The 72,089-nt window shown below is 37.1% G+C and overlaps 1 pseudogene; it reads left to right on the top strand.

Moving 5' to 3' along the window:
* The first annotated feature begins 17,118 nt into the window (after window positions 1–17,118).
* LOC101428338 (ubiquitin-conjugating enzyme E2 Q2 pseudogene) lies at window positions 17,119–21,743 on the top strand (annotated as a pseudogene).
* The last annotated feature ends 50,346 nt before the right edge of the window (window positions 21,744–72,089 follow it).

Genomic DNA, 72,089 nt, shown 5'->3' with positions numbered 1-72,089 from the left:
AAAGACAGTTAATATGAGATATGGAAATACTCTTAAGTTGTGAATACATATCATGCATGAATTCATATCCCAACATAAACTCTAAAACAAAAAAAGAACGTTGAAAATGAAATTCAAAAGTACAGGTTATATCTGATGGATGGTACTTCATATAAAGGGATTAATATTTGAGTACTTGGAATGTACCTGAGTTTGAGAGCTTAAGGATTCCAGATATTAATTAATAATATCAAGTTTATGTAAGGTCTTCTCTTCTTAGCATTTATTTACTTTTTTTGAGTAATGAAACTAATTACACTCTGGAAAAATTTATGAACTCAGGAGTAATATTTTACATGTGGCTTATGGTCTCTCAGGTTAGATTTTGAAATATATCTTGGTAGAAGCCCTCTTATGTGAACATATATATCCATTTTTGTATTACTTGACTACCACGGCACCATACATTACTGATTTATTATGTGTAAATATAAAATGACCATTTTATACTTTCTCAATTGTCCTTGACTTAGATAAAAGTTGAAATCATCTTAAAAACAGTTTGCTACAGGAACTGATTATGTTTCAGAATGTTAAGAGAATTATTCTTCATAATTGTTTACATGGAATTTTTTACATACTAATTTTTAAAATATGAATAAAAAGGATGAATAAAGGAATCCTGTTATGCAAGTTTTCAGCTACATACCCTATTATGATCATCTGAATGCAGTGTTCCTATGACATGTTGATGTGGGGCCATCACAGGCCGCTGTGACAATTTGAAGCTTTTGTGGACCATAGAAAATCCTGTTCTTAATGCTAACCCTTTCCTGTGCATTTAAACCTATTGTAGGTGGGACCTTTGATTAGATTATGAGGGCCTTTGATTAGATTGTATGAGCCAGGGTGGTCTTAATTCTCTTACTGGGGTGTTTTATAAACAGAGGAATAAAAAGCCACAGACAGATAAAAGCGTCAGAGACAGAGAAGAATCCAGACACTGAGAGAGAAGTCCCTGAGAAACAGCTTGAATCAACAGAACAAAGATATTGAGAGGAAACTGCTCTAGTCAGAAGGAAAAAGCCCAGAGGAGAGGCAAGAAGGGAGCAGATGCCACCATATGCCTGATCACTCCTGAGTTGTAGCTGGGGGGAAAGCATACCTTGATTTGGACACTTTCAATGGACTCAGGACTGAAAACTTTTAACCAAATAAATCCCCATTGTAAAGCCAACTCATTTATGGTATATTGCTTTGGCAGCATTCAGCAAACTTAAACTGCATATTACAACATACCGGTCATAGGGCATTGCCATCAGAAGAAAGTAGTCTGAAGTTTCAGGAAGACAGAAAAAATATAATTTTGCCCAACATTCATAGAGATAAGCCATTCTGTTATCTGAAAAGAAGTTCTGCAACATCTTGTGAGTAATAGCATAGGAACAGCAGGAATCCATGAGAGCCAGCTTTTCCAATGTCTTTCTTTAGATCAATGTCAAATTACCAAAATTCCCCACCATGGTAATAAGATAGATGACAAAAAACACCAGAAAAAGAATAGGCTTCTGCTCTGGATCATCTGTAATACCAATTCAGTTTTCACAGAGTGGTTCTCATTGGTCATCTCCTTCTCTGTTGAGACAGGAATTATGGAAGAAGATTCCAGTTTAGAACACATCTCATTTTCTCTTCAGATTTCTCTTTATACCACAGGCAGAGTGGCTTCTTCAATCATCCTATCTTGTCTTTTGAATGAAGCACATATACATCTAGGGATCATTATTTCCCCTAAATTTAAGCTGTATTACCTGAAGCTATGAGGCCAGGAATCAGGAATATTTTGATAATTGCTGGGACTTCTTACAGTATTAAAGCTTTTTTGAATAAATATGTACAAGGATAAAGTACAAATCTAGTGCAACCATTTGTGTTCAGTATTTCCAAATAATTTCAATGTCCATTTTTATATTGAATATCTTTTTAGCTTTCTTAAAAGAAATTTTCCTTTAAGTGCAGTTTTTCCACTCTGATAAACAGTTTTCATATACTATCCCTTTGGAATTATGTTTGAAAATGTTATACAATAAATAATTTATATATTTAGAATGAATATAGAGATAACAAATGATGGATTGGACTTTTTATCTTTAATGAAAATACTGAAAAGCTCAGAAAGTAAATATGTCCATATATTAGTCAGCCAAAGGGGTGCTGATGCAAAATACCAGAAATCTGTTGGATTGTATAAAGGGTATTTATTTGAAGTAGAAACTTACAGTTACCAAGCTAAAAAGTGTAAGTTACTTCCCTCACTAAAGTCTGTTGCCACATGTTGGGACAAGATGGTTGCCAAGAGTTCAGGCTTCTTGGGTTCCTCTCTTCCTGGGGTTCCATTTCTCTCTGGGCCCAGCTGCTGTGCTCTCTCCACAAAGCCATCTGTAGACTGTCAGGCAAATGGCTCTGTCTCTCTCCCTGCTGCTTCTGCTGTGCCTAAGGAGCTGTCTCTATCCCTCTGTGTTCTTCCCCTGTGTGTTCATTTCCCAGGCTTCTGCTAAAAACACCAAAATCCCTTCTTTGTGGTACAGTTTCTCTGTGAGTCCACACCAACCAAGGGTGTGGGAACTCAACATCCTACTGACATACCCCAATCAAAGCCTCAATCATTATATAATCAAGTAAAAGTAAAATCTCAGAATCCAATACAATCTAATATGCCCAGAGGAAAAGACCAGCTTACAAACATAATAAATATTTCTTTTTGGAATTCATCAATAATATCAAACTGCTATAGCCCATAATTATTTAATACATAATTTCACTTACATGTTTATTTCGACCAATTGTGTAACCTATTCATGGCTGTTTATAGCAAATTCTCTGAGACTGCTTGCAAATAAAATATTTTTTCCTCCATTTTCTGAAGATATTAATTTCTTCCTTTAATGATCTCCTTGGTATTTCAATATTATTAGGATTGTTACCATAACTCACAATAGTGACCAAATTATGAGCTTTCAAATTACCCATTGTATAGTCATTCCTACTATAATTTGTACATCTATACCAATTGATTCATTCCTACTACATTTCTGCTTTCTTGATTATATGACTTTCTGAAATATATCTCTATAATTTATAAATTAGTATATAAAATAAGTTTTTTATTCTTAGTTTACTTTTTACTTACAAAAAATAAAATACTTTAAATCTTGTTAGTATTTTTGAAACCAAATTTTGTATGCTTTACAAGGCTGTCTTTGCTGGTTATTAAGTGATTCATTAATAGGTATTATATGAAGATATGAATCATATAATTTCTATAGCCAAGCCTGGAAAATTTTCCCTAATGATATCTATATAATTGCTATGGCTGAAATTTTATTTATTTGAAAATATTAAATATAAAGCATTAATCATTTATATAAATTAAAAATACCCCTCAATGCACATGCATATAGTTATTAAAAGCATTAGTGTGACAAATTTTTAATTCTACCTTCTAATCAGAAAGAAAACATGTCATTATGGTATTATATATTATCCAAGTCTCCACTATCTTCAATTTAGAGGAAAGAACTAAGAAGATAATAAATAAGGAGTTTTAACCTAAGAAGAATAAAAAGATACAAATTGAGAGAAATAAATATCCTTGGATGTTATTATGAAAGGCCAAATATATATATATATATATATTACCTATATTTCACAGAGAAGAAATTTGTTAGAGCTTCTTATTTGAATTATGATATTAGAACTAATATAATTTCAATATGTAAACCCTGATCTGTAAAATATATGGTATTAAAGAATATCTGGTAGATTACTAATATGTCAGTATTAGTAGTTGCATTCCTTACAGTAAAAATGTGTTTTTCATCAAATCCTTAAGGGATTTATCTACATTGCCATCATTTTATTTTTTTGTGGAGTTTTGACCCCCATATAAACCATGGGACATTAAACTATGGAGATCGATTTGAAAAAAAAAAGGAGGACCCCTACATCATACAATATACAAAAATTATCTCAAAATGGATCAAAGACCTAAAAATAAGAGCCAGAACTATCAAATCCTAGAAGAAAACATAGAGAAGCAAGCATCTTTAAAACATTGTGTTAGTGACTTCCTACACTTTAAACCCAAAGTGCAAACAACAAATAAAAACAAATGACACTTCTTCAAAATTAAAACTTCTGTTTCTCAAAGTAATTTATCACAAAAGTAAAATGACAATTTACATAATGGGAGAAAATATTTGGAAACCCAATAACTGATAAAGGATTAATATGCAGAATATATAAAGAAATTTCTCAACGTAACAAGAAAAAACCAAAGTACCAGATTTAAATATGGAAAAAATCTGAGCAGATATCTCTTTAAAGATAATAGACAAGAGGCCAGAAAGCACAGGAAAAGATGCTCAACATCATTAGCCATAAAGGAAATACAAATAAAAACCACAATGAGATACAATTTTCTAGTCACTAGAATGGCTGTGATTAATAAATTGGAAAATAAAAAAGGGAGAGGATGCAGAGGAATAGGAACACTCATTCTTTGCTCGTTACAATGTAAAATGATGCAGTCACTATGAAAGGCAGTTTAGCATTTCCTGAGAAAGCTCAGAACTACCATATGACTTGGCAATCCCACTTCTTAATATATATCCAAAAGAACTGAAAGCAGGCACTCGAACACATGTTTGCATACCAATGTTCATAGCACTATTATTTCCAATTGCCAGAGATGGAAGCAATCCAAGTGACCATCACCCAAAGAATGGATAAATAAAATGTGCTATATACATACAGTGGAATATTATACAGCTGTAAAATAAATGAAGTTCTGATACATGTGTCAGCATGCATTAAACTTGAAGACATCATGCTGAGTAAAATAAACCAGACAGTGAAGGACACAAATATCATATGATCTCACTGATTTGTAACAACTAGAATAAGCGAACTCATAGTTTCAGAGGCTAGATTATAGGTTAGAAGGACAAGATAGGGATTGGAGGGGAATGGAAAGTTAAGTCTTAAAAGGGTTCCAATTTGGAGTTGATGAAATGTTTTGGCAATGAATGGTCATGATGGGAACACACCATTTTAAAAAATTTGTGGCAATGAAAATACATATATCTGAATATGATTAAAAAGTCAAAATGTTAGCTTGTATATATGGTAACAGAGCAAAACCTTTTTGAAAAGTCTTTGGAAAACACTACACAGGGAACCCTAAATTATAACATGGATGTCAGTTGGCTTAACAATGTGAATTAATTGGCTCATTGTTCAAAGACTGGAAGTTCACCATCAAGGTCTTGAGGGGTTATTCTTTCTCCATGAATCAGTAGTGTTCTTGTGATGGCTTGCTACAATCTTCCAATTCCTTGGCTCCCATTTTGAATTCTATGATGTGGTTACCTGTTGTATCTTTCTCTGACTGATTGTACTCTAAGTCTTCTTGCTTCTTCGACTATGTCCCAAATGCCTCTTTTTTACATCTTCTAGTAATTAAGATTAAGATATATTCTGATTTAGTTTGGCCACAACCAAGCAGAATTTAAACCAAAGAAAGGAATTATTCATAAATGAATGCACAGTTTAACTGACAATACAACTTTAAAGATCTTATTTATAAACAGCATCACATTGAAGAAAATGTGGATTCAGATATAGAATGACTTATTTTTCTACTTGATTTTTCCCTCAAATTATCAAAGATGTTACTAGTGGGTGGCTAAACCTGAGGGGTCCATGATATAAGAGGATGCTTAAAAGAAATATATAGAGTGAATGTGGAGGAAGAATGGAAACTGTTCCATTGATTCTCTCCCATTTATTTTTTCAATGAATTTATTGAAGTACACCACTCATAAATAAATGTACATAAACAAATGTATAGTAGTTGTGAACTTGCAAAACAAATATATATAACATTATACATGCCTCTCATTACTCACCCTACCAACAATACCTTGCATTGTTCTTAAACTTTTTTTAACTAATGATTAAAGAGCATTGTCAAAATATTACTATTAACCAAAGTATTTTCCCCCACCTACCCTATTATTATCTTTATATTATTTATATATGAACAAATGTATTAGTCAGGAAAGGGGTTCTGATGCAAAATACCAGAAATTGGTTGGTTTTTATAAAAGGGGGTTGGGGACAGGGGTAGGATTGGTTAAGGTTTCTGGGCCTGCAGGAAAAACTCGGGCCACATTATTGACCTCATTGATTCAGAATTTTCCATTCACAGGGTTATTCCATGTTTACTGAGGTTTAGGGGAGGGCAAGTTTAGCAAAGCGTTAGAGATGTTGAACATCTGTGGTGTGGATCAAAAAATCCATTTGCATATTACCAGATGAACCAAAAGTTTTTTTAGATGTTGTGAAACTGAAGGAATACCACGCTATACTAATAAGTTTCTCTGTTGTAGCACTTCTAAATGTTGCTTATTTAAATATTTCATTAATGATTTATAAAATGAATAATTTTTATTTAAAATTTGTATTATGGAAGTGTTTGAAAGTATGGAATGCTTCAACTGAGTTAATCTTCATATTGAAAATTGCCTGTATGGACATTTTGAATTTGTACTCTAATAAACTCATTAGAAGTTAAAAAAAAAAAATCAACTGACCGTATATGTGAGGATCTGTTTTGAACCGTAATTTTGGTTCCTTTGGTCTATGTGTCTGTCTTTATACCAGTTCCATGCTGTTTTTCCCACTATGGATAGGTAATATGCTTTAAAGTGTGGAAATGAGGGTTTGCTTTTCCTTTTTATGATGTTTATGATATTTCTGGCTATTCAGGACCAGTTACCCTTGCAAATAAATTTGATGATCATGTTTTCAGTTGTTTTTTTTTGTTTTGGTTAGTGCTGTTGGAATTTTTATTGGGATTGCATTGAATCTATATATCAATTTGAATAGAATTGTCTTCTTAATGATATTTAGTCTCCCAATCCATGAGCATGGAATATTCTTCCAGTTATTTAGGACTTTTTTGATTTAACATTGAGTTGCAGTTTTCTGAACACAAGTAATTTACATCATCAGTTAAGTTTGCTCCTGATTATTTGAGTTTTATCTGTCATTTTTTCTTTTTACCACTCTTTTGACAATTTTAGTTATTTTTATTCCTATAAAATTCTTTCTAGACTCTCTTCCAGGCCTCTCTCTCCTGTCTTTTCTTTTCAGGTTCCAGCACACCCTTCTGTGCATCCTGAAAATATGGTCTCTTGATTAGAATTTCTCTAAATTTCTCTCAAACTCAAATACTCTAATTTTTTCTCTTGTAATATCTTAAATATATCAGACCACTGTCTTCTTGCTTCCATGGTTTCTGATGAGAAATTGGCACTTATTATTATTGGGTATCTCTTATATGTTATCCATGGCTTTTCTCTTGCTCTTCTTAGAATTTTCTGTTTGTCCTTGGTCTTCGGCATTCTGACGAGTATGTGTCTCGGAGTTGTTCTATTTGGATTTTTCGGATGGGAGTACACTGTGCTTCCTGGACAGGGATATCTATGTTCTTCAGTAGGATTGGGAAATTTTCTAATATTATTTATTTAAATATGCCTTCTTCCCCCTTTCCCTATTCTTCTCCTCCTACATCTTGGACTGTTGTTTAGTTCCCTGTGAACTTGTTCAATATTTTCCATTCTTTCCTTCATCTATTCTTTTTTATGTCACTTTCAGAGGCTATTTTTCAAGCTCACATATCCTTTCTCAAATCTGCTATTACATGATTCCAGTGTTTTTTTAATTTCATTGGTTGAACCTTTCATTCCCATAAGAGCTGCTCTTTTTCTATGTATGCTTTCAAATTCTTCTTTGTGCTCATCCAGTGTCTTCTTAATATCTTTAATCCTTTTAGCTATCTCATTGAATTTATTAAAGAGATTTGTTTGAAAATCTATGATTAGGTGTCTCAAATCCTTTATATCATCTGAAGGCTTACCTCAGTCATTTAACTGTGCCATAGCTTCCTGTTTCTTGGTGTGGATTGTAATTTTTTATTGGTGTCTTGGCATCTTGCTTACTAGAGTATTTATTCTTTGTTCAGTTTTTCTCTTTAGATTATCGCTTCCTCTCCTTTCTCCCTTGCTGGTTGTTCAGTAGGAGCCAAGATTGTAACTGGTGCTATAAACTGTGGAGGCTAAAGCTGCCCTCATTGCACCAGGGACAAATGAAGCTTCTTCATATTTCTACTTTGCCCGGAGTAGGGACAGTCACTGCTGTGAGGAATAATCCAAGTTGTGCAGTCCTCAACTGTAGTGACCCAGAGACTGATGATGCTTCATGTCCCTTTCTCCCCTGCCAGGGGCAGGTATGGATCTGCACGTGTGGGCAGCAATCTATGCAGTGTGGGCCCAACATGACCACAGTTGCCCCAGTAGAATTCCAATTTTCAGTCTGTGCCAGCCAAAGGTACCAGCAGTTATCTGGATAGCCTGCTCCAGGTCTCTCCATCCTCCTCCCTGCCAGAGGTGGGGCTGAAGCCGAGCCTAGAACTGCAGACCAATCTGGGTAAAATAAACTGGTTCTCACCATCACTGTGATTTTCAGTTGGTTCAGCTTTCCTTCATGATGGGGGCAGAGTCAAAATTGTGGCCACTCACCTCTTTCCAACTTAGGCAGATTCACACCGCAGCAGTTCCCAGGGTTTTATCTTAACCAGCCAAGCCTACCAATCAGTAGCTGAAATCTGCAGCCAACCATCTCCTCCTCCCATTTTTGGAAAATGGAGCTTCCAATTACAGTCACAGAATAGCTGCTTGGGCAGCTCATGCCACCAAAGTTAGAGGATCACTGGCCTTTGCAACTTTACTGGTAATTTCCCAGATAGGCTGGTGTGGGTCCCTGCAGCCTCCTCCCTGCTGGAGGTGGCACTGGATTGTAGGCTAGAGCTCAATCTGATCTGGATGGGAAGAAGCCAGTCCCCACCAGCACAGTGATTTTCACTCTACCCTGCTTCAACTGTGCCAGGTGTGGAGTTTAGTTGGTGGCTACCAGCCTCTTTCTGACTTGGGCAGGCTCAAACTTTAGCTGTTCTCAGAATTATATGTTAGCCTGCTGCCTTTACTCATCAGTAGCTGAAGTTGGTGCCCAACTGTCCCTTCCTCCCCTGTATTTGGGAAGTGAAGCTTTCACTTCCAACTGCAAAACAGCTCCTGATGTGGCTTGCGCCTCCAATGGAGGATGAACACCTGCTACCATGGTGTGGAATGCCCTACTTACGAGTCTTCTCTGCAAATGGGCACTCTCCTCCTTCCCTTCCTTCAAGAAAGTTGAACGGTGCTCTTCTGGTCTCCTAGAGCCACCAAACAGGTGCTTCAGTAGGTACAGATAGCTCTGGGTGTTTACTAACTGCCCTGTGGCAGGAGATGACTCTAGGAGCTCCTTACTCTGCAGCCATCGTATTGTTTCTCCTCTCCCATTTATTTTTATTTTTACACCATTTCCTGAATCTACTTTCTCACTAATTTCACAACCAGACTCTACATGTTAACTCTAATGTTCATTTATTAGTTATTTCATTAACTAAGTTGTAGTGTTTGATAGCATTGAAATTTTCTGGTAACACTGGTTTGTATGGTAACACTCACTTCTTCTATATTCCTGACTCTCCTTTCTCAGTCTTTTTCACTGAGTTATGTTTTTCTCTTTGCTCTTGTGATGTTGTGTTCTCCTTATTTCTGTCTTGGCCCCACATTTTTCATTCTTGTGTATTCCATAAATTATTTCAGAAACTCTGTGTTTTCAACAGCCAACCATTTTTGTCTGTGGGTTCACCAGAGGAGAAACACCAAACTTTTTTGGTTATACATGCTGAATAGAAAATAATTTAGCATATGATCCAAATGTGTGTACCTTTATCTATCAAATGGGCTAAATAATCCCCTCAATAACACTTGTATATGATAAAGCATAAAAAGATAATCAAAAAGATATTAAGTGAAACAAATGGTATTAAAATACTTTTATTTTACATTAAAATGATATGGAACAAATTTGTTTTCAATAAATTGAAGATTAAATCAATCATTAAAAATAATGTTATTTTCAGAAGAAAGTACATGATTATATATCCCATATAATTTTGAACCCTTAGTTTCCACTATGATATATCAATTCCTTTATATGGGTAAATTTATAAGGTAATATTTCTAAATACCTGACTATTGAAAAATACAGCCCACACTTATACATCTTTACAAATAGGAGAACAAGTTCCCAGAACATGAAAGGTTCTTTGTTGGTTTTATGTGGTGGTGCAAGTATTTCTGTCACTTTGGCCATAAGACCGAGCATATCTATGCTAGCAAGGTATCTGGAAAGAGATGTGGCATTTATGAAAATGTTATTTAAAGCCTCAATAGTAGAATCACAGCATTGACTTATATGGTTTTGGAGATGGACTTGTTTTCTGCAAAAGATGTGAAAATAATATGGAAAAATAACTCTGTTATGAACTACAAATCCAGACGGAGCCAGAGTACCTAAACATGGGACATCAAGAGAACATTAGATTGGAACTGCCAGTAATGAGTTGGAGTATATCACACTAACAAAGTATAAGAATCATGAGGCCAGGAGCAATCCATTTTAAGATAAAAACGGTATATTCAGGATCAAGAATGAACTAGGCCAGAAGACATAGCAAGCAGCACAACACCCATGTCATTTACTTTTTTGTACTGCCTCTGGTCATATTTCTACAATCATGGTGTTTCCTGTATGAGCAGGTTTCAGCTAAGGAAAAAATTCAAACTTAGTTTTTGGTTGGCCAGGTTTATATTTCAGTACCAGCAAAAAAGTAATGCTGCTGAATTTAGCTCTATTTACAGGATCTTGAAAGTCACCAATAAATTAATCCTTTTTTTGGGTAATAACTGATCATCCATTTCCTTGTATAGGGGGGATGTGGTACAAAATATGTATATATAGATTCACACTGAGGAAAATGGCCTGGATGTTTGCCAATGGCCTGGAAGGAGAAATATTTAAAAGTCAGAGACCAGAAGATTTGTGGAAGAGCATATGGGTGGATTTATTGGAGTGAATATGAAGGGTAGTAAACTTTATATCATTTGATAATGCCAATAAGAGTACGTCTTTCAAGTGACAAACACCAAAAGATCAAATGACTAAACTGGTTCATTTTGATCAGCTCATTCTTCTGCCACTCCAGTATTGGCTCAGATGGAAGCATGCATGTGTGTAACAACATGATCTCCCACTTTCCCAAATGATCAAACTGCTGTTGCTGTCAACTGTCTAAGCTTCCAACAATAGAGACCACTATTGAGCTCCCAATATGACAAAATCCCTCATGGAGAAAAATAAGCATGTCAGTGGAAATTTGGTTATTGTAAACCAATTCTACTGTGAATGAGGCAGAAATTCATCTTAACTTAAATCAGCACATAATTCAGGTATGGGTTATCTTTCACCTCTGCAAGGACTCAGGAAGTACCTTTATCTGAGGGATGACAGAGTGTGGATTACATTGCCTTGGATGAAGAAAACTACTTTACAGCAAGGGCATGTGGCACTGGCAATAATTGTTCCACTGTTTCTATCATATTCCACATCATCCAGATACTGCTGGCTTAGAAAGATGGTGGAATGAGTTTTAGGAGATAAAAGTGCATTGTCTTCTGAGAGTTAATGCCCTGTGATGATGGGACTTTATCCTTTATGGTACAGTTTATTACAAAAATCAATGAATGTTATATGTTGCGTGTCCTCAGTTCATTGACTATATTGGGCCAGGAAATTCACACACCACACAAGTGGGAATTTATGTAGTATTTCTTTCTTGGTATCTTTGAGCCATATGAGTTTAATGATCCTGACACTCAGAAGTTAAAGGGCTTTACCAGGAAACACAGTGAGACTCCCTATGTACTTAAAGTCATAAATTAAGTAAAAAGGTTTTTATAGACAAAAGCTGTTACAATAGAAAATGAAGAATTTTACATAGTAACAAATTTGTCAATCCTTCACAAATATAAAACAATTACAAACATATTTGCTTTGAACAAGATAATCCCCAAATATATGAAGAATATATTTACAAAATTAAAAATTATAACAATTGTTCTACAGCAGTAGTTGGAGTAGTTAGTTCCCCATTTCCAATAATGGATAAGGCATCCTAACAGAAGATTAAGAAGGGAACAGAGGACTTAAACAATGCTACAAACTATATAGATCTAATAGACATATCTAGAGCATTCCACTACCAACAGAAAAATTCATGTTCTTTTGAATGCACATGGATTGTCGTCCAGGATAGGTCCTCTATGTCAGGTCGCAAAACAATTCACATTAAATTTTCATCAGTTGATTCATATAAAGCATCTTTTCCAACCACCCTGGAATGTACCTGGAAATAAATCACAGAAGGATAAATGGAATGTTCACAAATATGTATAATTTAAACAATATAATCCTAACTATTGGATTATAGAACAAGCAAAAGTGAAATTAGACATTTTTTGGATAGAGTGAAGATGCAAACATAACCTTTACAATATTTAGATGGCACAGCAATAACATTTCAGAGAGGGACTTTATTTGTGTAAATGCCCAGTTTAAAAATGAAGAAAGATTGAAAATCAGTAATCTTACTATACAACTTAAGAAACAAGAAAATGAGGAGAATATTTAGCTTATTATTAGTGGAAATATGATATAAAAATTAAAAAGAAAATTAATAAAATGGGAAGAGAAAGCAATTAAAAGAATCACTGAAAGTAGAAGTTGCTTCTTGGAAAAGGTCAATACATTTGATGAATTTTATCTAGACTGAAAATAGAAAAAGATTCAAATAACTGAAACAAAAATTGAAGGTTGGGATATTACCACAGATAATTTAAAAATTAAAAACATTCTACAAGAATACTTGCACCAAATTTTATCCAACACAAAATAGTCAGTATGAACATTTTTTAATGATACACCATAACCAAGTGTGTTTCATCCCTCGTGTACAAGGATGGGTCAACATAAGAAAATCTATCAAAATAATACACAACATAAACAGATTCAAAGAAATAAACATGGTCATCTCTATAGAAGCAGAAAAAATATTCAACAAAATACAGCATCCTTTCCTGATTAAAAAAAAAAAACAACTACAAAAGATAGGAATAGGAGGAATCTTTCTCAACTTGATAAAAGGTATATATGAAAAACCCACAGCTAACATCATATTCAATGGTGAAATCCTAAAGCATTTCTCCCTACGACTGTGAACAAGACAAGAATGCCCAGTTCCACTGCTTCTATTTAACACTGTGTTACAACTACTTGTTCGAAATCTCAGGCAAGAAATAGACATAAAATACGTCCAAATTTAAAGGAAGAAGTAAAAATTTCACTATTTGCAGATGATATGATCCTATACATAGAAAGTCCTGAGAAATCTACCAAAAAAGGCTTCTAGAGTTGATAAATGATTTCAAAGTCGCAGGTTAAAAGATTAACATGCAAAAATCTGTAGCATTTCTGTACACCAATGATGAGCAACTGGAAGAGAAAAAAATCCCATTTACAATAGCAACTAAAAGAATCACATACCTAAGAATAAATTTAACTAAAATTTACCTAAAGATATAAATGACTTATATGTGGAAAACTATACAACACTTTTAAAGGAAATCAGAGAAGACTTAAATAAATGAAAGAATATTCCCTGTTCATGGATTGGTAGACTAAGCATCATTAAGATGTCTATCCTACCCAAACTGATCTACAGATTTAATGTAATCCCAATAAAAATTGCCACAGCATTTTTTACTGAATTGTTAAAAAAAAAAAAAAGTAACTATGAAGTTTATTTGGAAGGGCAACAGGCCCCAAATAGTCAAAGACATACTGAAAAAGTAAAATGAAATTAGAGGAATCACACTACCTGACTTTAAAGCATACTATAAAGCTACAGTGCTCAAAACTGCATGGTATTGGCATAAGGACAGATATACTGACCAATGCAACCGAATTGAGAGTTTTGATATAGAGCCTCACATATACAGTCAACTGATAGTCAACAAGGTCACCAAGCCCATTCAACTGGGAGAGAATGGCCTCTTCAACAAACGGTGCTTGGAGAAATGGAAATCCATATTCAAAAGATTGAGAGAGGAACACCATTTCACACCTTACACAAAAATTAACTCAAGATGAATCAAAGATCTAAAAAAAGAGCAACAGCTACAAAGACCTTAAAAGATAATGTAGGGAAGCACCTACAGGATCCTATATTAGGAAATGATCTCATGAAATTTACAAGCAAAATACAAGCAGTGACAGAAAAATAGATAAATGGGACCTCCTTAAAATTAAAAAAAAACGTTGCTCCTCAAAGGAGTTTGTCAAAAAAGTGAAAAGGCAGCCTACTCCATGGGAGAAATTATTTGGTAATCTTATATCTGATAGGGATCTAATATCCAGCATATATAAAGAGATCCTACACATTGGAGATAAAAAGACAAACAACCCATTTGAAAAATGGGCAAATGATTTAAATAGACACTTCTCCAAAGAAAAAAATGAACTGGCTAAAAAGCACATGAGAAAAAAAATGCTCAACATCACTAGCTATTAGGGCAATGCAAATCAAAACTACAATGAGATATCATCTTACATGCATTAGACTGGTGGCTATTAAAAACACAGGGCAACAAGATTTGGAGAGGATGTGGAGGAATGGGAACACCCATCCATCACTCGTGGGAATGCAGAATGGTGCAGCTACTGTCCTCCATACATACAGTGTCCTGGAACTTCCTCAGGAAACTAACTATAGAACCTCCATACAATCCTACAATCCACTGTTGGATGTACACCCATAAAATTTGAAAGCAAGGACACAAACAGATATATGCACACCAATGTTCATAGGGGCATTATTCACTATTGCCAAAGGTTGGAATCAACCCAGATGCCATTCAACAGATAAGTGGATGGGTAGATTATAGTGTATGCATACAGTGGCATATTACTCAGGGGTGGAAAGTAGTACAGTATCAACATACCAGATAGAATGGATGAATATTGAGGAAGTTGTGTTGAGTGAAGCAGGCCAGGCACTGAAGGACAAAGCTTATTTGATCTCACTGATAAGAATTAAGGAAATTGAGCAGACTCACAGAGCTAGAGTCTGGAAGAGAGGTTTACAGGGAATAGATAGGGAGAGAAGAAGGTTGTGAGCCAATGTCCATATAAGCAAAATCTAGGATAATGTGGAAGTGTGTAGATGTACAGTGGAGGGTCATGACATTGGTATAATGATACTGTTGGATTGGTGGGTGCTGGTTTGTCAGGGGGATGGGATGGGGGGGTTGGACTCTCCATGGAAATGGGGGAAGGGTTAAGAGAGGGAGCAGGAGAACACTAGGGATTAGCGTGTACATGGTTGAAACTACAATGCTCTTTCATCAGTATGGCAAGTGAGAGTTGCTGGGTTGGGGTGTTGAATGTGGGGAAATTTGGAACAGGGCACACCTAGGCCAGGTTTCTAGGAAGAGTGTGTGTGTTCATCTTGCCATAGTGTGTTCTATCTGTGGGTGGAGACCCACAATAAATGGCAAGGTGGTAGGCTCCCATCCTGGGCAGGACCGCTAAGTTCTCAAACAGAAGGGCAGGAGGCTCTTGAGAGCATGAAAATATTTAGAATCACACACTTAGCCAAATTTACTTATGAAGAAAGAGAAATCAACAGAAAATGAAAATCTTTCTAAAAAAGGAACTCATGGTCCAGTGGCCTGAATGGATAAAACAAGAGTGAGAGACTTGGAGAAGAGTTTAGGAATGAAGATTATTTGGGAGGGTAATTTAAAGGGTGAAAAGACAAATAATAGTGAGATATGACAAGAGAAAGGCAAAGAACAAAGTGGATGAATTAAGTAATGCCTTTACACTAATAGCCTTGAACTTTAAAGGCTTGAACTCCCTAATCAAAAGAAATAGAATGAGAATGGATTAATAAATATAAGCCATCTATATGTTGTTCAAAGAGATTCACCTCAGATGTAAGTACACAGTCATGTTAAAAGCGAAAGGTTGAAAAAAGATATTCCATGCAAAATCTTACAAAAAAAAAATAGCTGGACTAGTAATAATAACGTCAGAAAAAAATAGATTTTAAATGCAATTCTGTTATATGTTGGGCCACAAGACAATTGTTAATAAATTTTAAAAGATTAAAATCATGTACTACAAAACATGTTCTCTAATCATATCAGAATGAAGCTGAAAATCAGTAATGGACAGAAAAAACTAAAAGTCATAAATTTATGGAGATGAAATAACATACACTTAAATAATCAGTGGGTCAAAGAAAAAATGCAAGAGAGTTCAGCAAAATCTTGAGACAAATGAAAATGAGAACACAACATATCTAAACCTATGGGACACTGCCAAGGTAGTGCTGAAAGGAAATTTATAACCCTCAATGTTTACATTAAGAAGGAATAAAGTAGTTGTTTATGTGGGAGGAATGGGGGGTATAGGGAGTGGGGTATATGGGAACCTCATGTTTTTTAATGTAACATTTTGTGTGATCTATATATCTTTTAAAAAAAGAAAAAATGTACTACACTAATGAAAGATGTTGTTAGTGGAAGATATTGTGGGAGAAGGAGGGGGTAGGACATATGGGAACCCCTTATATTTTCAAAGTGACATTTATGTAATCTAAAGCTCCTTTAAAAATAAAGAAAAAAATGTACATTAAAAAAAAAGAATAAAGAGTTAAAACTAAGATCTAACTGCATACCTGGAGGAACTAGAAAAGAAAATGCAAAATTATATTGAACCAAGATAAAGGAAAGAAATATAAAAGATCAGAGCAGAAACAAATGACATTAGAAACAATAAAATAATAGACAGAATCAACAAAACCAAAGTCTGTTCTTTGGGAAGACCAACAAAACCTACAAAAGCATAGCTAGATGGACAGAGGAAAAAAGGGAGAAATGCAAATAAATAAAATCAGAAATAAAAGGGGGATCATTACCACTCACCCCACAGAAATAAGAGAGCTCAACAGAGTTTTTCATACAATGACAACTGTATGCCAAAAACCTAGAAAATATAGATGAGATGAACAAATTCGTGGAAACACATGAACCACCTAAATTGAACCTAGAAGAAACAGAAGACCTAAGCAAACCAGTCACAAGTGAAGAGATTGAAACACTCATGAAAAACCTGTTAAAGATGAAAAACCTGACTACCCGATTAGAAATGAGGAATTTATGTGTGAAATGGAATATTCAGCTTAGTACTTTTTATAAATTAATAAATATTGAAATGCAGAAATGTTCAATAACAGCCAGATGATTAAGTGAATTAGATAAATCCTTATTACTTCATCATAACAAAATATTGTTTATTTTATTTAAAAAATGATGTTTAGAAATATTGAATAAAATCTAAAGTGAATGCAAAACAAACTAACAACATTATGTTGTGAGCATTTCCCCTTATTAAAATTCTTCATAAACACAATTATTAATGGCTAGTAACATACCAGAATTCATTCAAACATTTCCCTTTTTTTATTAGTGATAAACATTGCTTCAAAGATTTCAATAAATAAGGCTGTTTGAAAAACATTAAAAAAAAAACAGATGTAAAACCTTGGACCAGATAACTTCAGAGTTGAATTATACCAATGATTCAAAGGTAATTTAATTCCAAACGTGCTCAAGATCTTCCCAACAACTGAACAGGAAAGGACACTACTAAATTCATTGTATGAAGCCACCATCACTATAATACCAAAATCATGTAATGATACTACAAGAAAAAGAACATTACAGACCAATAATTATAATGAATATAGATGCAAAAATCATCAATAAAATACTTGCAAACTGAATCCAAAGGCAAATTAAAAGAATTATGTCACAATCAAGTGAGTTTCATCCCAGGTATACAATGGTGGTTATTCAAGATTGCCAAAAGTTGGAGACAGCCCAGGTGTCCATTAGCAGATGAATGGATTAACATATTGTAGTGTATGCAGCAAAAAGAAGAAATGAATTCATTGAGCATGTGACAACATGGGTGAACCTGGAGGACATTAAGTTGAATGAAGCACACCAGACACAAAAGGACAAACACCATATGACTGAGCTATTATGAACTAAATATATTAGGGAAACTCAGGAATTACTAATTAGAACATAGGTCACTAGAAAATAGAATGAGGGTAGAGAATGGAAAGCTGATGGTTAATCTGTGCAGAATGAATAGAAGGGTGTTTGCAAATCTTTGGAAATGAATGGAAATGGTGAGAGCACATCATAGTGCTCTCACAATATAATAGCAGAGCTATTATATTGGCATTACAGTGGTTGAAAGAGAAAGTGTAAGGACATATATATTTCTAGAAGGAAAGCTAAAAATTGTAACATGGGACTGTTTAACATAGTGAAACCTCATGTAAAATACAAATATGGGTGATATTGCTTATATAAGGCTGTTTTTACAAAAAAATAAATACAAATAAACTAGAAAGAAGGAAACAGCGTAACAACTATGTACTGAAGACTAACCATAAAGAGATTGAGAAGTGATAAGTTATGTTTGGTTGGTTTTTGGGGTTTTTTATTATTATTGTTGTTGTTGTTATTATTATTACTGGAATAATGAAAATCCTTTAAAAATGACTGGAGTAATGAATGCACAACTATATGATTATACCAAATACCACTGATTGTACACTTTGAATGGATTTATGCTTTATTAATATGTATCAATAAAACTGATTTGTAAAAAAATAAATAAAATAAAATCAAGTGTAAAAAAATTCCTCACTGACAGCAGATTCAAATAGTTTAAAAACTTTCCCACCATCATGGGTAGAGGGATCTTGTCTTTCCTTATCATTTGTGATGTCTTTGTCATCCTTATCATATACCTTTTTAAGCTTCTGGACAAAATATTGTTTACCATACTTCTAAAACTGAATTGAACTAATATGAATTTGTTCTAAGTTCTGAAGTTTTATCACACACTTTAATACTGTCAGTCTCTTTCAATATTTATTAGTTTAACTCTGAGCATGTTTAGAATCTTTTACCAAATTCTGCAAAGCCTCTTCTGACATTTTTTAATGGAAAATTATTAAAAATCTTAACTTATGAAGTAGTCATCAAAGTAAAGTTACTAACTTTTAGATCATTCATCAAACTATACCCTAAGATTGATTGATAAGTAAAAGTCAAAACTGGAAGTATGTGAAAATATCAGTGATTAAAAGATTTAAATGTGAAGCTGCTGAGCAGCAATGGAAGAAACTAAGAAATGAAGAAACCGGGTAGATTTGAGTACTTTAAAATGAATATTTCTGGTCATTACAAAGCATCATAACACAAATTAGAAGAGAAATAAATTACTGAATAAGAAATTTAGTCTTTCAATGTAATACAAATATATAAATAACATGAAAAAGAATAAGGCTCTTTGAAAAGTAGGAAATTATACTATCAAGTGATTTTTACAAAATAAAAATGGTCAATAAATATAAGAAAAATGCCTAAATTCTCTAAAAATCAAGATATTAAAAATTACAATAGTTTATACCTCCTGCACTCAGGAAATGTTGATAGATGACCAAATATGTCAGCACTTTATTAAATACTGGTAATAAAAGGTCAGCTATGAAATGGCTTCTACTCACAATATTATGCAAACGTTATAATTTATTTATTTGTCCTCTTTTATTTTTTTAACTTTGTTTTTAAAGAAACTTTAGATTACAGAAAAGTTACATCAAAAGTTTAGGTGGTTCACATATAATGCACTTCCTCTCCCTCCCACATTTTCCTTTATTAATGACATCTTATACCAGTGTGGTACATGTATCACAGCTGATGAACCAAAATGTGTTCTTTTTTTTCCTTTTTTTGTCTTTATTTATTTTTTTAATATTACATTAAAAAATATATGAGGTCCCCATACATCCCCTACCCCCCTACCCCCCTTCCTCCACACATAATAACAACCTCCTCCATCATCATGAGACATTGCATTTGGTGAATACATCTCTGAGCACCGCTGCACCTCATGGTCAATGGTCCACATCATAGCCCACACTCTCCCACAGTCCACCCAGTGGGCCATGGGAGGACATACAATGTCCAGTAACTGTCCCTGCAGCACCACCCAGAACAACTCCAAGTTCCAAAAATGCACCCACATCTCATCTCTTCCTCCCACTCCATACCCCCAGCAGCGACCATGGCCACTTTCTCCACACCAGTGCCACATTTTCTTCGATTACTAATCACAATAGTTCATGAATAGAAGATCAGTAAGTCCACTCTAATCCAAACTCTATTCCTCCATCCTGTGGACCTTGGAATGGTTGTGTCCACTCCACATCTATATCAAGAGGGGGCTTAGATTCCACATGGATGCTGGATGCAATTCTCCTGCTTTCAGTTGTAGGCATTCTTGGCTCCCTGGTGTGGTGGTTGACTTTTGTCAATATTTGTTCTTAAAGGGTTGCTTTTACCTTGGGAGCGCCTGGACAGGGAAGGGATGAATGCAGGTGGAGGCAGCCCTTTCCCAGGTGGTAGTGGCTGTAAAGTCACTGTTGCCTTTTCAAGTCCTGGGCAGCTGCAACCTCCACTTTCCCCTCTGAATAGAGTCGGTTATAAAAGATGCAGGTGAAGAAGACCTGGCACACCCTGCCATTTTCCAGTCCGCTTCTGACATGGGCCGCGGCAGCTGAGAGAGGTGTAACCAGGAGAGTACTACAGGGGTCCACACTGCGTGGTGGTGGGGACCAAGACCAAGAAGGTGGTTCCCCGCCTGGCTCTCCTTTTGCACTCCTTCCATGAGAGATGAAAGGAAGATGCCCGTGCCAGGACTCAGGGCAGAACTGAGGTCCCTGACATCACTAGTGATTTCGCATCTTTAGTGGAGGCTGGACAAGCTGCACTGCCATTTCCTGGTGTCAAGGCTGCTCATCCTCTAACTGTAACAACCTGGAATATTATCTATCTTCTTCACCAATATGGCTTATGGATTCCGATGATCCAAATTTGACATCAGTGCTGGAATGTCTAGAAGATACTAGAAATTCCCTTCGTCAGCCACTTAAGGGGTGGATACGTGAAATCTGCAGATTATATAACCTTCCTAAGCATACTTGCTGGATATTGAGATGCTAGACCCACCACTACCATCAGGTCAGAATGGGACAATGGAAGAAATAACTTCCAAACAGGAGAAGGAAGAGATGACAAAAGATATAGACGGCTTAGATCACCAAGAGATGAAGGAAGAAAAGCCTATTAGTGGAAAAAAGTCAGAGGATGAGGGAATTTAGAAAGAAAATTTGGCCATATTGGAGAAAATTACAAAGACCCAAAGGCAAGATCACCAAATGGTGCAGTGTCTGGGTCAGTGCAAGTTTCAGATAGACTTATGAAACAGTTCAGAAACAAATAGAGACAATAGAGTTATAAAACAGTGATTTATTCAGTGGAATTCATAAATGACAGTTTATATGCTTGGTATGCTAAACAGCAGAAGGTTGATCCTGATAGTACCCTTTACACAGTGATCTTCAGCTCTTAAAAGAAAAAGAAGGCATAGAACATATTTTGCTTAACTTCTCCTTTGAGCTTGCTTCACTAATCATAAGGTCCTCAAGAATCATCCATGTTAGCCATTGTGCTAGTACTGTATTACTTTTTACAGCTGAGTAATATTCCATTGTATCTATATACCACAATTTACTTATCCATTCATCTGTTTAAGGGCATTAGGATTGATTCCAACTTTTGGCAATAGTGGATAATACTACTATGAGCATTGGTGTTCATATACCTCTTTGTGTTCTTGCTTTCAATTCTTCTGGGTATTTACCAGCAGAGGAATTCCTGGGTCCTATTGCAGTTCTACAGTGTGTTTTCTGAGGAACTATCATACTGTCTTCCACAACGATTGCACCATTCTATATTCTCAGCAGCAATGAATGACTGTTACCATTCCTTCACATCTTCTCCAACACTTGTATCCCTCTGTTTTTTAGATTGCTGCCTAGTCAATGGGTGTAAGTTGATATCTCATTGTAGTTTTTATTTGTATTTCCCTAAGAGCTAGTGATGTTGAGCATATTTTTATGTGCTTTTTAGCCAGCTGTATTTCTTCTTTAAAGAAGTGTCTATTCAAATCTTTTGCCCATCTTTAAAATGGGGTTGTTTGTCTTCTTATTTTCAAGGTGTGGGATGTTTTTATATATGCAGGGTATTTGACCCCTATCAGATAGATGGCTACCAAATATTTTCTCCCATTGGGTAGGCTGCCTTTTCACCTTCTTGACAAACTCCTTTGATGTGCAAAAGTTTTTAATTTTGAAGAGTTTCCATTTATACATATTTTTCTTTTGCTGCTTGTGCTTTGGGAGTGAAGTTAATGAAACTATTTCCCATTACAAGATCCTGTAGATACTTCCCTACATTATCTTCTAAGATCTTTATGACCTTGGCTCGTATATTTAGCTCTTTGATCCTTCAGAGGCCAGTCTGGCCAAGTTGTGTGGGCTTGGTGGCCTTGTTGAATATCAGTGAAGCCTATATGCTAGGATCTCTATCAGAACTCTCAATTTGGTTCCAATAGTGTTTTTATCCTGGTGCCAATACCATGCAGTTTTGACCACTGTAGCTTTGTGGTATGCTTTAAAGTCAGGTAGCATTAATCCTCCTATTTTTTTTTTCTTTTTCAATATGTTTTGGCTATTTGTGGTTTCTTGCCCTTCCAAATAAATGCTATAATTACCTTTTCCAATTCAGCAAAAAATATTGTTGTAATTTTTATTGAGATTGCATTAAATCTGTAAATCTATTTGGGAAAGACAGACATTGGAATGATCTTTAGTCTTCCAATCCACGAACATGGAATATTCTTCCATTTATTTAATTCTTCTTTGATTTCCTTGAACAATGTTGATTAATTTTCTGTGTAAAAATCCTTTACATTTTTAGTTAAGTTTGTCTGTAGATATTTGATGCTTTTAGCTGCTCTTGTAAATGGAATTTTTACTGAGTTCCTCCTCAGATTGCTCATTATTGGAGTACAGAATTGGTAATGATTTCTGCATTTTGATCTTGAATCCTGTCACTTTACTGAACTTGTTTATCAGTGCTAGAATCTTTCTCATAGATTTTTCAGGGTTTTCTACATATAGTACTTTGTCATTTTCAAATAGTGAGATTTTTGCTTCTTCCTTTCCAAAATGGATGACTTTTATTTCTTGTTGTTTGCCTAACTGCTTGAGCAAGTACTTCTAACACAATGTTAAATAGAGTCATGACAGTGGGCATCCTTGTCTTGTTCCAAATCTTGAGGGAATGCCTTTAGCATTTCATCAATGAATATGACTTCAGCTCTTCATTTTTCATAGATACCCTTGATCATGTTGAGACAGTTTCCTTCTATTCCTATCTTTTGAAATGTTTTATGAAGAAAGTAGACTGTATTTGTCAAATGCTCTTTCTGTATCAATAGAGATGATCATGTGACTTTTTTTCTGTTGATCATTTAATGTGGTCTATTACATTGATTGATTTTCTTATGTAGAACCATTCTTGTATACCAGGGATGAAATCCACTTGATCATTGTGTGTAATACATTTGACGTGTAGTTGGATATGGTTAGCAAGTATCTTTTGAGAATATATCTCCAGATTCATTAGAGAGATTGGTCTGTAGTTTTCTTTTCTTGTGGTCTCTTCATGTGGCTTTGGTATTAGGGCGATAATGGCACCATAGAATGAGTTAACCATTGTTCCCTCTGCTTCTATTTTTGGAAGAATTTAAGCAGAATCAGTGTTATTTCTTTCTGGAATGCTTGGTAGAACTCACCCATGAAGACACCTGGTCTTGTGTTCCTCTTAGTTAGAAGGTTTAAAAAAAAAAAAAAGATTAATTTAATTTATTTATTTTATGCCCTTAATTTTTTTTAGCTGACTATCTGCTCTCTGTTTCTGTTCTTTGTGTGCTCATCTTCTTTTTAGGAGCAACAGTAATCAAACCTGGGACCTCCCATGTGGGAACGAGGCACTCAATGGCTTAAGCCACCTCTGTTCCCATTTGTTTTGTATCGCATTGTGTTTCCTCATTGTGTCTCTTCATTGCATCATCTTATTGCATCATCTTATTGAATCAGCTCATTGAGTCAGCCAGTTGCACCAGCTCACTGTCTTGTTTGTCTTTTTTAGGAGTCAGTGGGAAAAAACCCGAGACCTCCGATGTGGTAGGCAGATGCCCAATGGATTGAGTCATATCCACTTCCCAACTGGGAGTTTCTAAATAACTGATTCAGTCTCAGTACTTGTGATTTTTCTTATATTCGCTGTCTTTTTCCTCAGTCTGTTCTGTTTTGGAGATGGGCGCAACTTATGTTCCAAGACTGGTTGGTCTCTGCTCACTATTTTCTTAGGTTCTGAACAGAGTTTCTTTCCCCTTCTTCCTACAACATCTGGGCCTTGTCTTCTTGATTCAGTGGAGTATCACATACTGTTTGGTGACTTTATAAATGACTTCCATTGTCAGCAGATTCACTTTTCTGTCATTGGACCTCATTTCTCATAAGTCCTGACTGGTCTTCCTGTTTCCCTTATGAGAATTTGCTGTTTCTTCTTGAGACTATGGGAACTTTTCAGGTGAGTAGGCCTTCACTGTAGGAAGATCACTTCAATTATGTCAGGAAGTTTATGGTGGAAATTCCCTCTCTGAAGCCCCTTGGAGTGCACTGTCAAATAGACCAGCCCAGGTTCAGAGATGAGATCATGTCATATTATCCATGGTTAGTCTGACTCTGGAGTTCTTTTAAATTTTATTAGGATTTGTGTGGACAAATTTTGTTTTGCTTTAAATAGTATCTTCCCTTATTAACTGATGCAGTAGGAATTTTTTACTATAGAAACATTTTATAAAATCTATATCAAAACAAGTTAATTTTTTCATAATCAAAATGACACAATAAAGGCTCAGGGTGAAATTTAAATTATTTTAATTTAGAGGATAAATATAAACCATTTACCATTCAAATACATAAGATTTAAGTCTCAATGCATATGCCTGAAGCATATAACAGAATGACTTTGTGACTTTGCCCACAATTATTTTAAGGATCAGTGAACATCTTTACAGCATTCTCTTGTATTCTAGCTCCCACAGTTTTCACTTGAGATGAAATCTAGACAGATAACTAAGGATTTGCAATCTACAGCATGGAAAAATTATTAAACAGAAAAATAATTAGTTATTGGTGTTATTATGAAAATACAAAATAAACAAAACACTTATTTTATCTAGATTCCCTAGGGAAGTGTTTTATAAAAGGTTGTTATTCTTTTTATTTTTTTATTCTTATTGTAAAATATCTTCAATGAACACATCCTTATGAATGACTTAATAAAATGAGATGAAAACCTTTGTTCTCAAAAATCCCAATAAGAATATGGCAATGGACTAACAGGCAAAGTTCAAAGGTCACATAAAAATAATGGAGAAAGAACCAAAAGATTTCCAAGTGCCTGGTTTTGGAATTCAGCTGCCCAGGACAGTGCTACACAACTCCCAGGAGGGTGAGGAACAGAGACATGAAAAAGCCAAAATGACAAACATGAGTTACAAAGCACCATGTTGGTTGGGAAGGGCTACCCTCTATCATCCCCAAGATATTAAACTGTGGTAAAATCCCTGTGGAAAAAGAAAACAATAGGCAAGAAAGAGAAATTGGCAACCAGAGTGAATTCATCAATTCAGATGCCTACATATCAACAAAAATTACAGGCCATACTAGGAAAGAGGAAGAGATGACCCACCCAAAGGAATTAAACAAATATCCTGAAGAGATACAAGATATAAGACAATTAATCAGTTGCGACGGTTTGCTCGGTCGGTAGAGGTGGGGTCTGGCTGCGGACGAGGGGTCGGTCCAGCTCTGGATGAGGGGTCGGTCCCGCTTGGGACAGGGGTCAGTCTGGCAGCAGACGAGGGATCGGTCTCACAAGGGGTTGCGCGGTTCGGCTGACGGGGTCGCCCGGCGAAGCCGGCGACGAAGGGGTCGCCTGGAGAAGCAGGCGACAAACTGGGGACAAGGGAGGCCAGGCCCTTGTCAGGGGCTCTCAGGACTGGAGGGCGCACGGCAGAAGAACTACCGCGGAGACAAGGTAAACACGCAAGTCCACTTTATTGAGGGAGAGGCAACAGTTTTATAGGGGCTGGGGAAGGCTGATTGGTCGAAGCCACGCCCTGTTCTGATTGGTTGCCGGAGAAAGGTCAGTGGGCGGTACTGGACGGGGGAGGGGTGGTGGTTAAGGATTGGCTGTCGCTGTTGCTGGGGGATGGGGCAGGGTTTAGGGATTGGTGGCTGCTGTTGCTGGGGTGGAGGGCAGACTTGAGTTTCCCGCCCACGCCTGGCTGTTGCTGCTGTCGGGGGGAGGGAAAAGGGCAGACTGGATTTTTCCACCCACGCCTGGGTGTTGCTGCTGTCGGGGGAGGGGAAAAGGGCAGACTGGAATTTTCCACCCTGCGCCTGCGCAGGGAGAAAGAAGAAGAAGGGTGCCGCCCCACAGGCATCGTGTGGTGCCATCCGGGAGGAGGGGTGGCCGCGGAAGCATGGCTGCCGAGAAGGGGAGACCCGAGGGCATTCTGCGCCCATGCCGAGCTTCCTTCAGGGGTGGCGGTGAGTTCGACCAGACACCCTAGTATGGGGGCAGAGCTTGGCCTACCGCGGCCGCTTCCCCGCCGGGCCAGCAAACCACTCTTCAGCCCAAGGGGTGACCGCATTTCCCCCTTCTTTTCAAATAAGGGCCAGGATGGCAGCAGTAGCAAGTAGCCGAGGCCCAAGAGGCAGCAAGCAATGAGGGAAGCGGGGCTGAAGAGGGAGGTGAGTATGCCGGGGATATAAATGTACAATTTAGGGGGTGGTATCTTGCCGTTGCAAGCAAGGGTGGCCAATGTCCAATTCTTGTTGATCTCGGCGGCTATAAGATCCATTTGCTGTTAGAAGTCCAGGATGACAGCGCGTTGCAGGTAGTTGATCTCTCCTTGGCAGCGAAGACATTGTAGGAGAGGATTACTTTTTCCTGCCAGAGGCTTACTGGCCAATTAAAAGGCTGATGGCTGGGGTTGGTGAGTGCAATGGGGAGTGTGAGGAAAAGAAGGGTGATGGTTTTGGACAAGAGGAGGCTTGGTGAAGTCATTATGGGAGGAAGATAAGGAGTAAAGCATAAAAGAGGATAATAAACAGAAAGGCGATGGAGAGTAGAATTCGTTGGCCGAGGTTCCAATCTTCTGGTGCGGTAGCGGCTAGACAGATGGCGGAAAATATTATCAAGAAAGCAAAGGTTATGAGGAAGAAATAAAGTATTAAAGGCTGTGGGGGAAGTGAGAAGATCATTTAGAGGATAGGGTTGAGAATGGTATGTTTAAGACAGAAGCTTTGTGGTTTGTAGGAGACTGCTTTATAAATGAAGGAGAATGAGGGCAGTAAATATAGTAATGATAGATAGGAAGATGACAGTGAGGAGGAGTCTTTGTTTAAGGTTCCAATCGTCCGGCGCAACAGTGGCTAGGCCAATAGCGAGGGGTGTTGCTAAATAGACAATGGCTGCAAAGACAAAATCATCTTCTGTTTCCTTAAGAATAACTTTTCTTTAAATACTTAGTAGCAGGAAATATTAGAAACCGCTTCCTAAAAGCAAGTTGGCAGGGGAGCTTGGTTGCTGTTAATCTTTCCTGTTATAAAATTACCTTTTATTATTATTATCATCAATTCAGTTTTACATATATATATTTAAGAATGACCTTTTGGAATTAGCCATTTAATACCTTAATGTAAGCTATTGAAGATAAATCTTATCTTTACAGAACACATTCCCTTACGTAAAGTTATCACAATACCTTTTACACTTGCCGCATGCAAATTAAGTTTCAAGAGTTTATGAAAAATTAGCCATCCTACTTTAGGACAAAATACGTCTTTTTGCAAAACTTATTACATTTCCATTAGCATTTTTACAAACTTTTAACCTTTTTAATATTCATATAAGTTTTACATTCTTTATATTATCCTGCGGAGAAAAATAAGTTATTCATTTTAATCTAGGCAAGAACAACTTTTTATGAAGACGTACAGTTAATTTTGTTAATTAAGACTTACAATTTTTTTTTAATTGTAGATATCTTATTAACATTTAAACTTATGTATTAATATAATAAACTTAAGTATTAATATAAGCACTTATTTAATTTTTGGCCATTTGAATAGAGCTCTTTTAAAGATTTCTAGTAATTTATATTTACCATCCGGAGGTATCACAATATATGTTGACATTGAATGAACAGACAGACAAACACAGAACAATTACAACACATTAACAGAAATATATAATTTATTTACAGTTGACTCATAATTCACTTTCTTGGTATAGCTGCTTTTAAATCCTTTTTTATATAGCATATCATAGATTATACCCTTCAAGATTTCTTCTGGACTTCATGTTGCCTGTAATAAGCCAGGAGGGAATCTTTTACCTTCCTGCTCCACAGCAAAAGTGACCCTATCTATAAGGCGAGTATAGGTGTCCGGGTCCCAAAGCTGACACGTGGTAAGCCACGGATTAAAGGGGAGAAGAAGGTCCCAATATACTTGAAACTGTTTGAAAGAGATCTTACACTGGTGAGTGTCTAGGAGACCAGCGAGGGCCCGAACTTGTGGGGCTTGCTTAGCAGATAGGATGTTACCCATTGCTAATGGCCTTTTGGAGCCGATAAGAAAAGGGGCCCTTACCTTAAGAGCACGGCGATGGGAGCCAAGGTGCGGGGTGAGACGAGGGGTCGGAGCAGGTGGGGCTCCGACGGTGGTCGCGGGCCAAGAGAAGGCCCTGATGAGGGGAGGGCGGAACGACGAGCAGTGGAGCAAGGCAAAGGGGAGCAAGCACGGAGGGGAGGAGGCAGAGGTGAAGGCAGGGGTAGGGGTGCTCAGGCACACGCTCCTGAGAGTTTTATTGGTGCCTCTTAATCATAGCGGGTCGGTATAAGCCCCCGACATGGAAGGAGAAAGCCATCCAGCGATTTTCCCAGACCGCCGTGGATCATATGAGGTCACCAAGGTTCAGGAGCAGCAATGCAGAGCAAAAAGATAGGGGTGAGAAGAGAGGAGGGCATAGGGCTGTGGGAGGGTTACTTCAGACGTGCAAGTGCGTGCTCCCAAGAAATCCAAGGCTCCTCTTAATCATAGCGGGTCGGTATAAGCCCCCGACATGGAAGGAGAAAGCTATCCAGCGATTCTCCCAGACCGCCGTGGATCGTATGAGGTAGCCCAGGCTCAGGTAGCAGCAATGTTGCACGAGAGAAGTTCCAAGGTGAGAAGAGAGGAGGATGTAGGGCTGTGGTAGGATTACTTCAGACGTGCAAGCGCGCGCTCCCGAGAAATCCAAGGCTCCTCTTAATCATAGCGGGTCGGTATAAGCCCCCGATATGGAAGGAGAAAGCCATCCAGCGATTCTCCCAGACCGTCGTGGATCATATGAGGTAGCCAAGGCTCAGGTAGCAGCAATGTTGCACGAGAGAAGTCCCATGGTAGGAAGAGAGGAGGGGGGGGCCGCCAGGTTATGGAGTGAGGCTGTGGTGGAGTTGCCTTGCCCCACATTGGGCGCCAGCTGCGACAGTTTGCTCGGTCGGTAGAGGTGGGGTCTGGCTGCGGACGAGGGGTCGGTCCAGCTCTGGATGAGGGGTCGGTCCCGCTTGGGACGAGGGGTCGGTCCGGCAGCAGACGAGGGATCGGTCTCACAAGGGGTTGCGCGGTTCGGCTGATGGGGTCGCCCGGCGAAGCCGGCGACGAAGGGGTCGCCCGGAGAAGCAGGCGACGAACTGGGGATAAGGGAGGCCAGGCCCTTGTCGGGGGCTCTCAGGACTGGAGGGCGCATGGCAGAAGAACTACCGCGGAGACAAGGTAAACACGCAAGTCCACTTTACTGAGGGAGAGGCAACAGTTTTATAGGGGCTGGGGAAGGCTGATTGGTCGAAGCCACGCCCTGTTCTGATTGGTTGCCGGTGAAAGGTCAGTGGGCGGTACCGGATGGGGGAGGGGTGGTGGTTAGGGATTGGCTGTCGCTGTTGCTGGGGGATGGGGCAGGGTTTAGGGATTGGTGGCTGCTGTTGCTGGGGTGGAGGGCAGACTTGAGTTTCCCGCCCACGCCTGGGTGTTGCTGCTGTCGGGGGAGGGGAAAAGGGCAGACTGGAATTTTCCGCCCTGCGCCTGCGCAGGGAGAAAGAAGAAGAAGGGTGCCGCCCCACAGGCATCGTGTGGCACCATCCGGGAGGAGGGGCGGCCACGGAAGCATGGCTGCCGAGAAGGGGAGACCCGAGGGCATTCTGCACCCATGCCGAGCTTCCTTCTGGGGTGGCGGTGAGTTCGACCAGCCACCCTAGTATGGGGGCAGAGCTTGGCCTACCGCGGCCGCTTCCCCGCCGGGCCAGCAAACCACTCTTCAGCCCGAGGGGTGACCGCAATCAGTGATAACACACTACTCTCCTAAATCACTGGAAAGAATTTAAAGAAAATATGACTAAAGAAATAAAGGATATTGTATTAGTCAGTCAAAGGGGTGCTGATGCAAAATACCAGAAATCATTTTTTAAATACCCTTTTTAAAGAAGATACATAGATCACACAAAATATATAAAAAATTATGAGGTTCCCCTATAACCCACTCTCCACACCTCCCAGTCCACCCATATCAACAACCTCTTTCATCAGTGTGGCACATTCATTGCATTTGATGAATACATTTTGGAGCACTGCTACACCACATGAATTATAGTTTGCATTGTAGTATACACTCTCCCCCAGTGCATTCGGTGAATAATGGCAGGATATATAATGTCCTGCATCTGCCCCTAGAATATCATTCTGGATAACTCCAAGTCCCAAAAATGTCCCCATATCACACCTCTTCTTTCTTCTCCCTACCCTCAACAACTCCCATGGCCTCTGTCTCCACATCAATGAAATAATTTCTTCCATTGCTAGAGTCATGATAATTCTATAGGAGAATACCAGTAAGTCCACTTTAATCCATATTTTATTCCTCCATCCTGTGGACTCTGGGATGGTGATGTCCACTACACCTCTCAATTGAGAGATGGCTAAGATCCCACATGGCTGATGCATGGGATTCTCCTGCTTGCAGTTGTAGACTCTCTTGGTTCCCTGGTTTGGTGGTTGACTTTATCCTCACCTCCCTGTTAGTTTATCTGTTAAATCCAATGAACAGGAGAGTAGGTGTTGCAAGTCTGCTGAGGCTCATGACCCAACTGGCAAGTGGACAGTCCAGAGATTAAAGCCTCCTGAGTATATACCAACTCAGTGCCAACCACAGGTTCAGTAAAAGTGACAGAAGTGACATGTGCAGAGAGATCACATCTGAGTGCAACTCCATCACACTCAAGATCACATATTCCAAAGTAGGACCCACTGACAAGGCACTGAACTCCAGAGCCATCAGCCATGGCTGTAGGATCTCGGTGTCTCCATAGCCATCAGGAGCACCACTAGGTGGGGTTGTATCTGCTTTGGCTGTCTCTGGGGTCCTGTTGAGACATGCATAAGTACATCTCTGGTGACCTCCTGAATCATTTTGATATTGTCAACTCATTTGTCTTTACCATTTCCCCTTTTATTCAAGTCTTTTTCTAGTTGCATCACCAGCTGCTGCTCGGTAGTAATTCCTCAGCACTAGGGAGGTTCATCACTGGGAGTCATGTCCCATGCTGAGGGGAAGGTAATGCATTTACATGCTGAGTTTGGCATAGAGAGTGGCCACATTTGAGCAATATGGAGGCTCTCAGGAGGTAACTATTAGGCACACTGCAACTCTAGACTTAGTTGAAATTTCAAGCACATGGGCTCATAAGCACAGTCATCAGTATCAAGGGTCCATCATTGGATAATCCTTCTTCACTGATCTTTGCCCTTGCTTGGGGAATTGTTGCTGTTCCATTGGTGAATGTGAAAGAACTCCTCAGTATGGGAAGTTAGCACTCCCTTGGTTGTCATGTGAAACTCTACCCACTACATCAATACCCAATGAACAACTGATCATATCTATATACCCTATGTGCGTGTCCTGGAGAACTCCCTCCTACTCATGCACCCCCCATCAATGACTCCCCACACCAGTGCTCCTCCCATGCCTTAGTTGAACCCCTCTGTGATCCAAAACTTCTTCAAAAATGAAACCTAATATATTGCCAAATTCAATTAATAGGAAAATGAAATAGTAATGATAGGATTAAAGATTAGCAATAAAATACACAATAATTTAGAAAAAATAAAATAAAAATAATTACAGTAGTAAAAATGAAAAATATATATATTTTTTATATTTTGTTTTTCATCACTGTATTAGATATTGCCTTGTTTGTGCAGTGGCAAAGCAATCTCTTCCATTTTTTTCCTGAGTATCCACATCTTTTTTTTATTATGTCTTCAAAAAAGTTTTAAGTCACAGTATAGTCACATATTGAATATTGGGGACTCCCATATACACAACCTCAAGCCCTTTTCCCCATTCTCCAGTAATTTTCTCTTTACATGTGGATGTTACAGTTGCTGCAGCTGTTGTACATATATTGAAACTTAGCTACTGTCCAGGTTTCCATTATGGTTTTCATAATGGTTTACATTGTAGACAGTACACTTTTATCAATTTTTGGTTACATTATAGTTTACATTATGACTTACATTTTACACTATACACTTTTGTAAAATTTTGGTGAAATTTAGCATGTCCTGTATCCATCATGGTATGATAATGCATAACACTTCAATTGTCCCCAAATTACCCCCTTTTCCATCAATTATATTCCTCGCTCCCCTTCCCCTCAAGGCCCAAATTGACAGCCAAGATTCACTGCTTGAAGGACAAGATTCATAGATACTTGGAAAAATGTTGAGGGCTTTACACTATTGTCTGTCCTCCCCCATTGGGAGCCACCCTTGCTCTTGAGAGACACTCTCCACTCTGTTTGAAAGCATCAGTCCTCCCCAGGATGGGGTATAACACTTTCTCACTCATTTTATGAGTCTCTACCCACTGATACAGACATTATGACAAGATGAGCACTCACACATTCCCTAGAAGTCTGTGCTAGGTGCACCCTGTGCCAGATGACCCCGCCAAATACCTTAAACCAGTAACCCTTCCTTCTTATATTTTCTAAAGAGTTTTCTCAACATTATACTTTCTACCACATACATGACAATCTCCCATGTTGATCGGCTCCCTATCCCTTCCCCCAATTGCTTTACTCTTGCATATAATTGAAATAGAAGGAAAATTGCCTAACATATTCTATGATGCCAATATTATCCTAATACCAAAGCCAAACGAAGACACTACAAGAAAGGAAATTTTCTGACTATTCTCTTTAATGAACATAGATGCTAAAATCCTCAACCAAATACTTGGTAACCATATTCAACAACACATCAAATGAATTACACATCATGACCAAGCATGCAAAGTATGCAAGGATGATTCAACATAAGAAAATCCATCAATGTAATACACCACATAAACAGATCAAAAGAAAAAAATCACATGATCATAGCTATGGATGTAGTAAAAGCATTCAAAAAAATACAGCACCCTTTCCTTACAGAAATACTACAAAAGATAGGAATAGAAAGAAACTTTCTGAATTATGCAAAAGGATATATATGAAAACCCCACAGCTAGCATTATTTACAATGATAAAATCCTAAAATCTTTCCCTGTAAGACCAGGAAAAAGATAAGATACACACTATTTATCACCCTTCCTGTTTAACATTGTGTCAGAAGTACTTGCTCAAGCACTGAGGCAAGAAACTGATATAAAAGGCATCCAAATTGGAAAAGAAGTAAAATTTCACTATTTGCAGTCGACATGATCCTATACATAGAAAACCATGAGAAATCTACAACAAAGCTTCTAGAACATATAAATGAGTTCAGCAAAGTTGCAGGTTATAAGATCAATGCGCAAAAATCAGTCACATTTCTGTACACCAATAATGAGCTATCTGAGGAGGAAATCAAGAAAAAAATACCATTTACAATAGTAAATTTAAAAAATCAAATACCTGGGAATAAAATTAACTAAAAATGTAAAAGACTTATACACAGAAAACTACACAACACTGTTAAAGGAAATCAAAGAAGACTTATATAAATGGAAGAATATTCCCTGCTCATGGATAGGAAGACTAAATATCATTAGGATGTCTATCCTACCTAAACTGATATAGAGATTTAATGCAATCCCAATAAAAATCAACACAGCTTTTTTAAATTAACTGGAAAAATTAACTATGATTTATTTGGAAGGGAAAGAGGCCCCAAATAGCCAAAGACTTATTGAAAAAGAAAAATGAAATTGGAGGAATCAAACTACCTGACTTAAAACATACTACAAAGCTATGGTAGTCAAAACAGCATGGTATTGACACAAGGATAGACATACTGACCAATGGAAACAAATTGAGAGCTCTGCTATGGAACCTTGCATATACAGTCATCTAATATTTGATAAAGTTGGTTTTTCTAAAGGGTGTTTATTTGGGGTAGAAGCTTATAGTTCCCAGGCCATAAAGCCTAATATATTTCTCTCATCAGTCTTCTGCCATGTGTTGGAGCTAGATGGCTGCCAATGTCTGCCAGGGTTCAGGCTTCCTGGGCAACTCACTTCCCAGGACTTGCTTCTATTTTCTCACAACCAAGCTCCTCAGGTGCTTCCTGTGTCTTCAGCTCAACACTCCAACATCAAAACTCCAACATCAAAACTCCAACTCTTTCCTTTGCCATGTCTTTTATCTGTGAATCCCCACCTACCAAAGGTGAGGGCACAATGCCCTACTGCCATGGCTCAATTAAAGCCTTAATCTTTATTTAATCAAGCAAAAGTAATACATCTGGATTCAATATAATCTAATATCTTCCCAGCGGAAAAAAAATCAGTTTATAAACATAATCCTATATTTCTTTTTGAAATTCATCAATAATATCAAATTGTTACAAATATTAAGAAGACACTGGGTGAGCATAAAAAATAATTTGAGAGCATGCAAAGAAAAGTAACATACCTTATGGGATGAAAGACACAATAGATAAGATTAAAAATAAATGAGAGGCACATAAGAGCAGATGTGAATTGTTTGAAGACAGAATTGGTGATTTTGAACACAGAACATCTGAACTGAAAAAGATAGGAGACCACAAAGAGAAGATAGTGTAAAATGGAACAGAGTCTCAGGGAATTGAATGACAATGTGAAATGTACAAACATTTGCATTATCAGTGTCCCAGAAGGAGAAGAAAATGGAAAAAAGGCAAAAATAATACTGAAGAAATAATGAATGAAAACTTTCCAACCATTATAAATGACATAAATATCAATATCCAAGAAAGACAATGCAACCTAAACAGAATAAATCTGTCTAGAATTGCCCTGAGACAACTACTATTCAGAATTGCAAATATCAGACAAATATCATGACAAATATCCATGACAAATATCATGGAGGCAAGAAGAAAGTGAATGATGTATTTAAGGTTCTAAGGAGGAAAACTGCCAGTCAAGACCTCTGCATCTGACAAAGCTGTCTTTTAAAAAAGAAGGTGAGTTTAAAGACCTCACAGACAAATAAAAGCTGATAGAATATGTTATCAAAAGCCCAGATTTGCAAGAGATATTAAAGGGGTGCTGCAACTTGAGAGGAAAAAACAAGGGAAAGAGATTTGGAGAAGAGTTTGGAAATGAAGATTATTAGGAAGGGTAAACTGAGGGATAGGAAGACAGACAGTAGAACTATATGACAACAAAGAGCCAAAGGACAAAATGGTTGAAGTAAGTAATGCCTTTACATTAATATCATTGAATGTTAATGGATTAAACTCTCCAATCAAAAGACATAGACTGAGAGAATGGATAAAAAATACAAGCCATCTGTATGTTGTCTACAAGAGTTCCTCTTCAGACATAAGGACACAGAAAAGTTCAAAGTGAAAGTCTGGAAAAGGTATTCCATGCAAACAGTAACCAAAAAGAGCTGGAGTAGTGGTACTAATATTGGACAAAATAGATTTCAAATGCAAAACTGTTATAAGGGACGAAAAAGAGCAATACATATTAATGAAAGGGGCAATTCACCATGAAATAACCATAGTAAGAGAGAGGAGACAAGATGGTCGCTGAGTGAACTTGCCTTTGTGGTCTGTCCCGGGAAGAGACAGCTGGGCGTGGCGGCAGGTTCTCTAAGGCGAGGCTTTTTCGGGATTTTTGCAGGGCAGAAGTGCCGGGACATCGATTGGGTGGAAAGGTAATGGAGAGGATTGGTCTAGTAGATATAATTTGGGTTCTATTGCCCGCAGGTGAGACCCGCGCACGGGCTCCTCCCTGTTGGGGGTGGGGGGAACCGCGGTCCTGTTCTGGGGTTCCACTTTTGGATGGCTCTGAAGGGCTAAGGAGTTCATGAGCTCTGGGCGAGCTGTTGACAGGTTGATGTGACAGATCGCCTTTGTGGATCGATTTGGGAAGATAGACGGTGTTGTGTTGTGAAGCAGGAGAAACTTTTGAGTGCGAATATAAACAATAGCGCTTCCGCCTGAAGCCCCGCCCCCAAAAGCCCGGCAACCGTTCTCCAGCCCAAATAGGCTGTAGGCAATAAAGAGAAGTAATTGGAAAATTGTTCTAGGCTGCGGCAAGGGAGGGGGACACGTCTGGAAGCTGATTAGGGAATATTCTGCGAAGCTTGAGAATTCCGGTATTGGAATCTGTTTTCGGCTTCCGATCTGTACTAGTAAAGTGGCTGCGGTGTAGAGGTGCCCTCTAGTGGCAGTGGTTTGGAATCACAGGACGGGAGCTGTCCAAAAGCTGAAGTGAAAGATACACGTACTAATGAGCCCAGCAAAGTAAGTGAATTGCAGGGTTCAGACACAATATAGAGTTTGCGGATCTGACTTCCCCCATAGGGTTGGCACCCAGCTGTGGGGATCCCTGAGGGCTGTGTTACACTGCGGGGCTCCCAGGCTTCCTGTTGACCAGATTGGAGGCTGCCAGGTCTGAATTCCCTAAATTCTGGTGGCCCACACTACAGAGACTCACACCTCTTGAGTCCTCAATATCTCAGACTTTCCATCCCTGAATCCATCACCCACTGAGGTCCATCTGAGGTCCTTAAATGCCCTAGCCTTCAACATTTGTGCTTTTTCTTTATCGTTTCATTTTATTTTGTTTTTATTTTCATTTTGACTTATTCTTAATTTTTTCAATTTCCTGATTGCTAAGACCGCATTATCCCCTAGTCTTCTCTCACAGCGTATCCCCCAAAGTCTTTTTTTACTCAGTTATTTAAGGTTTTTTTTGTGTGTGTGGTAGGTGCTGTGTAGTGGGTGTTTTAATTCTGGTTCATGTATATCTGTTTTGTTTTTTTTTTTCTTTTCCCTACCTGTTCCCCACCCCTTGCCCACCCTCTTTTCCATTCTTCCTCTCGTCCCTTCCCCCCCTTTTTTTCCCCTTTTTTTCTGTTGTCTCTCTCCCTCTTGTCCCTCATATTCTACTTAGTTTATTTTAACTCAATTATACAATAGGTGCGGCAGGAAACACCTCACATTCACTGGGTTTACTCATCCTCTGCTGCCTCATTTCTGTGTGAACTGATTTAGGCTACCTACACTATCCTCTTTCCCCTACATCTTGATATCTGCCACCATCTACTGTCTCTCCTATAGTCCACCTCCCACCTCCCTTTCTTCGATCCATGAAGGGTCTAAGTCTTAAATCCTAATACCTTTGTTTTGTTTTCTGTCTGTTATACACTCTTGAAACTATTACCTTTCTTTTCTCTTTCTCTCTCTTACGAAAACAATAGCTTTTTAGCTCATACCATATTCCTCCCATATTCAATCATCTACCTCATAATAAATACTCTACCTACTGCTATAACTCTACACAATTTATATCAATCTAACCTCCATCCTTCCAGATCTCATATTCTTGCTTTGTTAACATATATCACCAATACTACTTTACACTTTTCCCTTGCTTACACAATTGCCTTTCCCCAACACTAATACTTTCCTTTAAAGTGAACTTAACCAACAACAAGAAATTAGAATAAGAAGAAAAAAGTGACAAAGAGAAGATATAACACCTATGCAAAAATAACAGCTAATTAACCTCCAAGAGTAGACAAAGAAGCTAAGGAATTGATTAAATCCGTCAAGATAAAGAGATGACTAGAAAGCAACAAAAATCTACAAACCAAACCAGTAATCAGGAAAACATGGCTGAATCCATTCAACAAACCAAAAATCACGAAGGGGAGCAAAACTTTGCACAAGCAATGAAAGATCTCAGAACATTTATCACCGACAAATTTGACAAAGTAATGAAAGAGGTTAACAACATGAAGACATCACTTGGAGGGGAGATTGCAGACATACGCAAAAACATAACAGATATGATGGGAATGAACACCACAGTTCAAGAAATCAAAAATACACTTGCAGCAAATATCAGCAGACTAGAAGAGACAGAGCAGAGAATTAGTAATGTGGAAGACAGTACATCAGAAACCAAACAAATAGTAGAAGGGGTCAATAAGAAGATAAAAAAAATCCAGTTAGGACTTAGGGACCTGAATGACAATGCAAAACGCTCAAACATACGTATTATAGGCATACCAGAAGGTGAAGAGAAGGGAAAGGGGTCAGAAGGAGTGTTGCAGGAAATAATGGCTGAAAACTTCCCAAATCTACTGAAAGAGACAGATATGCATATCCAAGAAGCACAGCGCACTCCACTAGTCATAAACCCCAACAGGCCCACCCCAAGACATATACTTGTCAAATTATCCAATGCTCAAGACAAAGAGAAAATCCTAAAAGCAGCAAGAGAAAAGGAAACCATCACATACAAGGGAAGCTCAATTAGAGTAAGTGCTGATTTCTCATCTGAAACCATGGAGGCAAGAAGGCAGTGGTATGATATAGTCAAGGTACTAAAGGAAAAAAATTTCCAACTAAGAATACTCTATCCAGCTAAACTAGCATTCAAACATGATGGAGAGTTCAAAATATTCACAGACAAACAGAAACTGAAAGAATATACCAACAAGAAACCTCCCCTTCAAGAAATTCTAAAGGGAGTTCTGCAGGAAGAAAGGAAAAAACAGGAAAGGCAGAGATGGAGGAGATTATAAGAGCAACAACAACAACAAAAAAGACAAAAAAATACAAACAAAATATGACAAACACAAACCCAATCAAAATATGGATAACACAAATAATTCCTTTAAAGTAATAACACTGAATGTCAACAGATTAAACTCACCTATCAAAAGATTCAGACTGGGACATTGGATAAGGAAATATGACCCATCCGTATGCTGTCTACAAGAGACACATCTTAGACCCAGAGACACATGGAGATTAAAAGTGAATGGCTGGAAAACAATCATAAAAGCTAACAATAACCTAAAAAAGGCAGGAGTAGCTATATTAATATCAGACAAAATAGACTTTAAATGTGAAACAATTGTGAGAGACAAAGAAGGATACTACATTTTAGTGAAAGGGAAAATCTGTCAAGAAGATTGAACAATTATAAATATTTATGCCCCTAACAAGGGTGCCTCTAAATACGTGAGGCAAATGCTGGAAAAACTAAGTGAAACAATAGATACATCTACAATTATAGTGGGGGATTTTAATACACCACTATCAACTCTGGACAGAACATCTCAAAAGAGAATCACCAAAGAAACAAAACATTTGAACAGTATATTAGAGGAGCTGGATCTAATAGACATATATAGATCGCTACACCCAAATCACAGCAGGATATACATTTTTCTCAAGTGCACATGGATCATTCTCCAAGATAGATCATATGCTAGGCCATAAAGAAAGGCTGAATGAATTCAGAAAGATTGAAATCATACAAAACAATATCTCTGACCACGGTGGAGTCAAGCTGGAAATTTGCAAGGGACAGAAGCCCAGATTTCACACCACGATTTGGAAATTAAACAGCACACTGTTAGAAAAACAGTGGGTCAAAGAGGAAATCTCAAAAGAAATCAATGACTACCTTGAATCAAATGATAATGATAACACAAAATACCAAAATTATGGGATGCAGCAAAAGCAGTAATGAGAGGAAAATTTATAGCCATAAATTCATATATCAAAAAAGAAGAAAGAGCAAAAATTTAAGAACTAACTGCACGTTTGAAGGAATTAGAAAAACAACAACAAAGTAACCCAACAGGAAGAAGAAGGAAGGAAATAACAAAGATAAGAGCAGAACTAAATGAAATAGAAAATAAGAAAGCACTTGAAAAGATAAACAAGACCAAGAGCTGGTTTTTTGAGAAGATCAACAAAATTGACAAACCTTTAGTGAGACTAACAAAGAAAAAAAGAGAGAATATGCAAATACACAAAATAAGAAATGAGAAAGGCAATATCACCACTGACCCCACAGAAATAAAGACTATCATAAGAGGATACTTTGAAAAACTATATTCCAACAAAAATGACAATTCAGAGGAAATGGACAAATTCCTAGAAACACATAAGCAGCCCATATTGACAAAAGAAGAAATTGATGATCTTAACAAACCAATCACAAGCAGAGAGATAGAATCAGTTATTAAAAATCTCCCAACTAAGAAGAGCCCAGGGCCAGATGGCTTCACAGGTGAATTCTATAAAACATTCCAGAAAGAACTGACACCAATCCTGCTGAAACTCTTCCAAAAAATCAAAACAGAAAGAACATTACCCAACTCCTTCTATGATGCCAACATTACCCTAGTACCAAAGCCAAACAAAGACATCACAAGAAAGGAAAATTACAGACCAATTTTTCTAATGAACCTAGCCGCAAAAATACTTAACAAAATACTTGCTAATCATATTCAACAACACATTAAACGAATTATACACCAAGACCAAGTGGGATTCATCCCAGGTGTGCAAGGATGGTTCAACATAAGAAAATCAATCAACGTAATACACCATATAAACAGATTGAAGGAAAAAAATCACATGATTATATCTATTGATGCAGGAAAAGCATTTGACAAAATACAGCACCCTTTCTTGATAAAAACACTCCAAAAGATTGGAATACAAGGGAATTTTTTGAACATGATAAAGAGTATATATGAAAAACCTAAAGCCAATATTGTTTACAATGGAGAAATCCTAGACTCCTTCCCTCTAAACTCAGAAACAAGACAAGGATGCCCACTGTCTCCGCTCCTATTTAACATTGTCTTAGAAGTACTTGCTCGAGCACTGTGGCAAGAACCAGAAATAAAAGGCATTCAAATTGGAAAGGAAGAAGTCAAAATTTCATTATTTGCAGATGACATGATCCTATACATAGAAAACCCTGAGAGATCTACAACGAAGATTCTAGAACTCATAAATGAGTTTAGTAAAGTCGCAGGTTATAAGATCAATGCGCAAAAATCAGTAGCATTTCTATACACCAATAATGAGCAAGATCAGGAGGAAATCAAGAAACAAATACCATTCACAATAGTAAATAAAAAAATCAAATACTTAGGAATAAATTTAACTAAAGAGGTAAAGAACTTATACACCGAGAACTATACAAGATTGTTCAAGGAAATCAAAGAAGACCTGAATAAATGGAAGACTATTCCTTGTTCATGGATAGGAAGACTGGACACTTATTAAGATGTCTATCCTACCAAAACTGATCTACACATTCAATGCAATCCCAATAAAAATCAACGCAGCCTTCTTTAAGGAACTAGAAAAACTAACTATGAAATTTATTTCGAAAGGAAAGAGACCCCGAATAGCCAAAGACATACTGAAAAAGAAAAACGAAATTGGAGGAATCACACTACCTGACTTCAAAACATACTACAAAGCTATGGTGGTGAAAACAGCATGGTATTGGCATAAGGAGAGACACATAGACCAATGGAATCGAATTGAAAGCTCTTATATAGCACCTCACATATACAGCCACATAATATTCGATAAAGCCACCAAACCCTCTCAACTGGGAGAGAGTGGCCTATTCAACAAATGGTGTCTGGAGAACTGGATAGCCATATGTAGAAGAATGAAAGAGGATTGCCATCTCACACCCTATACAAAGATCAACTCAAGATGGATCAAAGACCTAAATATAAGAGCCAAGACAAGAAAAACCTTAGAAAACAGTGTAGGGAAACATCTACAGGACCTTGTAATAGGAAACAGATTTATGAATATCTCACCAAAAGCATGAGCAGCAAAAGAACTAATAGATAAATGGGACTTCCTCAAAATTAAAGCCTTCTGCACCTCAAAGGAGTTTGTCAAGAAAGTAAAAAGGGAGCCCACACAGTGGGAGAAAATATTCGGCAATCATATATCTGATAAGAAACTTATAACTTGCATATATAAAGAACTCCTATATCTTGAAAATAAAAAGATAACCCATTTAAAAAATGGAAAAAAGACTTAAACAGACACTTCTCCAAAGAAGAAATACAAATGGCAAAAAAGCACATAAAAAATGTTCCAAATCTCTAGCTATCAGGGAAATGCAAATCAAAACTACAATGAGATACCATCTTACACCCATAAGATTGGCAGCTATGAAAAAAACAGAAGAATACAAGTCCTAGAGAGGATGTGAAGAAAGGGGAACACTCATCCACTGCTGGTGGGAATGCAGAAGGATCCAACCATTCTGGAGGACAGTATGGCGGTTTCTCAAAAAACTAGCCATAGATTTGCCATATGACCCAGCAATACCACTGCTGCGTATATACCCAGCAGAACTGAAAACAAGGACACAAACCGATATATGTACACCAATGTTCATAGCAGCATTGTTCACTATTGCCAAAAGTTGGAATCAACCCAAATGCCCATCAACAGATGAGTGGATCAATAAAATGTGGTATATACACACAGTGGAATACTACTCGGCTGTAAGAACAAACACACTAAAAACACATGTGATAACATGGATGAATCTTGATAACCTTATGTTGAGTGAAGCAACCCAGACATTGAAGGACAAATACTACATGACCTCAATGATATGAAATAACCAAGCTGCCCTAGATAGCAAGAGACTGAACGATAGGCTTACTGGAAATCAGAGGGTGGAGGAAGGATGTGAGCCGATGTCTGCAGGGGTGGAATTTAAGATGAGATGGTGGTAAGTATGAACACAAAGAAGAGATAAAAGGGGGGCAAGGGGTTGCCTTTGGTTGGGGCTTTGCGTGTTTGAGGGTGGCTGGGGAGGGACGGATGGGTAACATTGCCCAAAAGTGGGGGGAGGGAGGGGTAGCATATGAACACAGGAGAGGGTCAGGTGTTGGTGGAGAGTAAAATGCCGAGAAAATCATATCAAAATATAATAAAGAGGGTTACCTGTTTAGAATGCTCGGAGGGGAGGGTCTGATGCAGGACGGGCTCCTGGGGAATGTCTAAATGCTCATTCTGCCAGAGTGGGTGACACCATGGGGTAGAAACCCAAGTAGTGAGAGTGGGGGTGGACCCACATCCTGGGGAGGACTAATGCCACCAAATAGAGGGAACTGTATCCCTCGAGAGACAGGGTGGCTCCCAGGGCATTGGGGCAGTTGAGCAAGTTAGGCCCTGAACACTATTCCATCTATCTCTGGAAGTGGCTCCTCAGGAAACGGAGGTTGGCTGTCACTGTGGGCACCAAGGTGGAAGGGAAAATGGACGTTAAATGTGTGGAACCAAAGTAAAAGGGGGGCAAGAGAGGAGTTTTTTGAGAGTACACAAGGATGGATATAAAACATGTAATATTACACCATAACATATAGGAGATGACAGACTGATAATGTAAACCATAATGTAAAACATAGGATAACTAAGAATGTAAAAAACTGTGTATCCTAAAGTATGCACCATAATGTAAGCACAGATGTCACCTTGTTAGAAAGCTAATGTCTCAGACTCTGTACATCACGTTAAGTAAATATGATGTGAATAGGTTGTAAGAGTATCGCTGTGGAAGGAAAAAGGTTTTGTGGTGGAAGTATGGGAGTGCTGTATATTATATATATGCATTGCTGTGGTCTAGGGCTCCTGTGAAGAGAAGCTGAATAATTAGGGGAAAAAAAAAAAAAAAAGAAAAAGATAGGATGTAGAATTTTTTTCCAAGTCAACACATATTCTTTATCTAACCTTTAAACCCATCGCTATATGCCATTCCCTAGTAAGGGACCCTGACATTATATTGGGCTTCAAATTTCGGGGAGTTCTGGATCACAGAGTGTTTCAACAGTGGCAATGGATAGATACTGGTATGGGATGCCATTGATGGTGATATATGGCTGACAGGGAGCTGTACAGAACATATGTCCAGGGTGCATGGTAATGTTTGGATATACTAATAGTGGCAACAATTAAAAACCACAGCAGGAGGGGTACTGGGTTCCTGGCCAGTGGTGCTCTGTCGTGGTCCCTAGGGGAGTAGCGACAGTCTCCCAGGTGCATCGGTGGGGACCGGGAGGGAGTGAGGGTTCAACAGTGAGCCTCTGATGCTAATGACTATGCTTGTGAGCTGATAAGCCTAAAATAAGAACAAGGCCTAGAGCAACATTGTGCCTGGGAATTTCCTCCTGTCAGCCTTCATGTTACTCAAATGTGGCCAGTCTCGAAGCCAAACTCAGCATGTAAATGCAATGCCTTCCCCCCAGCGTGGGACATGACACCCGGGGATGAGCCTCCCTGGCACCGAGGGACCACTATCAACTACCAACTGATGATGCAACTGGAAAATGACCTTATATGGAAGGTTCAATGCGAATCAGCAGAATATCCCTGTCTACATAAAATAACATGACTTTAAAATGCTATTTGACCTAAAGTAAGGGGGAAATGGAAAGGAGAAATGAGTTTATATGGCTACGAGTTTCTAAAAAAGAGTCTGGAGGCTGGCAGAAGGATTGCCCTTATGCACAACTGAGCAGAGTCAGAGAGACAGATAAAGCAGATACAACCCCCAGATATTGGTTCCTTTGAGGGCTAAAGAGACCCATGGGAGTTATGGTCATGGCCGATGGGGTTAACTACCAGGTCAGATGGCCCCTCTTTGGAAATGGTGTTTATGTGTGATGAATCTGGACTCAGATGGGATCTCCCTTCATAAGACTTTCATGCTAATGTGCTGGAGGTGCAGTTAGTGTTGGGGTTTAAGATATATTTAGGGGATTTGAATCTCTGGACTGACAATGTGATAGCCAGGTCCTGAGCCTCAACAGACTCCAGCACCTATTGATTTATTGGACTCACCACACTCAGCTAAGATGGAGTTGAAGAAGGACAACCACCACACCATGGAGCCTAGAGTGATTACAACTGAAAGTGGGAGGATTGCATCCAGCATCCATGTGGAATCTGAGCCTCCTCTTGACATAGAGGTGCAATGGACACAACCAATCCAATGTCCACATAGAAAAGGTGGCATTGGATTGGGAAAAGTGGACATGGTGGCTGATGGGTATGGGGAAAGGCAGGAAGAGATGAGAGGTGGAGGCGTCTTTGGGACATGGAGCTGCCCTGGATGGTGCTTCAGAGGCAATCACCGGACATTGTAAATCCTCACAGGGCCCACTGGATGGAATGGGGGAGAGTATGGGCCATGATGTGGACCATTGACCATGAGGTGCAGAGGTGCCCAAAGATGTACTTACCAAATCCAATGGATGTGTCATGATGATGGGAATGAGTGTTGCTGGGGGGGGGGGGGGAGAGGTGGGGTGGGGGGGTGGGGTTGAATGGGACCTCATATATATATTTTTAATGTAATATTATTACAAAGTCAATAAAAAAAAGAAAAAAAAAAAGAAATAACCGTAGTAAATATTACTGCACCTAATGTGAGTCTACCAATATAAATGAGGTACACACAGGCAAAACTGAAGGGAGAAATAGATCTCTTTACAAAAGTAGTTGAAGACTTCAATACACCACTCTAAGTATTGGATAGAACATCTGGACAGAGAACAAAGAAACAAAGAACTTGAATAACATGATAAATGGTCTAGACCTAACAGACATCTACACTGCATTGCACCCGAAAACAGCAGGATATGCTTTCTGTTCCAGTGTTCATGGATTCTTCTCCAAGATAGACCATATGTTGGGTCACAAGAAAGTCTCAATAAATTTAAAAATATTGAAGTTATACAAAGCACTTTCTCTGTTCATAATGGAAATAGCTGGCCATTAATAATGTACAGAAAAGGGGAAAATTCATAAATATATGGATATTATACAACCCACTCTTAATGAGTGGTGGATCAAAAAAGAAATTGCGAGAGAATACAGCAAATATTTTCATATGAATGAAAATGAGAACATAACATTTCAAAACCTATGGGAAGTCACATTTGAGTACAACTCCATCACACTCAAGAACACAAATTCCAAAGTGGGGCTCATTTACAAGGCACTGAACTCCAGAGCCAATTGCCATGACTGTAGAACCTGTGTGTCTCTGTAGCCCTCAGGAGCACCAGTTCCTGGGGTTGCATCTACTTTGGCTGTCTCTGGGGTTCTTCTGAGGTGTGCATAAGCATGACCTCTGTGACGGCCCCTGACTCTTTTTTGAAGAATCGTAGCCACATAAACTCAGATGTCTTTACCATTTCCCCCTTTTATTCTATAGATACCTCTTCTGTCACTTATACTGAACCTGTTGTTCATGCTGGGATGAACCACATGTATTCCCAGGAGATCTGAATCTCTGGACTGTCCATGTGCCAGCTGAGCCTTGAGCCTCAGCAGAATTGCAACTTCTACTCTCCAGTTCGTTGGGCTTACCCAGGTCAGCTAACAGGGAGGTGAAGATGGTCAACCATCACAAGGGGAACCAAGAGTGCCTACAACTCCAAGAAGGAGAATCCCATCCATCAACTTTGTGGGATCTAAGTCCCCTCTTGATTCAGAGGTGGAGTGGATATTATCATCTCAGGGTCCACAGGATGGAGGAATAAAATATGGATTAAAGTGGACTTATTAGTATTCTACTATAGAACTATTGTGACTAGTAATGGAAGAAACTGTAGCATTGATGTGGAGAAAGTGGACATGGTAGTTGCCGAGGGTAGGAAGAGGGAAAAAGAGATGTGATATGGGGACATTTTTAGGACTTGTAGTTGTCCTAAATGATATTGCAGGGACAGATGCTGGACTTTATATATTCTGCCATAAACCACTGAATGGACTGGAGAGAGTGTAAACTACAACATAAACTATAATACATGTGGTGCAGCAGTGTTCCATGCTATATTCACCAAATGCAATGGATATGCCATAATGATGAAAGAGGTTGTAGATGTGGGAGGAGTGTGTGTGTGGGGGGTGTGGGATATGTGGAACCTCTTATATTTTTTAATGTAACATTTTTTGTTATCTATCTTCAAAAAATAATAAATAAATAAATAAATGCTCATTAAAAAAGAGGGAAAAAACTATGGGACACTGCAAAGGCATTGCTGAGAGGGAAATTTATATCTCTCAATGTTAACACACAAAAAGAAAAAGAGCTAAAATTGAAGATCTAACTGCACACCTGGAAGAATTAGAAAAAAGAATAGCAAACTGATTCCAAACTAAGCTGAAGGGAAAAAAAAAAGATCAGAGCAGAGACTTCTGGAAATATGGTGGACTAAAAATGTGTGGGTCTCTCTTCTGTGCCAGAAAAATAGCTAGAGAAAAGGCTGAAACATTCTGGAAAAAGATCTTCTAAGGTTTAGGACACCAGGCAAAGACTGGATACTGCCCAGAGAAGAAAGGATCAAAAGAGGGGAATTGCAACAGAACTGAGAGATGAAACCAAGGGCTGCTGCTGCCAGCACCCTCTCCCGTACTAAAGACACTTTAGAATTCTCAGGCCTCTGGACCAGCAGCTACAGACAAATGCAGTTACAGGATTCCACCCCATAGGAAAAGGGAAAGAGAGGGACACAGCTGCTGTGTTCCACCAGCCCTTCTAAAACAGATGGGAACACACCAAGGTTTGACCTTTGAGCTAATACAGAACTGGCACAATCCCCAGGTATTGGTTCCTTTGAGGTCTAAAGGGACCCACGGGTTCTACAGTCATGGCAGATAGGGTTCACTGCCATGTCAGATGGCCCTTCTTTGGAGCTGGTGTTTCTGCGTGATGAAACTGGACCCAGAGGGGATCTCTTTTCATAAGACTATCATGCTACTTTACTGGAATTGAAGTTGGTATTGGGGTTTAAGATATATTTAGGGGATTGAATCTTTTTACTGACAATATGATAGCCAGGCCCTGAGCCTCAACAGACTCCAGCTCCTACAATCTGAATTATTGGACTCACCTCACTCAGCTAAGATGGAGTTGAAGAAGGACAACCACCACACCATGGAGCCTAGAGTGCCTACAACTGAAAGCAGGAGGATTGCATCCAGTAACCATGTGGAATCTGAGCCTCCCCTTGACATAGAGGTGCAACGGACACAACCAATCCAAGGACCTCAGAGAAAAGGTGGCAATGGAGTGGGAAAGGTGGACATGGTGGCTGATGGGTATGGGGAATGGCAGGAGGAGATGAGATGTGGAGGTGCCTTTGGGACTTGGAGTTGCCCTGGATGGTGCTTCAGGGGCAATCACCAGACATTGTAAATCCTCCCAGGGCTCACTGGATGGAATGGGGGAGAGTGTGGGCCATGATGTGGACCAATGACCATGAGGTGCAGAGATACCCAGAGATGTACTTGCCAGGTGCAATGGATGTGTCATGATGATGGGAGTGAGTGTTGCTGGGGGGGGGGGGGTGCGGTGGGGGTGGTGGGGTCGAATGGGACCTCATATTTTTTTAATGTAATATTTTTACAAAATCAATTAAAAAAATTACAGAACTGGAGTAATCTGTTGCTTGCTGTCTCCCTCTCTTCTAGCCAGAATTGGTTTTTGAGGACCCACCTCCCCAGGAAAGGTGAGAGAGAGGGACACAGGCTAAGTCTGACTCAACTTTTGACTGGCAAACTTGGTCTGCTGTATCCCAGGAGCCCTTCCAAGCCAGTTGAAGCCATGCCACTGTTTGCCTCTGGGGCATGGAAGGGGCTAAAGATATAGAATCCTCCCAATCTCCTTCTTTGCTAACCTGAACTGATTGATAAGGACTCAGAGGGGAGTGGAAATATTTCCTACCTGGGAAAATGGATGGTGCTGCCAGAGAAAGCCAGAGAACTGTCTCTGAGAAAGTTTGAATTACAAGCCTCTTGGCCTCTAGGCAGGAAGCTCTATGGTAGTGATCCAGTATGTGTTGCAATATATACACTCCCTCTAGGCAAAGAACTATAAGCTGCCAAAAAGTGTCATCTGCTGGCAGATGAAGGAACTGCATGTGAAAATTTTTAAAAAAGAGGCTTTTCCAGTCTTTGTGTCTTGCCTCCACAAGGCCCTAGGAAGTAAGTCTGCAACCCATTACTGAGTACAGAGGCCAGTTTTGAAAAACTAGAAAGGACAATCCTAACAATCCAGGTTGAGCCAAAAATCAGAATAGTGGTAACACACAGCCTCCCACCACTAAATTACTACAAAAACGAAAGAAATTGAGCATCTGAGTAAACTGCATCCTAATCAGATGCCCAGACATCAGCAAAAAATTATGAGTCATACTAAGAAAATGAAAAACATGGCCCAAGGAAAGGAATATATCAAAGCCCCAGCAGAGGCACAAGATTTGAGAGAACTAATTAGAAAGATGTATACAAATTTCCAAAATCTAATTCATGAATTGAAATTCAATAAGGCTAAAATAAGGCTAAAGAGATAAATGAAATCAAGGTGACATCAAGCAAGTGCAAAGAAAAATTTTAAATCCTGAACAGAAAAGTAACACAGCTCATAAGAATGAAAGATATAATAGGTGAGATCAAAAACACATTAGAGGCATACAACAGCAGAAACAAAAGGTAGAATAGAAAACAAGTGATATCAAAGACAGAACAGCTAAAATTGAAGAAAGAAAGGAACAGAGAGAGAAAAAAGTGGAAAAAATTGAGCAGGGGCTTAGAGAGATGAATGACAATAAGAAACACAACAATATATGTGTCATGGGAATTCCAGGAGGAGAAAAGAAGGGAAAAGGGGCAGAAAGAGTATTTGAGAAAATAATAGCTGAAAATTTCCCAAGACTCACAAAAGAAATGAACTTACATGTCCAGGAATCACAGTGTACCTGAATCAGAATAAATGTGAATAGACCTACTCCAAGACACATACTACACAGATTGTCAAATGCCAAAGTTAAAGAGCAAATTCTCAGAGCAGCAAGGGAGAGCAAATCATCACATACAAGGGATGTCCTGTAAGACTTGGTGCAAATTTCTCTTCAGGAACCATGGAGGTGAAAAGACAGTGGTATCAGGCCATGGGGTGCAGCGATGCCCAGAGATGTACTCACCAGATGCAATGGATTTATCATGATGATGGGGGAGATTGTTACTGTGGGGGGAGTCGTGGGGTGGGGGCGGTGGGGGTGAATGAGGACCTCATATTTTTTGAATGTAATATTTTTTAAAAAATGAATAAATTGAGTAGAATTTGAAAAAAAAAAAAGACAGTGGTATGATACAATTAGGATACTGAAAGAGAAAAACTGCCAGCTGAGAATTCTTTGTTCAGCAAAACTGTCCTTCAAATATGAAGGTGAGTTTAAAAAGTAACAAACAAACAGAAATTAAGAAAGTTTGCAAAAAAGATTCCACTTTTTCAGGAAATATTAAAGGAAGTTTTAGAGCCTGAAATAAAAAGACAGGGTAGAGAAGCATGGAAGAGAGTATAGAAGAAAAAATAGAGAAAGGGTAACTAAAAGAGGGAAAGACAGACTAAAACATGATATGGCATATGAAAATCAAAACATAAAGTGATGGAAGTAAATGCTTCACTTACTGTAATATCATTTGAATATGAATGGATTAAACTCCCCAATCAAAAGATATAGGCTGACAGAATGGGTTGAAAAAAAAACATGCATCATCCATATGCTGCGTATAAGAAACTCACCGTAGACTCAGTGATACAAACTGGTTGAAAGTGAAAGGTTGGAAAAAGGTAGTCCATGCAAATAGTAGCCAAAACAGCAGTGGTAGCTATACTAATATTAGACAAAACAGACTTTAAATGCAAAAAAGTTATGAGAGATAGAGAAGGCCATTATATATCAATAAAAGGAACAAACCACCAAGAAGAAATATAAATATCTATGCAACTAACCAGGCTACCTCAAAATACATGAGACAAACTCTGGCAAAACTGAAGAGAGAAATAGACATCTCTAAAATAATCATTGGAGACTTCAACACTCCACTCACATCATTAATTAGAACGAATTGACAGAAGATCAACAAGGAAACAGAACTTGAGCAATAGGATAAATGAATTAGAACTAACAGACAGATATAGAATGCTGCATCCAAACTCAGGATGGGTTAATACATTCTTCTTAAGTCACTGTGGATCATTCTCCAGGATAGACTTCATGTTAGGGCACAATGAAGCTCTCAATAAATATAAAAAGTTTGAACATACAAAGCACCTTCACAGATTATAATGGAATGGAACTGGAAATCAATAATAGACAGGAAAAAAGTAAACTCACAAATGTGTGGAGGCTGAACAATACACTCCTATATAATCTGTGGGTCATAAAAGAAATTGCAAATGAAATATTGAGACACATGAAAATGAGAAGATAACTTACCAATACTAATGGGATACAGTGAAGACAGTCTTGAGATGGAAATTTATAGTACTAAATGCCTATATTAAAAAGAAGAGAAAGCTAAACTCAAAGATTTAACTGAACAATTAAAGAAACTAGGAAAAGAACACCAAACCAATCCCAAAGCAAGCAGAAATAAAGAAATAATACAGATTAGAGCAGAAATAAATGAAATTGAGAACAACAACAATAAAAAGATAGAAAAAATCACCAACACCAAAATCTAGCTCTTTGAGAAGATAAATAAAATTGACAACCCCCTAGCTAGTAACAAAGAAAAAAAGAGAGAAGATGCAAATAACTATAATCAGTAATGAAAAGGGGATGTTATGACTGATTCCACAGAAATAAAAAAGAAACATAAGAGGATGTTATGAGAAACTGCATGCCAACGAACTAGACAACCTAGAAGAAATGGACATATTCCTAGAAATGCACAAGCGACCTACACTGATGCTGTAAGAAATACAAGAACTTAACAAACCAATCACATTTAAAGGGATTGAATTCATCATCAAAAATCTCCCAGCTTTGTTAGTGAATTTTACCAAGCATTTTGAAAAGAATTAACAGCAATTCTGTTTAAACTCTTCCAAAAATTGAAGAGGAGGAAAAATTACCCAACACATTTATGAAGCTAGCATTGCCCTAATACCAAAGCCAGATAAAAATGGTACAAGAAAGGAAATTACAGACCAATAGATGCAAAAATCTCAATGAAATACTTTCAAATCAAATCCAACAGAATATCAAAACACTTATACATCACTACCAAGTGGGATTTATTCTTGATATGCAAGACTGATTCAACATAAGAAAATCAATCAATGTAATACACCACATTAACAAATTGAAGCAAAAAAAAAAAAACCCCACAAAACACATGATCATCTCAATTGATGCAGAAAAGGCATTCAACAAAATCCAGCATCATTTTTTTGATAAAAACACTTCAAAGATAGGAACAGAAGAGAAATTCATAAATGTTATAAAAGACATATATGAAAAACCCCAGGCAACATCATAACTCAATGGGAAAAGTTTAAAATTTTTCCCACTAAGATCCAGAACAAGACAAGGATGGCTACTGTCACCAAGATTATTCAATAATGTACTAGACATTCTAGCTATGGCAATTAGACAAGAAAAATAAATTAAAGGCACCCAAATTGGAAAAGAGGAAGTAAAACTCTGATTGTGGATGACATGATCCTGTAGTTAGAAAATAGTGAAGTGTCATGAAAAAGCTACTTGAGCTATTAAATGAATTCAGCAAAGTGACAGGGTACAAGATCAACATGCAAAAATCAATAATGTTTTCATACTGAACAATCTGAGGAGGAAATCAAGGGGAAAATGACATCTGCAATAACAACAAAAAGTCTCAAACACATAGAATTAATTTAACCAAAGAAGTATAGGGTCTATATGCAGAAAATATAAAACAACACTAAAAGAAATGTAAAAAAAAGATCTAAACAAATGGAAAGAAATTCCATGTTCATGGATTGGAAGAATAAATATCATAAAGACAATAATCTAAGCCAAATTGATTTATAGATTCAGTGCAGTACCAATCAAAATTCCAACAGCCTACTTTACAGAATTAGAAAAGTTAGTTACCATATTCATTTGGAAGAGAAAATGCACACAAATAGCCAAAAAACATTCTTAAAAAGGAGAACAATGTGGGAGAAATTTCACTGCCTGACCTTGAAACAAATTACAAAGCTACTGTGGTTAAAACAGCATGGTACTGGCATAAAGATAGACACTCCAATCAGTGGAATAGAATTGAGAATTCAGAAAGAAACCCTCACCTATACAGTTAAATCAACCTACCAAGTCCATATTAATAGGACAAAACAGTCTCTTCAACAAATGGTACTGGGATAACTGGATATCTGCAACCAAAAGAATGAAAGAGGTCCCCTATATTACTCCCTATACAAGAATCCCTGAAAATTGATCTAAGACCTACATATAAAAGCCAGTACCATAAAAATACTGGAAGAAAATGTAGAGAAAATTCTCCAAGACCTTGTAGTAAGTGGTGATTTCTTGGACCTTGTGCTCAAAGCACATGCAACAAAAGAAAAAAAAGTAGATTAATGGAAACTCCAAAAAATTAGATACTTTTGGACTTCACAGGACTTTGCCAAAGGGTGAAAAGACAGCCTACTCAATGGGAGAAAATATTTGGAAATCACATATCCAATAAAGATTTAACATCCAGGATATAAAAAGAGATGCTACAACTCAACAATAAAAAGACAAATGACCCAATTAAAAATGGGCCAAGGACTTTAATAGATATTTGTCCAAAGAAGAAATACAAATGGCAAAAAAAAAAAGCAAAAAACACACACATAAAAAAATGCTCAGCGTCACTAACAATTTGGGGAATGCACCCCCAGACTTCAACAAGCTTTCATTTCACCTCTGTCAGAATGGCCACTATTAAAAAGACAGAGAACTGCAAGTGTTGGAAAGGACATGGAGATATAGGAACACTTATTCACTGTTGGTGGGAATGCAGAATGGTACAGTCACTGTGGAGGACTGTATGGCAGCTCCTCAAGAAGTTGAATATATATTTGGCATGTGACCTGGCAATACCACTACTGGGCATATACCCAGAAGAAGTGAGAGCAGTGACATGAACAGAAATCTGCCCAATGATATTCATTGTGGCATTATTCACAATTGTCAAAAGTTGGAAACAACTGAGGTGTCCACCACCAAATAATGGATAAACAAACTGTGCTAGATTCACAGGATAGAATATTATGCAGTTGTAAGAAGAAATGAAGTAGAAAAGCATATGACAACATGGATGAACCTGGACGACATTATATATATCCAGTACATTTAATGGAGAAATTTATGGTTTTATTCAATGATGTTTGCTTTTTTTAAATTTTTTCTATATTTTCAGTTATTAAGCGTACAAAATTAAAAAAGAAAGCTCAGAGCAGAAATCAATTAAATCGAGAACAAAAAAAAAAAGCAATAGAAAGAATCGACAAAACCAAAATTTGTTTATTTTAGATCAACAAAATTGACAAACCTTTAGCTACACTGACCAAAAAAAAAAAAGAGGAAAGAGATCAAATAAATAAAATCAGAAATGAAAGATGGGATATTGCCACTGAACTCACAGAAACAAGAGAGGATGTAAGAGGACACAATAAACAACTTTATGTCAAAAATCTAGACAATGTAGAGTGATAGACAAATTCTTAGAAACAGCCAAACCACCTACACTGACCCTAGAAGAAATCGGAGACCGACCTCAACATGGCAATCACAAATGAGGAGATCAAAACAGTCATGAAACCTTTGCAAAGATGAAAAACCTGGAACCAGATAGCTTCTTAGTTCAATTTTACCAATCATTGACACACAATCCAATACCAATCTTGCTCTATCTCTTCCAAAAATTGAACAGGAAAGATCTCTACCAAACCCATTCTATGAAGCTAACATGACCCAAATGTTAAAAACAGATAAAGAGACTATGAGAAAGAAAATTACAGAGCAATAACTCTAATGAATATAGATGCAAAAATCCTCAACACAATACTTGCAAACAGAATCCAAAAACAATTAAAATAATTATATACCATTATCAAGGGGGTGTTATCCCAGGTATGCAAGGTGGTTCTACACAAGAAAATCAATTAGTGTAATAAACCATGTTGATAAATTGAAGAAGAAAAATCACATATTCCTCTCAATTGATTCAGAAAAAAATTTATACAAAATGCAGCACTCTTCCTTGATAAAAACACTCCAAAAGATAGGAATAGAAGGCAGCTTTCTCAATATGGTAACATGTATATATAAAATACCTACAGCTATCATTGTACTCAATGGTGAAAGACTAAAAGCATTTCCCATGAGATCAGGAATAAGAGGAGGATGCCCACTGCCACTATTCAATCTTTTGCTAGACATTTTAGCTAGAGCGATTAGGCTAGATAAAGAGATAAAAGGCACTCAAATGGGAAAGGAAGAAGTAAAACTTTCACTATTTGCTGATAATATGATTATATTTTTAGAATCACTTAAAAAAATCTGCAAAAAAGCTACTAGAACTAATAATCGAGTTCAGAAAAGTGGTAGGATACATGATTAATATGCAAAAATCAGTAGTGTTTTTATACATTACTGATGTGCAATCTGTGAAGGAAATTAGAAAAAAAACTCCATTTATAATAGCAAGTAAAACTATAAAATATCTGGGAATAAACTTAACCAAGGACATAAAGGAACTGTATTAAGAAAACTACAAAACATTGCTAAAAGAAACTGAAGAAGACTTAAATAAATGGAAGGACATTCTGTGTTCATGGATTGGAAGACTAAATATCATTAAGATGTCAATCCTACCTACCCCAATTTTTTTTACAGATTCAATGTAATCTCAATAAAAATCTCAACAGTGTTTTTTGCAGAAATGGGAAAACTAATTATCAAATTTATTTAGGAGGGTAAGGGACCCCAAATAGCCAAAAAAGATAAAAAGAAGAAAGAAGTGGGAGGATTCCCACTTCCAGACTTTAAAGCATATTTCTTAACTATAATGGTGAAAAAAAAACAGCATAGTATTGGTGTAAAGATAGACATATTGACCAATGGACCCGAACTCAGAACTTAGAAATTGACCCTCACAGTTACTCTCAAATGATTTTTGACAAGGCGGTCAACCACTCCCACCTGGATCAGAACAGTTTCTTCAACAATTGTGCTGGTAGAACTGGGTAACTATATCCACCTTATACAAAAATTAATTCATAATGGATCAAGGACCTAAATGTAAATGTAGGAACCATAAAACTCATAGAAGAAAATGTAGGAATCCTCTTAAAGATCTTGTGGTAGGCCATAATTTCTTCAATCTTATAGTCAAAATATGAGCAACAAAAGATAAAATAGATAAATAGGATCTCCCCAAAATTAAACACGTTTGAACCTCAAAAGACATTGTTAAAAGGCTGAAAAGGCAGTTGACACAATGTGAGAAAATATTTAGCAATCACATATTTGATAAGTTTCTTATCCATGATACACAAAGAGATCATACAACTCAACAATAAAAAGACAAACAACCCAATTAAAAAATGGGCAAATGACTTGAAAAGACAATTGTGCAAAGACCAAATAAAATGAAAAGCAAACACATGAAAAAATGTTCAACATTACTAGCAATTAAGGCAATGCAAATCAAAATAACAATGAGGTATCATTTCACACCTACTAGACCGGTTGGTATGAAAAAGTCAGAAAACCGTAAATGTTAGAGAGGATGTGGAAAGATAGAAATGCTTATTCACTGTTGGTGGGAATGTAGCATGGTGCCACTACTGTGGAGAACCGTTTGGCAATTTCTAAAGAAGTTAAATATAGACTTGCCATGCGACCCACAACACCATTACTACAAATATACCCAGAGAGCAGAGACATGAGCAGACATCTGCACACCAGTGTTCATGGGAGCATTATTCCCAATTGCCTAAAATTGGAAACAATGCAGGTGTCCATCACCTAATGAAGTGATGAACAAACTTATGGTGTATGCACATGATGGAATATTATGTAGCAGTAAGAATAAATGAAGTGATGAAGCATATGACAACATGGATGAACCTGGAGGACATTACATAGAGTGAAGCAAGCCAGACACAAAAGAACAAATACTGTATGATTGTGCTATTATGAACCAAATATATTTTGTAAACTCATGGAGTTAATAATTAGAATATAGGTCACCAGGGAATAGAAGGAGGTAGAGCTAAGGTTTCATCTGTGCACATTCGTAAAAAGATTGTTTGTAATTCTTTGGAAATGAATAGAAATGATTACAGCATACCATGGTGTTTGTAACTAGTCATCCTATTGTATGGGTATGAAAGTGTTTGAATGGGAAAGTCTATGACCATGTATATTACTAGAAGGAAAGCTAAAAACTGTAACTTGGGACTCAGATGGCAAAACCTCATGTAAAACATGAATATGGGTGATATTGCATATATAAGATGTTTTTATAAAATACAAATACAAATATGCTAGAGAGAAAGAACAAGAATAGCAGCTATATACTGCAGGGAAAGCATAGAGAGATTGAGAGGTGATGAGTTTTGGTTGTTTGCTTTTTTGTTTATTATTATTATTGAAATAATGAAAGTGCTCTAGGAATGATTGAAGTGATGAATGCACAAATATGTGATTACACTGAATGTCATTCATTGTATACTTTTGATGGATTTATGCTTTGTTAATATGTATCAGTAACCTGATTTGTTAATAAAATAAAATAAAATAACCTTACAAAGCTAGAGGTAGAAGCAGTTCAGTGGTCTGTTAGGCTTGGAAAATCTAGTTACTGGTGCATAAACTTTTCACTTGACGTGTTTGTCAGATATGGCTATATTTCCTTTTCGTGCTGAGGATTACATTCTTCCTGAATCTCCACTAGACTATGGAGTAGCATGCTCAGACTGTGGAGTATTTATCATTAACCAAATAAAAGAAATTATTTCTTCTGGTCAAAAAAAATCCCAATAAGATTAAAGGGTTTTTCTATTTTTTTAAGTATCACAGAACTATATATAAAGCCAAGCTTACTTGGCTGAGATACTTTAGTCATTCTTTTAATTTTCTTTAAATCCAAACAATAGAATGTATAATGTCAGACAAAAGAAAATTCTGGTGTAGATAAACAGATAAAAAAAAAAAAACCTACATTTTTTAAAATGATGTGTTTTGATTTATATCCCTTGTAGACTTTTCTTCAAAGTTAGCAGTTTCAGTTTGCAGATGTCAATGTCCCTCTCAGTATCCTTGGTAGGATAAAACAAGTTATTTCATTGCAAGTGATGATAGGAGAGCTAGGCTTTGAATAAATTTTACCTTTTACACATAGCATTCTACATCTTTTTTTTCCCACAAGTAGTTTCAGATATGTTAAATGTTTACAAACTATAAGGTAATTATATATGCATGTAAAATAAAAAGTAATGTAGATTAACGACAAGCAATTCTAGATAATTCTAGATGGTCTTAGGTTTTTAAAAAGTATGTTGGGGGAAGTGGATATGGCTCAAGCAGTTGGGTACCTGCCTACAACATGGGAGGTCCTGAGTTCAGTTCCTGGTGCCTCCTAAAGATAATGAGTAAGATTCAGGCTGATGCAACAAGCTGGCATGGTGAGCTGATACAATGAGATGATGCAATGCAATAATGCAACAAAAGAGACACAGAGGAAACACAATAAAAGACAGAACAAGCAGAGAGTGGAGGTAGTCAAGTGATCGGGGAACTCTCTCACACATGGGAGGTCCTGGATTTGGTTAAATGTACCACCTCAAAAAAAAAAAAAAAGATGAGCACACAATGAACAGATGAACAGACACAGAGAGCAGACAGCTAGTGCAAACATTGTGGGGCTGAAAAATTAAATAAACAAAACAGTTTTTAAAAAGTAAGTTGAGATTTAGAAAGTAGAAATCAGTACAATCTAACGTATTTAGTCAAAATTTTATTAAATATTATATGTAAACTGTGACTTTAAGAAATTAAGAACAGTAAAAAATGATAAATTTAGAAAATAAGAACAGCAAAAATGATAAATATAGAAAGTAAAATTCATGAATGTTGTTAGTGAAACTGTGTGTATATAGAATACTTTTCTTACCTGGGTTTCACAGAGTATAAACTTGTTACAACTTGTTATTAACCTTATGGTATTAGGATTTATAGAATTTCAAAATATAAGACTTGACCTACAAAAATTCAGAATTAGAAATTGAAAATCTAGGAGAGCCCAAATGGGTGAGTGTTAATAATTTTTCTTTACAGGGCAAAATATGTTTTCCATCAAATCCTAAAAGAATTTCTTTGCATTATTATAATTTTATTTCTGTAGAGAGATTTCATTGCCAAAGCATAGGAATGGGACATTAATTAAATATGTTCTGTGATACACTGAGGTTAAAGGAAATATGACTCATTGAAGTGTGTTTGATAACTATCTTGCTGATCTTGATGTGATTGATTATATTTTCACAATCCTGTCCACCATTTAGTTCAAAAAGTCTAAAATGGAAAGAAAAAAAATCTGAAGCTCAGAAACCACTTCTGTAGAAAATAGTATTTATATGGTACAAAAGATAGCATTTGTTAGAGAGGAGTCTAACAAGTGAGGTGGGTTCAGTCATGGTCACTGAATTCTTCTCCCTGTGAATAAATCTGCCCCTATGTCTAGGTAGCCCTCTTTGAAAAAAAAAAGATATTATTATTCACATGCACATATTAAGTACTGAGTTTGTTCTGTCTTTTCTGTTCACCTTAGCTACTCTTTAACTTTTCTGCCTGGTCTTATTCTCATATATCTACTCATTTCTCAAACTACTATCTAGTTATTGATGTACATATAATCCATCAATAACTGTCCTTACCACAATTAGTATGCAGGTTTTCGAGGGAAGTACCTTTTTCTGTTTTGTTCATTCCTCTATTACTATGCCTTCATTAGTTTGTGGAACTTTGTAGTGCTCAATAAATATATTTGAATAATTTAAAAATGATTTTGAAGAATTCCTGGTGGTCATTCTTTTGGAATGATTACTTTTTACTTTTCAACTAAATCCATTTTCCTTATTTTGTTTTTCCAGATACTCCACAGTCTGTACATACATTACCAGTCTTCTTGTTTTCTCCATATTGCCCAATGCAATTGACCATGTACATCACTTCATAGCTCCTCTAAGCACTTCTTTAATCCTTGACTCAATGAATTTGCTCAGGAAGTTTCCCTCACCTAAAACACCTCTTTTTTCCTCTCCTTCCATACCAATCTTACTCATCTTTGACCTCAAATTTCATCTCTATGGGATCTTTCTTAGGTCCTTTAGATCAAATTGATTTTCCTTTTATTTATTTAAATTGTACTAACTTGTCCTTCCAACACATTAGCTATTTCAACAAGTTTGACTTGTATGCCTCTAACTGTATGTTTGTCTTGATTAAATATTTTTATGTAAGGATCATGTCATACATTTGCACTCGTCACAGCAGAATGAACTATGTCCACCATGCCTACTTACTGCATCAATGCTAAATTTGCTTAGCCTTGGTCAATTACTTACAATATAGAGGACTGGGATAAGACACAGGGAAGTGAGGGCACAGAGTGTAAGCAAGATATGGCTGAGAAGCTCTTGGTTATGAGAAATGGTTCCAGAAAACTGGTATTCATATTAGTTATGGGGGAAACATATATTAATATGAGATTTAAACACAGTCTGTGATTGAAGAAGTACAAGTATATTACAAATAGCAGTAAACATTATATGTCATGTACTTAATAGGGTGAATATATGAGTCAAGAGTCTATCCATGTGAACCATTTAAAAAAATTGCAGTTTCTGCCCTAACACCTCTGAGCTGCATGAAACATCCTCATTATCAGAGGAAAGATCATATCACCAGGAAACACAGTGATAAAACCATTATATTTAAGTAGAGTTTTCCCCAATCCTCTTGCATTTTTTGAGTGAAGAGACAAGTCGACAGGAACAAACCTCAGAGTTTGCAGGGTTATTGACCCTTAACATGAAGAAGAGGTAGGGAGGTATTTAAAAATGGAGTCAGAAAAAAAAGTTTGAGATTCAAGGGATCCATATACATCTTCCAATATTCCCTTGTTTTAATTTGACAATAAAAAGATAAGTGAAATGTCTATATTCTGAAAATGACTTCTTAATGATACCAAGCAAAAACAGGATTCTTTTCAGTCAGATCACTTCAATTCCTGAGACACCAGGATTTTAATGAGACACTTTTTATCACTAGCAAAAAGCAAGAAATTCAGAGGCTTAAGTGCCTAAAGTCTGTCTCCCAACTCCAGTAATTCTGATCATTTTATAGTATTCAGGTTTATGCTAATGACTAATTGGTGTCAGGATGTCTCAGTTTACTTTAACAAATATTAAGGGACAGTCTACTGATCATAATACCAAAAACTATAAACAAGATAGGAGTTGGGTACAAGATGGGAGTCAGTTACAAGTTTCTTATAATTAGAAGATAAAGAAAATAATTATCTATATATACACACATTTATATAAATATATATAGTTTGTAATCATTCTCAGAGATCAAGTCATCTGGATTCTAGTATACCAGGTTTCAGTAATTTCAGGTATTTACTTTTATGATATACTAGAAAATAAAAAGGCATCTCTATAATGATTCAGTAATCATAATTATTTGCTAATTCTTAACCCTCAGTTACAGTTCCTCTCTTTTGTTTGGTTAATTTCCCTCAGTCTTGAGGTATATTCCCTGGCAATTATTACTCTAACTTCTTTACACTGACAGACGTGGTGCCAACATTCTGGGGTAGACAGAGGAAGCTGGCTGTCATAGATGGATACCTCTGGGTTTCCGGATTTATCTGACATAGGAAAAATCCAGAGAACTTAAATCTTTGAAAAATAAACTGAATAAGTTAATTCAAAATTATAGATTTAAATTAAAGGATTAGAATTATATTACACTGGGGAAATAATTTTTATAGACTTTTTTTAGATAGAGCCCAGAGTGTTTCTTGGAGTTTTCATAAACTCTGTTGCTTGAGTTTTTAACTCCTGTGGCACTTTGTACCATCTGGCTAAAGCCTATATGAGTCACCTATAGAATGACCTCCCAGCTCTATGTGAAAATTCTTAGTCATTGAAAGTTTAGTCTGCCTTATTTCTTTTCCCTCTTTTCATCTAAACCACTTTGCCAGGGCAGAACTCATCCCTGGGAATTGTGTCATCTCCCAGATTGCCAGGGAACATTTAACCCATGGAAATTCTGTGATGCCCCATGTTGGGGAGGAGAGGTACTAAGTTTACATGCAGAGCTTAGCTTAGAGAGAGGCCACATTTGAGCAACAAAAGAGTTCTTTCAAAGGGTAACTTTTAGGCATTAATCATAGCTAGGCTTAGTTTCATTATTACAGAAACACATTTCATGAATACGAGCTAAGAATGAAGTCCTAACTATTAACATATTTCATTTTATTAAGCAAGGCTCATGTATTACAAAATTTTATTGTCACAGGTTTACCTTGCAAAGTTTTGCAGTTTCAGTAAATTCGGAGCCCCAATTGCTTAAGAGACTGGTAGGAATTCCCTATGTGAGAAATTTTAATAGTCTTATGCCTTTGTCCTAGTCCCTCAAGAGACTTTAAAAATACCTTTCTATCTTATGCCCAAAGCATTTTGAAATTCATCAGGGTATTACATCAATTCTTTAAAGCATATCACAATCCCATTCCCTTTTTTGGGTCCCATGTTAGCTAGGCTGTTCAAATAAACTGGGCAGACAGGTAAAATGAGATAACGTGCCACAGAAATTGTAAAAAATATATCTTGACAAGTAAATTTCTCCTTTTTTGGTTCCATAAAAATTAAATTTTTATATTTATTTTCCCCTTGTATCATGATTCACCTTTGTCTTTAATTAAATTAGCCCCATTTGCCTTTATTATAAATTTTATTAGCTTTATTTTTAAAGAAATTTTAGACTACAGAAAAGTTATATTTAAAGTATAGGGGAATCCTATAGACCCCATGACTTTTCCTCTCACATTCCCCTATTAATAACATCTTATATTAATGTGACACATTTGAGGAAATTGATGAAAAAATGTGAAAGCATTGCTATTATCCATGGTTTTAGTTTATACTATGTTTTATACTTCACACTGAACAATTTTATAGGTTTTGAAAAAATGTGTAATAGCCTGTATATATCATTGCAATACCATGCAAAACAATTCCAATGTCCCCAAAATGGCCCATGTTCTACCTACTATTTCCCTCTCCTCACCTCAGAATCTCTGATAACCACTATCTTCATATTAATGTTATAAGTTCTTCCATTATTACAATACTAATAACTCTATTTTGGTCCATGACTGCATTCCTCCCTTATGTTTGTTCATTCCTCAATCTTTAGGACTTTGGGATTTTGATGCTCACCACTCTGCTTCAGATTGAAAGGATTCTTATGGGGCAAATGAATGGAACTGTTTTGCTTGCAGTTATAGATACCCTCTTTTTTTTATGGGATGGACATTGTCCACCATTATCATTTTGTTAGTATTTCTGGGTGAATCAGATGAACTGAAGAGTATTGGCCGCAACTGTGCTGAGATTTAGGACTCAAGTGGCATATGAACAGATCAAAGATTTAACTATAGGGCATGTATTTAATGGGTATAGTGCTAATCATAGGTTCAAATAAAAGGGGTAGAAGAGCCAAGCATAGGCAAATTATAAATGAGTGTGTGTTACACTGGGGAAATAGGTTAACATATATTCCAAGGTAAGATCCACCAATGGAGACCTGAATTCATGGGGTTGTGTACCTAGCCTATGCTGTCTAGATGTCTCTAGAGCCCTGAGTAACAACTCTGAGGCTTTGTTTACTGTGGCATATAAGTTTTGAAAAATGACCTGTATCCAACATTACAAAATCATGCAAAACAATTTGAATATCCTAATAATACCTGTATTCCACCTATTCTTCCCTCGTTCTCACCCCAGAACCTATGATAACCACTACATCTCAATATTAGAAGAATAAAGTTCGTGCTTCCATGCATTAATATTGAGGGATTGACATATCGGTCTGTTTCCTTTTACTAAGCCCTGCTTATGTACTTGAGAGATTTTTGTCCTTCTATTTGAGAACATACAGGACTCCCCAGATCGGGAGTTTAATATTTTATTGTTTATTGTGTGGGTTTCCAGCCACTGAGATAACACCCTTTGAGAAGATGAACACATTCGCATTCCATAGAAGCATGCCCCAGATGCTCCCTTTCCCACACATCCCTCCACTGCCAACACAATGCACGTGACCCTATCTTGCCATATTGGCCTAAAGAACATTCTCATAATGTTATTTTCAACCACAGACCTCCACCTCCCAGAGTTCAACTGTTTCGTCCACTAGCCATAACCCCAATTCCATGGATAGTCCAACCCATCCCCTAGCCCTTCTCACCCTCACATTTCAGCACCCTTGACTCCACTCTGATTCTCTTTCTTTCTTTTTTTCTTTCTTTCTTTCTTTCTTTCTTTCTTTCTTTCTTTCTTTCTTTCTTTCTTTCTTTCTTTCTTTCTTTCTTTCTTTCTTTCTTTCTTTCTTTCTTTCTTTCTTTCTTTCAGACATTTATTCAGCATCATGATCAGACTACTACATTTAGCAATCAACAGCATGGGTGCAAAAAAGGAAAAATCCTACATTAAAACCCTTTGTTAAATGCTTTACACTTTCCACAAAACAGAAACTGAAATAATAAACTAAAATAATCTGTTATATAATTTAAATAGCAAATAATAACATTTTACTTAAAATGTTTTCCCATTTTAAGATTAGGGAAATTTTCAATTTTATAATACATCACAAATATTTCTCATGCAACTCATAGTATGTTAGATGAAATTAATTTTTGCAATGTTCTTGAAAATATTTTACTTCAGATTGAAAAATGACCAGCTTCTACGTTGTCCATTGTAAGATACACAGTATTCATGAAAACAATGTTGAGGAAATGTACACACCTCAATTTGTCCTTCATTCTTTTTTTCTTTTAAAAAGATGCTGTTCTCAAAAAAAAACCTTCTTTGATATAGAATAAATTATTTTCCCAATAAATTTATGAAAACCTAAGATTCTCAATGGAATCGAGATTAAATTATTGCTACCTCCACCATAATATAATCACATGTTTATTGAACCATTAATATCTATATTCTAAGAGTCATAACAATGAAAGTATTCTTAAAAAGAAAAACTTTAGTGTTGTAAGTGAAACATGGAATTTTGAGCTATGCAGCTAATAATGGATATCATATTAATTTACATATATTATTTTCCTTTAGCAGTAAGCATAAGCTTACCCACTCACAATTGTCCTAGGAAATAAATACTGTGATTATGCACAGATTTTATGGCAAAAATACAAACACACAATATCTTGATAAAAACTGTGATCAGATGCAAAAATACAAACACACATCTTGATAAAAGCTGTGATCAGAATAAAGTGTAATTCTAAAAATAAAAACATTTAAAAAATAACATTACATTTAAAATTTTCCACAATTTATCCAAGTATTATGAGTTTTCCGTATTGAAATATATTTTTCCATTGTGATTTAAATATGAACATATTGAAAATGTTACCTTTGGTTATATCAATTTTGATTTTCCTTTAGATTTACAAAAAGCTTTACTGTGTCCATTAATGATCTGATTGGTCTTTAATATTTCATAAATACATATATTTTAGCAACTCACTTTTAACCAGATAAAAAACAAATTATTTATTTTTATATTTATTTATTTTTAATTGTATTTTTTGAAAGTACATAGATCACAAAAAAATGTTACATTAAGAAATATAAGAAGTTCCCATATCCCCACACCCCACCACACCACACTCCTGCCACATCAACAACCTCCTTCCTCATTGTGATACATATATTGCATTTGGTGAATACATTTTGGAGCACTGTTGCACAGCATGGATAATGCTTTATATTGTAGTTTACACTCTCCCCCAATATATTCAGTGGGTTATGGCAGGATATATACTGTCCGGTATCTGTTCCTGCAATATCATTTAGGACAACTCCAAGTCCTAAAAATGCCTGCACATCACATCTCTTCTTTCCACTCCCTGCCCTCAGCAATTACTATGGCCAGTTTCTCCACATCAATGCTAAAATTTCTTCCATTATTAGTCACAATAGTTCTATAGTAGAATAACAGTAAGTCCACTCTATTCCATATTATTTTCCTCCATCTTGTGGAACCTGGGATGGTGACATCCACTCCACCTCTATATTGGGAGGGGGCTTAGCTCTCACATGGTTTATGGCTGTGATTCTCCTGCTTGCAGTTATAGGCACTCTTTGTTCCCTGGTGTGATGTTTGATCACCTTCATCTCCCTTTTAGCTGACCTGGGTAAGACCAACCAACCAGGGAATAGGAGTTTCAACTCTGTTAAGGCTCAGGGCCCAACTGGCCAAAGCCAGTTCAGAGATTCATGTCCCCTGAGTATACTCCAACCCCAGCACCAACCACAGGTTCATTAAAAGTGACAGAAGAGGCATGTGTAGAAAGGTCACATCTGAGTCCAACTACATCACACTCAGGAGCACAATTCCAAAGTAGGGCCCACTGACAAGGTACTGAATTCCAGAACCATGTCCTTACCATAGAACCTCTGTGTTTCTATAGCCCTCAGGAGCACTGGTACTTGAAGTTGTGTCTACTTTCATTGTTTCTAGGATCCTGCTGAGGCATGTGTAAGCATGACCCCACTGATGACCTCCTGATGCTTTTTTGAAGACTCTTAGCCTTATAAACTCATTTGTTTTTACCATTTTTCCCTTTCATTTAAGGTCTTTTTCTTGTTGCATCACCAGTTAGTTATTGGTAGTCATCCCTCAGTGCCAGGGAGGCTCATCCCTGGGACTCATATCCCCTGCTGGTATGAAGATAATGCATTTACCTGCTGAGTTTGTTTTAGAGAGTGGCCACATTTGAACAACATGGAGACTCTCAGGAGGTAACTCTTAGGCACACCGCAAATCTAGGCCTAGTTGAAATTTCAGGCACCCAGGCTTATAAGCGTAATCATCAGGATCATGTGCTCATCATTGGACCATCCTTCTTCATTGGTCTTTGCCCTTGTACTTGGGGGATTCTTGCTGTTCCTTTGGGGAATGTGACAGAACTCCCCTGACTGGGAACACAGCACTCCCTCAGTTGTCATATGTGACTGTAAATATTATGAAACTACCCAATGAATATCTGAACAGTTTTATACACCCTATATACATGTCCTGAACAACTCTCTCCCAACCATGTGTCCCCCATCAACAACACCCCACTCTAATGTTCCTCCCCTGCATTATTTGAACCTATCTGTGGTCCAAAACTTCTTCAAAAATGAAGTTTAATATATTGCCAAATTCAATTAGTAGGAAAATGAAATAGCAATGATAGGTTTAAAGATTAGAAATAGAATAAATACTAATTTGGAAAAACTAAGACAAAGTAAAAAAATTAATTTGGTTATTAAGAAATGAAAAATATCATAAAACACTGTTTTTGCTGTTTTGTCTTTTACCACTATAATAGGTGATACCCTATATGACAGTGGCAAGGCAAATTCTTTCATTCTTTCCTCAGTGTCTATATCTTTTTTTGTTTTTTAATTTTTAATTTTGTCTTCAGAAAAGTTGTAGATAACAGTAAAGTCACATATATAATATAGGGGATTCCCATATATCCAATATCTAACTCTTTACCCCCTACCCAGCAATGATCGTTTTACATGTTCATGTTAAATTTCCTTTAGCTTATGTACAGATATTGAAACATAGCTACCAAACATGGTTTTACTTTTGTTTAGATTATGATTTATATTTTAGACTGTAAAATTTTCTAAAATTTTAGTTACATTATGGTTTACATTATGGTTTACCATTTAGCCTATAGACTTTAATACATTTTTGGTGAAATTTAACATGTCTTATATTCATCATTGCATAATCCTTTGGAATACTTCCATTGCCCCCCAATTATCCTGCTTCTATCTATTTTATTTCTCACTTTCCCACCCCTCAGGGCCCACAGTGACAACCAAGCTTCACTGCTTGAAGGACCAGATTCACAGATACATGCAACATTGTTGAAGGCTTGACACACAACACTGTCCTCCCCCAATGGGAGCCACTAATTCTCTCAAGTGACACAATTCCCTCTGTTTGAAAACATCAAGCCTCCACAGGATGTGGGTACACCTTACCACTCATTGTATGGGTCTCCTCCCAATGATAAAACACACTATGAGAAGATGAACACTCATGCACTCCTTGGAAGCCTGCCCCTGTGCCAGGTGTCCCCCATTAAGCACCTAAAATAGGTAACCCTTCCTTATTATATTTTCTAAAGAGTTTTCTCAACATTATAGTTTCAACCACATACCCAACAATCTCCCATGTTCATCTGTTTTCCCCAATTATCCCCCCAATCCCTTGGGCCATCAGACCCATCCTCCCAGCTCTAGCACCCCTCAAGGCTGCAAAGCCCCACCCAATAATATACCTATGTCCCATATTATCCCTTCCTTGTCCAACTACTTACCTCCACTTTACCATAGATTTCACTCTGATAATATGCACACCAATGTTCATAGCAGCATTATTCACTGTTGCCAAAAGTTGGACTCAACCTAAATGCCCATCAACAGATGAATGGATAAAGAAAATGTGGTATATACATACAATGGATTAATACTCAGCTATAAGAAGAAAAACAGTACAAACACATTGGATAACATGGATGACTCTTGAGGATCTTATGTTGAGAGGAGTAAGTCAGGTGTGGAAGGAAAAATACTACATGACCTCTCTGATATGAAATAAGCAAACCAAGCTGTCTCAGAGAGCTAGAGAGTGAATGATAGGCTTACGGGAAATTGGAGGAGGAAGAATAAAGAACAAATAATGTGCAAGAGTTAGAAATTTAAGGAATCCTTAACGGTTTGATTAGAATGTCAAAATTTGTTAGGTTTGAACATTATGTTAAAACAGGACTCTGTTTAGAAAAGTGACAAAGTAGTAAAATAGAAAAAAAACTTCTAAAATAGTAAAATAAGAGAGTAACAAATGAAATAGTAAAATAGTAAGAATAAGACTTCTAAATGTAAAATAGAAGTAAAGACTTATAAAAGAGTGAGAATATGAAAAGACTAACATGAAGTAGGAGAAATTATTCAGATAAAACACAAACTCTTTGGCTTTTATAATAATTGTTTTAAAAAATTGTAACCTTCTACTAAGAATAGAAAAGTAATTTAAGAAAACTTTCTTACTTTAACAAAGAGAAAATTAAATTAAATTTTTGATCAGTATATCACTTGATGAATAAGTTTATCAGAACTTAGTATTGATCAAAATAGATGAAATTGGGTTTCCACAATCTTTGTATGATGTTGTTCCACACATCTTTTTTACATTCTGTGAAAGTCAACTATTTCAGAGAAAAAAAAAATTGCACCTTTAAATAGACTTATTAGATTATAGTTGGCATTGGTTTCAACAAGCAAAATTTACTTCCACAAACTTTCTACAACCCACTACATGCATTCAGGTTTAACCCTACATATTCCCATCTCTCATTCTGAAAAACCAGACAATTTACTCAGGGAAAAATCATACTTTTTCAAACAGGTTTAGCAAATTTGTGTTAGTGTCGATTAAAGCATAATTCACTTCTATAAACCTTCTACATATTTCCATATTTACTCAGGCATAATATATATTTCTATCTCTCATTCTGGGAAAACTAACCATTTCAAGGTAGTACAATAAAGTCAATTATTTTTCTTTAATTTACAAAACAGAAAACAACTCCCCTGCATGAAATGGATTAACCAGAGATAATTGGCTTTTTTATTTTTATTGATAATTGATGTTAAACTTTTCCTAATACAAGCATTCACGTGTTTGCTGATGTATTAACTCTGTTTTGCCAGAACAATAAATACTTGACATCTGTAATTTTTAGGGTTCTCTAGGGAAATAGAACTGACAAGAGATATCTGTAAATAGAATGAGATTTTATAAAATTCTCTCACATAACTGTGGGCATGCATAAGTCCATATTCCACAGGGCAGGCTGCAACCAGGGGCTTCACTAAAAGTCCTTGATGAGTTCCCAGGAGACATTGGCTGTCCAAAGTAGAGATGGGAATTCTTTCTCTGAATGCTGAAATCACTTTGCCTTTAAAGATCTTCAAGTAATTGAATGAGACATCGTCATTACTGATGACAATCTCTTTAGTTGATTGTAGATGGCTAAGGTGACACATTAGCCTGACCATCACAAGTTCCTTCCGTTATCTAGATCTATCATAGTTAACAGAGTATGGTAGTCTGTAGTTGTCTTGGATATCTCCAGGTAAATTATCACAGCAGGATCTCAGGAAAATATAAGCAACCAGAAGACTTGTTTTATCAACTTTAAAAGGTCAGGTGAAGTCATCAAAATGCACACTTACTGTGGTAAGTGCTTTGGAGGGTTATCAGATACTTTGTATCTCAGAAGATACAGAGGAAGTCTTTGGCAGCAATTGCTGTCAGAATTTAATCTGAGTATGATTTCTAAACATATTTACGAAGTATTTACTATTATAGGTCAAAAGTCTAGTTAAGGTACATTTTGGAGGAGACTCAGAGTATTGAATGATAGTCTGCAATGAACAAACATATGTGTTATAGATATGCCAGATGAAGAAGAGAAAGTAAGACAGAATATTTCAGGAAATAATTCCCCCCAATTTTCCAACCCTTATGAATGACATGAGTATCAATATTCAAGAAAAACAACATCACCAAACATAATAAATACAAATAGACCTACTCTAAGACATCTACTATATAGAATGTCAATTGTCAAAGCTAAAAAGAGAATTCTGAGAGCAGCAAGAGAAAAGAATGGTATTACTTACAAAGAAGGCTCAATAAGACTAAGTGCCAATATTGATATCATCACAATCCATGGAGGTAAAAAGCAAGTGGTATGATATATTTAAGCTACTGTGATAGTTAGACTAATGTGTCAACTCAGCCAGGTAATTGTGTCCAGTTGTTTGGTTTAGCACTGGGCTAACTGTAATCCAAGGGCATTTATGGACTTTAGTCACCATTGACTTTACTAGAGTGGTAAATCATAGATAGCTAATTACAATTACATCAGTCAGGGAGATTACCACTAGCTAAGAGTGACCCTTTATCCAATCAGCTAAATGCCTTAAAAGGGGGAGTGATTCCAGTATTGCATGAAAAATTCACAGCTTATCTTTGGACAGCCAACATCTCCCAGAACTCATCAAGGACATTCATTAGACTTTCATTGGAGCGACTGGTTGCAGCCTGCCTGTGGAACCTGGACTTGTGCATCCCCACAGTCATGTGAGAGATTCTAATAAAAATCTCTTACTATTGACAGATATCTCTTATTGATTCTGTTTCTCTAGAAAACCCTGACTAATACAGTTACCAATAGATAAAAACTGCCAACCAAGATTATTTATCTGGAAAAAATATCTTTCAGAAGCTAAGGT

Source organism: Dasypus novemcinctus, chromosome 4, assembly GCF_030445035.2.
Source record: "Dasypus novemcinctus isolate mDasNov1 chromosome 4, mDasNov1.1.hap2, whole genome shotgun sequence".
NCBI lineage: Eukaryota > Metazoa > Chordata > Mammalia > Cingulata > Dasypodidae > Dasypus > Dasypus novemcinctus.
This window is presented reverse-complemented; position numbering and strand designations above follow the sequence as displayed.